The 62,278-nt window shown below is 31.9% G+C and overlaps 1 protein-coding gene across 1 annotated transcript; it reads left to right on the top strand.

The window, feature by feature from the left end:
• Nucleotides 1-15,936: 15,936 nt before the first annotated feature.
• LOC134252405 (G-protein coupled receptor 54-like) lies at nucleotides 15,937-61,854 on the top strand. The gene is made up of 6 exons (XM_062734876.1): nucleotides 15,937-16,403; nucleotides 54,905-55,028; nucleotides 59,943-60,163; nucleotides 60,596-60,737; nucleotides 61,053-61,178; nucleotides 61,550-61,854. The coding sequence occupies exons 1-6, from the start codon at nucleotides 15,991-15,993 to the stop codon at nucleotides 61,826-61,828; spliced, it is 1,305 nt and encodes a 434-aa protein (XP_062590860.1). The 5' UTR covers nucleotides 15,937-15,990; the 3' UTR covers nucleotides 61,829-61,854.
• Nucleotides 61,855-62,278: the final 424 nt, after the last annotated feature.

Genomic DNA, 62,278 nt, shown 5'->3' with positions numbered 1-62,278 from the left:
TGCTTGAGTTACTCATTAACAATATCTGTGTTTTTTTTTTTTTTTGGATGTCAGGTTTTCCAACAATCTATTAGAATTCCCATTGTAACCAATTGCACACCGTTATAAGAATACCTATTTTGTATTCCTATGCGGCAGAATTATTGCGAAAAAAGAATCATTTGCTGTGGCTTTCAACTCGACATTTTGATATATCGACGACGCATTATCAATTAACAATGGTTATTTCCATGTTTTTGTTGACACAATATCCCAGTGAGCTTGAAAAAAAAAATTTTCGGACTCTGACACATCTATTCACATTTGATGATTTCACTAGAAAAAGACGTCGATGGTAATCTAACTTAATGATAAACGTGATGACCTTACCTTTTTGATCGTCAGCTTCCCTTACCTATACAATAATTTACCTTCATCGTCTGCATATGGTGTTTAGTTGATTCGATACGTATGAGCATGCTCTACGTATGAACAATTTCAAAACGAGATGAGTTGCTGACAAACAAATTGATAAAACAAGAATATCAACAGTCTCATTTAAAGTCTTTATTACATTATGTTCTATGGTCGATACAATAATCTTATCGGCAAATATAATCAATTAATAAATCAAACGCTGACGTTTTTCATTCTAATTGTTAGGCCATTGTTAACACAATGAATTTTTCGACGGAATTTCCGATATATGCCGATCATGGCAAGCAGCACACGGCGGGTGTGACCGGTTGGCTTGAATGCTCGATCCTCCATGGCACTCGATCCCACATTTGATGTTTGCAGGTTCGTGCTGGCTCTGTTCCAAAATTTGTATAATTTAATAGACATTAGGGCTTAAATCCCGTTCGTTATCTCCATATATTTCACTGTTTTACTGTTATACATGTATGTCTTTTTACCTTTGCTTCAACTACTGTATAACGCTAGTGTTATATTTATAAAAATGGTGACTGCTCTTCACAGATTGTGTATTTGACAATGTTGAAGGGGACGTACATGCGTTTCTTGGAGCACTCTTGTTCATGTCTCGGTAAGCTTTTTATCTGAACACACGCATGTATGAGTCCGATCAAACAACTCACAAATACACGTAGCTTAAAAATATGTGGTTATTGTTCGAGTGCACGTACGTGCAAGCATTCAAATCATAACCTAATCGTCTTACATATTGTGTGACGAGAAATTGTATTACGTTCACATTGCGTCATTTTATCAATACATCTTGTCAATCCGGCACATGAATGCCCTTTCAATCAGGTTAAAATGATTGATAAAGGGCCGATGTTGACACTAAGAATACCGTCAGATAATAATGATGCTTTGAATCGCGCTCATTATAAGGTCGCCTAAGCTAATATAATTAAGTTATAAAACACATTTATTGATTGATATCCCTTTATGGTTATGAAATATATATAATTATATATATAAGAATTCAGTGATATGATGCATATGTTGTGCACAAGGAAGCTTTTCAATGCAATCGATCTGACTACAAAGACCGCTTTACATAGTTCGTAGAGTAGATATAAAAGAAATTCCAAACAAATAAGTGTAAAAGAGAAGACAAAAACCTCCATTGATCTCACAAATTCTTAAAACAATACAAATTGTGAAAAGGGCATCAAACACAGACCTCAAATTTGAAATGGGTAAATATAAGAAAAAACATTTCCCATCAACTGGTCATATATATGTTCTTTTAAGCCTTTGTCTTCAACTGATTACTCTCTTCACAACGTCACTACAGACGGCTCATTGTGGGTACAACAGGAGACGTTTTCTTGTCTTAAACACCTGGCTCCACGTTTCCTAGAACTCTGTTAGCCTCTTCGGGATTTACATTGTTTTCAAAATTTACTGGATCATTTTTTTCTTTTTATCTTCGGCAGGGTATGCTCACTCCCCCATGGCACCAGATCCCACCTCTGGTGTTGTTGAGGTCTGTTTGATCTGCTCCTGATTTGTATTGCTTAATGGACTTTTGAGCTCCAGCACGGTTCGTTCTCTGCATACAGTGTATTTTTTTCATATTTTTATCCAAAGAAACAGTCACTTTCTTGCAAAAGGGTGTTAATTAAAGTAATTTTAAAACATGAGATATATTTTTATATGCAGTAATGAACCATTTATATATACTATCTGCGATATTGAAAACAATTTTTAAGATTCTTCTGGAGCACATAAAGCTTACCATACTTATACATAACGAATTACGCTGAACATCTGTGAATACATGTACGTATCTCATGACCTGCATTTTTATTGCCTAAAAGTGAATCGATCGATGCAATAGCATAAAAAGAGAAATATCTTGCATCAAGACAACTAGCTCTAATTCATTTCCTTTTTTGATAAAATTCAAGTTTTTATTTTTATTTCTAAATATCTTTTCATTATTGCATTACCATAGCAACAAATGTGCTTAATATTCACTATATTGCTCATGTGTAAGAGCATCCGACCCAAGTGAAATTAACCATGTTAGTTTCCAGCTGAATAATTATGATGCTTTTAGAAATCCCTATTAATAGGAATTATTCGAAGGATCAGAAAATTAGGTAAAAGCATTAAAAGGGTAAAAAGCCATAACAAAACAATGATGAAGATTTTTGTGAATATTATGACGTATTTATCTTTTAAAAACTATTTTATAAAATTTGACAGCCAGGAATATTTTGTCGATGCACGATATTAAATAAATTATTTTTATAATATCAATAACAAACACATGATTCATCATGTAATTTGCTACACATCATGATATTACTAGTATTCGTTTAAACAACACCCGCCGTTTGACCCTTGACGAATGTAAAAATTTTACAGGTTGACTGCAGCGACGATTTCTTGGAAAATATTGATCTTGGGGCTTTTTTTATTTCTTGACCAATACCAGACGTACTTGTCATTTTGATGATAAACAATCTGAAACAGAGGTGTCTTCTGCTTACTGTCTCTGTAGGATCACTTATAAAAGTCCTGATTGGTTATTCTCAGTAAAAGAAACACGCTGGTAAATTCCGAATAAAATTCGTCTGGGGTTCAACGTCTACATGCATTTGTTGAACGTTAAAAGGATTTATATTATCTTGTCCTGATTTTCGTCATTCTCTCCTTTTTTCTTCTTGAAATCTTAGGCAAGAGAAAAAGTGGACAAAGGGATTTCAGCGAGAGAGAGAGAGATTTAAGGAAAACATCAAATACTTAAAACGAAAGCAAAATCAACGCCACTTCGTATCGTCAGGTCCTCATGTTGTAACCAGTGAGAACATTTCTCTAAAATAGTATTTTTTCAAAATCCAAAACATAATTTTAACAAATTTGTTAAGTTTGTTAAGTTAGTGTCATATGTAAACGTAAGCAATCTCATTTTTAAAGTATCGTATAAATTTCTCAAAGAGAACTGAAGTCATTACTTTCAGTCAAGGAAATGGTTATAAATGGGATTTATCAATTTCTATCATAAGTATTATAGAAAGACTTTTTTGATGTCTCTACTAAAAAAAGAATTTCAATAAGGCCTCGATGTGAGATCTGATAAAAGTGCTGTGTTTGATAGTTTGTTCGAAATTCTTCTTTGTGATAAAAAAATGTTTATGGACATTTTAATGTCGGAAGGACCTGTCGTCTGTCTTTGTCGTTTGACATTTATGACTATGAAATATAACATTGTTTAGAACACTGTCACAAGAATTGCAATAAGATTGAAAAAAAGAACATGATTTATTAGGCAAGTTTTGAAGGAAAAAATGGCATCTTGGTGTTATTTAAATTTTTATGGAATCAGTTAAGAAAAATAGGTCACAGAATACAAGAAATATGAGTTTTTGGATTACATTTAATATAATAGTATTTTCATATTCGTTTAAATATAATATTTTTCACATAAAATTTGTGAAAAATGAAATATTTTTGATGTTATTAATTTTTTTCAAAAAATAAGAGAGAGAGAGAGAGAGAGAGAGTATGTTCATAAGCAGACTGTATGTAGTCGTCCGCATCTGCCAAAAAAGCGAAGGAAAAGCTGATTCTTACGTCGCGGGTTCGAATCAACTGCGAAACGTGAAGACCGGTTCTTCGTATGAAAATATATTAAATGGGGTTCCGTGTCGCAGTATTGGCAACAGAGCCCTCGCTGCTCACTGGTCCTGACAACCTGAGTTTGTTGATATGCACGATAATTATGTTCAATAAGTCATATGTTAACTGACGTTTTTCATACTAATTGTAAGGCAATTATATACACCCTGAATTGTCGACGGATTTTTCCCCTTATTTCCCGATCATGAAAAGGAGCAGATAGATGATTAGACCGGTTGGTAGGGGGTGCTCACTCCCCCATGGTACCTGATCCCACATTTTACACGTTTTACAAAAGGACTTACGACTTAAGACCAAATTTAATTCTTCATATAACTTTTTAATTAGCATTATATCGAAAATTAATTTAAACTTTTTAAAAGGAATGTGGTAAGATATTTTTAACACAAACAATTTCAAAGAGAATTATCAATTTTGCCAAATTTTACAATAATCTGAAGTTTTCGGTCTTAGTCATAAGTTCTTTTTTAAAACGCGCTCCTGATGTTTTGGATTTCCTTGTTTGATCTGATCCTATTTTGTATTGTTTAGGGGACTTATGAGCGTGAATACTGTTCGTTCTCTCTATATATTTCTTTTCAGACATAAAATTGCAACATGCAACTGAATTATACATGATAAATATATTCCATTGCTAAAATGATTTTTTCACTAAGATTTGATGTCGGGAGTACACTTTTCAAAACCTCTGAGATATATCAAGATAAACTGGACTTTTGTTTCATACCACTCTAACGTAGAAAGGTGTATGAAAGTGGTCTTTAAGGGGATATTAAACATTTTTGCATCTGCATGTATGGTCAAACATTCAGCTTGAATATGTTATGTTATTGGAAAAGAATAATAAAATAGAAATTCGTATACAATTTTAGGGTTTTAGACCGTCGTAATTGTTCATTTAAGGTTCGGACTGTATCTAATAAGTAAATATAGAATCTTCCACAAACAATACTTCATGATTAAAATCGAAATACCAGGAATGTGCATGACAAATAAACGATCATTATGCAAAAGGTTAAAAGTAACTTTTAGGATAAGAAAATACTTTACATATTACAGATTTGAATGTTGTAAATATGCAATTCGAGAGAAAAATCAAAAATTGTTTGATTAACAAGCTCTTTTTTGTAACTATTTTGGGTGATTCAAGCTTGCATTTTAAAAATGTTGATACATAAAGAGTTATGAAAAGATCACATGTTATCCAAAATTTAGAAATGTTTATGTATTTATGAAAATGGAAATATAAACAAACAGTATCCAATGTTGAATTCAGTCTAAACAATGCAAACAGGGAGAAGAGCAAACAAGGACTCCAAAAAGATAGGAAGATGGATCAGATGCCGTGGAGGAGTGAGCATTACCTGCCGACTTGTCAAACCCACCGTGTGCACCTAGTCATATGTCGGGAAAAAACACGTGCTTATAAAAATTATAAAATCATAAACTAAAGGAAATAAACTTTAAACTTTTTTTTAAGAATCCTGCATCATGGAGGCACATGTATAATGAAAAACATGCGGAGATAACGAACAGTTTTCAAGCTCAAAAGTCATTTAAAAATACAAAATAGAAGTAGAGCAAACATGGACCTCCAAAACATCAATAGGATATCTTTTGGTATCTTGCACAAGTTTAATTTGAAAAATCTCTTTGTTGACAAGAATAAGATTTAACAATAAATTTATTTGCAAACAGTAATAAGAAAATAATCTAATCTAATTCAAAGTATACAAAATTTGACTCAAAGTGGAAATCGATTTATGTCGGATTTCTTTCTAGTCTAATGATTCTTTCATTCAATAATATATATATGGAGATAACGAACAGTATTCAAGATAAAAAGTCTTTTAAACAATACAAAATAAGAGCAGAGTAGACATAGACCTCCAAAACATCAGATGTTGAATAAAGTGCTATGGAGGAGCGGACATGCCGACCGCTCACACCCTCCTTATGCTCATTGTCATGATCGGAAAGTAACCGAAAAATCCGTCGACAATTCAATTCAGTGTGTGATAATTGACTAACAATTAGTATGAAAAACACCATTCAGCATTTGACTCAATGATGAATTGTATTTCCTGACAAGATCATTGTATCGACCAAGGAACTTACGTTATGATGACTTTAAACGAAACTGCCGATATCCTTGTCTATCATTGTGTTTGTCAATAATTTACCACGTTTTAGAAATTGTACATACGTGGAGCATGCTCTTTCGTATCGAATCAACAAGGAGATATAAATCTCGTATGTAGGTGATGAAGGCATATTGCTGCATACGTATGGGAACTTGACGTTTGAAAAGTTACAGTCATCACTTTTATCATAAAGTTTGGTTGTTTGATTACCATTAACGTCTTTTTAAAGTACAATGTCCAGTTCAGAAACAGATGTGTCAGACTCTGTGGTATCTTTAATCTCAAGCTCAGCAGGATATATCGTACCGACATAAGAATGGAAATAACCTTTGTTAATTGACAAAACGTCGTATGTATATCTAAATGTGGAGTTGTAGGCCACAGCAAGTATTTTCTTCTCTGCATGCATAAGATGTTGGAAAAATTCTGCTTCATATGAATACAAAAATAGATCTACTTATAACGAGTCGTAATGGTACCCATAGGAATTCAAAAAGATTGTTGTAAGACCTAGTCTCCAAAAACTACATAGATATTGTCAAACTTGAGCATCTTTTATGTGAACTTCAGATTACTTCTGTGTACAATCAAAATGTTTTTAACAAAATAATTTTGGAAATGTCAAATGACAAGATAAGTGAATTTATGAGTTCCATTTTTTATTTAAAAAGCGGCTGTAAATGATATAAAAACAAATCCAGGACTTTAATTAATCGTATTAATCGTGGGGAATAGTTGTGTATAAAGTCTGAAAAAACGTTTTCTCAACTATTGATTTTGGTAAAATCTTGTAATTTCAATTTTCCAAACGTTCCCTGGAATTTTTAAGTATCCACATCTGCTTTACACCACTTCTCGAATAAATTGTTGCACAAGTGTACAAACAAAGTTCATGATTCGGTGATTTTTTTTTCTTCATATAGAAAAATTGGCATCATTATGAAGTTCCAAAAGCAACTGCCTATACGCAACAGCTGATTGTCAATGCCAGTTGGCTTCTGTCACAGCGTATAGATCCAATGGCCTACAGCTGTTTCCTCTACAACAGAGAGGGCTTTAGAAATGTTGCACGGAAAAAATAAGGAAACGTGTACCTCTGAAAGCAAGTCTTCTAACAATCCTCTGACCACAAAAAAAAAAACAGAAAAGGAGAAAATAGTATACAACAATATAACAATTAAATTAAGTTGAGGGGTCCAACACAAAATTATAGGCCGATCAAAATTGAGAAGGTATATAAGATAAACTATGACTAAGTCCCTGAGTAGCAGTTGATGATGTTGTTTTCAATAGAAATAGTGTTGAATTTACAAATACTTACATGTATCCTATGGTAAAATTGTGCCTTTTTTAAACGCTTTATTGGCAATGCCATTTTGTTCTAAATATAAACTATGTGCGTATTTGGTAAAATTTTGTTAAAAGCCAAGTGTTGAAGCTTTTAGAACAATTTTTGTCCTAAATGTAGCTTGAGTATTTTTAAGTGCTCCTGTAAAAAAATTCTTTCTTCTAATATGTTAAGTAAGGACCATAATACCCCTACGAGTTAAGAGTTTCTCATCATATTCCCGCATAACAAAACATCCATGAGAACAGCTTCGGTATATTTTAATTGGACAAGAAAAAAGGCTGTAAAGACACACAGGATGATGTTTGCTTTTATTATTTGAGTAATTGCCTTCACTATCTGATAAATTTTGCTTTTTGTAATGACAGGTTTTTATTACCTCAGTACCACAGGATGACAATGAAAATAAATGGAAAAGAAAGGTCTTTTGAGAGGGAAATCTGGATTATAAAATCGTTGATTCTAATAAAACTATAAGGTGTAGCATTTGAAAAGTGATCGGCAGGGCAGATTCGCCTACGTTTGCCATAAAAGTCTTTGACGCATCCTGGTATGGATCATTATGTTTAAATTTAGGTTATTGTAACAATCCGTTTTGAGACGACATGCACTGATTAATGTAACTTATGAATAGAATCTACAAAGCTCTTCAATTAACATTTACTCTGTGAATGGAATCGGGTCAATTTTTATAGAGAGGTAAAATTTCTATATACGATGTTGTAGGGAATAAAAATATGTATGCATGAATATCCTTTACTTTGAAAAAGCGGATACATGTTACGGCAAAATCAAAACAAACTGCAGATGACTTAGAGACATGTCTTCAACTTGTCAATTAACGGCTAAACATTTAACATATGATATCAGACGTACATCCAAACATTATATATTTTCACATAAAACATACTGTTAGTAGCCTAATTGATCAAATGACAAGAACACTCACCCCGATAAAAGGTCTGTAAAATGACAGTTAACATGCCATTGGCTGAATTCTACATGGCAAAAAGGTGAGTGTTCGATTCAATTACTGTAGATCACTAAATGTTCGCGACACTTTAATTTGGCGAGATAGTCATTGACATTTGATAAGCGAGACAAAATTTTCGCGAATTGTGGTTATTGCTCTATATATTCTTAAGGAATACTATTATAAAGAATTAAATTTTTACGCAGCACATTGTCTCGCGTAATTACGCGAAAATAAAGTTCTCGCGAATAAAAAGTGATTTACAGTACTCAGAAACCAATGGTCAATTAGCAATCGACTGCTAACTCTAAATTCAAATGCCAGAACATGTTTACATACTCCATCTCGTCTACACTATGTTCAATAAAGACTTCCAAATTCTTAGGCAGTTTTGTTGACGTGCCCTGTAGATATGAAATAATAATGAAATCTCCTAGACACTTCTCTGATTGTCATTAATTCAAGGAATTTTACTAATTAATCAACCTTGAATAAAATGTACTCTATTTTCCGTTTTCCTCATTTTTTTGAAAGCAAGACAAATTTCTGTGTCAATAGATATTTGTCTTTGAACATTTTTACTGAGAGATCACCATGCTGATTATGAACTTATAACTCTTGATCAGTTCATAAACCTGAATATGATATAACATTCGTAATGTAAGGCACATTTTAAGGAACGTGATCCGACAGCTGAATTTAATTTTTTATCAATTTTATGCAAACACATTTATTAATAATACAAACTTTTATCGTATATTTAAATGTTGAATGATATCAAACTAATTTTTTATTTTTATATTCATAAACTTTATCTTCATGATACTTTTTAAAAAAAATCATGTTTTACAATTTTTTTTAATTATTAATAATAGATTCTTTTATCATATATTTAAATGTTTAATAATGTCATACTAATTTTTCATGTTTATATTCATAAACTTTATCTTCATAATAATTTTTAAAAAATTAGATTCAAAATATTTATGCTTTTTTTTTTATCGAGGAAAAATTTTCAAATAAGAGAGAAAAGAAATAATTATTACGTACATATATTTAGTTTTTCTCAAAATATATCTATTTTTTAATATTTCAGTAAAATACAAATGAATTTAAAAGCAAACCTGTTTTGTCAGCCATGCTATAAAACTTTTCAAAAGGCTTTATACACAACTATTTACCACGATAAATTAAAAAGCAATCGTATGTTGCTTTTAGAAAAATCATCCATAAATCTTTTCAACTTAATACACAATCATTCCCCACGACAGTCTTTTGATATCTTTTCAATAAAAATGGAACTCGTAAAATTATTGACCTCGTCATCTGTCATTTGCAAAATTATTTTGTTAAAAAAAATTGATTATCCACACAAGTACTCTGAAATTGACATCAAAAAGATGCTTGAGTTTCTGATTGACAATATCTATGTGGTTTTCGGAGATCAGGTCTTCCAACAATCTATTGGAATTCCCATGAGTACCAATTGCGGCCCGTTATAGGTAGACCTATTTTAGCATTCATATGAAGCAGAATTTGTGCAAAATTTTATGCATAAAAAAAACACTTGTTCTGGCCTTCAACTCGACTTTTAGATGTATCGACGACGTATTGTCAATTAATAATGGTAATTTCCACTCTTAGGTCGATACGATATATCCTGGTGAGCGTGAGATAAAAGATACCACAAATTCTGACACATCTGTTTCATATTTGGACATTGTACTTTAAAAAGACGTTAATGGTAATCAAACAACCAAGCTCTTTTACTTTATTTTTTCTGTCGTCAACTTTCCTTACTTCTGCAGCAATATACCTTTATCACCTGCATACGGAGTTTATATATCTCAGTTTATTCGATACGCAAGAGCATGCTCTGTATATGAACAATTTCTATAAGGAGATAAATTATTGACAAACACGTTGATGAAATGAGAATTTCAGCAGTCTCGTTTAAAGTCATCATTTCGTTAGTTCTTATAATGGTCGATACAATGACCTTAGCAGCAAATACAATTTATCATTGAGTCAAATGCTGACTGGTGTTTTTCAAACTAGTTGTTAGTCTATTATTTATGCATTGAATTGACGACGTTCTTCCGTTCTTTTCCGATCATGACAAGGAGCACACGGTGGATGTGACCGGTGGACAGAGGATGCTCACTCCTCCATGGCACCTGATTCCACCTCCGATGTTTTGGAGGTCCGTGTTTTCTCTGCTCCTATTTTGTATTGTTTTGACTTTTGATCTTGAATACTGTTCATTATCTCCATATGTTCCATATAAAGACTATAATAAACCCCTTCATGATTAGAACTGGAAGTACAACCGTGTAGGAAATTCTTTGGGCACTTCGTGGTGTACAACGTCTACATGCAGTAAATGCTTTTGAGGACAAGCAAAGGAGAAAAGATATATATTGTAAGTAAACTGACGTTTAGAAAAATCAGCTATAAAAGCCCAAACCGAAATCACCCCAATAGGGATTCCTACCTTTCATTTTTAGATGCACACACTCATTATTTATTTAATAAATTTCAAGTTTTTAAAATGTCAGATTTTATCAAAGACAATGCCTCTTTTTTACGAGGGTTGTTCGAAAAGGTCGTGGACAACTGTCAAATCTTTTTTATTTGACGTCATATGTTATCCAAATTTGGTAGAAATAGTTTTACAATAAATCCAAATGATTTGTATTAATTTTTTCCAAAATATTACGATTTATTCAAAACTTATCCAGATCTTAAAAATGCAAAAATCGGATATAGCTTTAGCAGTTTCAAACTTAGCAAGTTACAGCAATGCAATATTAATGTTGATGATACCTTCAAAACCGAGGTATAATCGTGTCACTGAAATTTAAATTAAGAATTGTTACATCGATTCGTTTGCCAAATAATGGCTTTATATTTTGCTTTTTGAAGAAATTCACTGGCATTTGTTGATATCTTTATGTGAAAACGAACAATTTCGATGACGTTTTAGAACAACATAGCAATAACGACTCAATTTGGTGTTAAAATAGAAAATCCTTTAAAAAAAGACTCTAAAAATACTTAAATTTGAATAATTTCTTATCTACTTTGCTGTGTGTATTTAAACAACTGAAAAAATTTGTGTGACAGAGATTCAAAAAAGAGGAAACAATCTCAAGCAATAATTTACTATAAACCTGTAGTTGTCTTTTTGTTAAAAAAGTATCAAATGGTTATATATTGAGTTGCGTATCCTGTGAAAAACAAATAAAGATAAAAAAATTAAAACCTTAACAAAGAAAATTATACAACGAGAGCAATTCTTAAAAAATAAATTTCAAGTATTAGAACAAGGATTCAATGAGTGGATATTGGATTATTCTGTGTGAAATGTGTAGGGATAGGGTACAAAACATGTTGATTTTAAAATGAAGTTAATAAATTTCTCTGAAATCGAATGGTATGAAACTTCACACACCAACAAAACAAATATTTTTACATATTATGTAGGATGATTTCAATTTAAATATCACTAATATAACGGCTTTAAAGTACTTGAGAAGGAGATTTTAAAATATTTCCCTATATATTTATATGCTTTTATCAGAAAATTTACTTTGTTTACTTCATAGTGCTTTTTTAGGCAAAGAACTTGGCAGCTACTCTAGCTGAAATGATTCCACATCGAGTTTCATCTTTCCTGGCCCAGTGGTTCTTGAGAAGAAGATTTTAAAAAATTTTCCCTATACTCCTATGTAAAACTTTGATCAGCCATTTTGGCCCCTGACGTTAATGTTGGTGATATTTTCAAAACCGAAATTGAATCTAGTGCTTGGTGTGATAAAGATCCTTAACTGCTCATTTTCCTTAAGTTTCAAGTAATTGTCTAAATTTGAAGATTTTTCAAGATTTTGTTATATCTTTATATGAGTGAACAATTTTCGAATGGGATTAAGAACAACATACAATCTATCACTCAATATTATGTTTAAAATAGATGCTTTAAAAAGGAACTACCTAAATTTGAATAATCTCTTATCTACTTTCCTTTCATATTTAATCAATTGAAAAAAGGAAGTAATTCAAAAAAGAGGAAACAACCTCAGCAATATTTTACTGTTAACATGTAGTTTTCTTTTTTTTTTAAAAAGTATCAAAGGTTTATACATTGATTTACTCTGAAAATTTATTCTATAACTTTTTTGAATTTTGATGCTTTAAATATTTTGAATTCAATTACACTTAGGAAATATTGGAAACAAATTATAAATATATCTCTAACTTGAATTTATAGTTCATGTATGGATAAGTAAAAATTAAATATCACGATATGAAATCCATAGCAAAAATACTTTAATTTATTAAGGTAAAAGATTTGTTTTGCTATAGTAACAATTCTTGATTTCTAAATGTTAGTTTTGTAGAGGCTAACCTCTTTTCCATAACTGAATGTCCACTTTTTATCAAAAGTTTTGAACTACACAATGAAAAACAAATAAAGATCAGAGTTAATTCCCTTCATAAAAGATAGCGCTCATTTGAACATACACGTAAGCAAACGAGAGAATTATAAAAAAGTAAAAGAATAGTTAAAAAAGGGGGTGGGGACCACGTATCAAAGGAAAGAAGGATATATTTATTTGATAAAAAAAATAGTAACATAAATTTATATGACATGCAATTACCGGTAACTATTTCATAATTGTTAATTAGAAAAGGCATGAAACAAATACCGATTACATTTAAAATACTGTGAGAAAACATTGATTCCGTACGTGATATCAAGTTTTTGTAGCTTGGGAAAAACAAAACTCACTAAAAATTACGGATTTAACAGTCCTGAGGTATAAATTATGGAGGCAAAATAGACTTTTCGTTTCCGTGAGCAATAGCATGACTTATTTTCGAATAGCGTAAAATTAACACATGAAAATTCTAGTGGCAGACAACTTACATAATATACAGGTGTATCGATGAAATTATTCATATCAAAATGTCAATGACTTATGTAAAGTTGTACATACACGTATATCAAACATGCACTTTTCATTTATTGTTTTATTTTTAAGCTTACCTGAGCCGATCGCTTGAATAAACTTTTCTGATCGAAATTTATTTCAAATGAAGGCTCCTTCAATGGGAGATAATTAAGAAATAGTAAAAATTGGATGGTATGTATAAAAGTCTTCTCAAGAACCACTTGGCAAAAAATGAAACTTATGTATGAAACCCTCTTTACATAGTGTTGATTCAAATCTGTTCAAGTCATGACCTCCTGGCGTAGGGTGGGCCAATAATCTCGATAAAAGTTTAAATAGGAATGTTTAGAGAAAGAAGAAATCTTTAACAATCCTCCTGTATTTTAGATTCAAGTTTGTACAAATCATGACTCCTGGGGATGTAGTGGGACTACAAAGGTGGATAAGAACTTTTAAATAGGAGTGAATGTATATGTAAAATTATGGTAAAAAAAATCAATCACCTTTTCCAGGTAAAGTAGATTCAAATCTGTTCAAATCATGGCCTTATGGGATAGAGTGAGGCCATGATGGGGGGATCAAAGTTTAAAATTTTTATTTATAGGGAAAAATTCTTCTTTTCTAAAACAGCAAAAACGTTTTAAGTTATTATAAGTTATGGAAACATCATATATGGTAATGCACATTCAAATTTATTCAATTCTTGACATCTAGGGATAGAATGGGGCCATAAAGGGGGTTTTACCAATCAAAAAGAGTTATCCCCGTTAAAATGTCGACCTGATTTATCTAAGTAAAGTTGAAATGAAATACACTACATTTTTGTTTCAATTATTTACACCGACTATACAGAGGATTATCTAATTTCAATAATATTTTTTATATTATTTGACCAGATATCCAGCTATTCCATACGATTTTTCCTTACTTATGGACTGATATTTAGCACAGTCCTTTAGATCGCTTTTAAAATTGGAGGTGCCAAAAATATATTTTATACACGTCAGTGTTTTAAGTAGTAAAACTGAAAGCAATCAAAAGGCTTTTGATATTCTGCATATGATGTTTAGGTTTCCCAACATATTTATATTTGTTACTCAAAATCATACACTGAGTACGATCAAATTTTGAACCAAAACATACTACATGTATATATATTCATACATAAGTTGTATGTCAGCATGCCGTAAATTTTATGGTTTTTATAATACCTTATTAGCGAAAATAACCTATTCTCAGGTCGTATTTTTGACGACTTCTTAAGCCTTTTATTTTTTTTTTTTCGTTTTTTCACTGAGATTGAATACGGAATGTTCGGTTTTCTTGATTAGTAAATCGTAAGTGTCATGGCGGATGTGGGAGACGAACTGTGGGCTTTTAATCCTCCTGGTCCCCACAATAGATCTCCATGGGGTCCGTGAATATACCCTTTTGTAGATTTTCTGTTTCTGTAGTTTTTAAGAGAATGATCGTTGTTTGTTATCTTTACTTTTTTCAATTCTGATCGACAATGTCAGATCAGGTGTTCTAACAATCTGTCGGAATTCCGATTGGGTACTAATTGTTTCCAGTAATTAGAACCCCTCACCCTTTTTTTGTATTCATATAAATCTGAATTTAAAGAATACGTAAACGTGAGAAGAAGAAGACACTTGCGGCGCCTTCAACTCGACGTGAAGATATGTCCTTAAGATTTTACTTCCCTTATTTGTAGCATACGCTCTCATCATCTGCATTTGTGGTCCATATATCCCAAGTGATTCAATACGAAAGAGCGTATGCTATGTAGGAACGATTCCTAAAGCAACACAAGCGATTGACAAATAAGTTGATGATTCAAAGTTATCAACAGTCTCATTTAAAGTGTTTATTTACTTTCTTAATTTGAAACATTTTATTTTTTCCAAGTTAAACTGAATATGAAACCTTTCTGAAAAATATAATTTGTATCCGTTTTTTTTATCATCCACAAAGCGAAGATAATATTTCTTTTAGAACGAATTATCAAAGTAATGCCATAAGGCATAATATATATATTTTATGAAAAGTATGAGAATACAAAGATGGGATGTTCAACATTATTTTTTTTTCATTTGAGATTTTCATTTTTTAACCTTTAATTTCCATTATAATATGTGTTTGTTGTTTTCAATTTTGTAGTGTTAAATTGTGCAAAATTAATTGTTTATTAGCTAATTCTTGAAAACAAGCCTGAGCAACAATTATTCCACCAGCGTTGACTTTTTCCCTATATAAAAGGCGCCTTAAGAACAGTATTGATTCAGATGAACAGAGAGAATCGACTTCATACATTGGAGTCGACATCTGATACACAATGGTTATTCGCGAAAGTCATCATGCAACGTGCTCGTAACTTTCACCAACTCGCCAAAACAGCAAATATTTTTCAAACAATCAAAGAAACATCTTGTAGTTTTATACTTCTTTGAGAGACTAACAGCGAAACATATGGAGCCCGATGAGTCGGAGAATATTACGAACAAGGAAGACTACTATATATATGATTCCATGTACTACGAGGACATAGACTCCTTAAAACAGTCATGGACAATCAAAGATGGTCATTTTCTGCCCACAATCCTAGTGTACAGCCTAACATTTGTGATCGGTCTTGCAGGAAATATACTAGTTATTTATGCTGTGGTATGCAGTCGGAAAATGAGGTCCATAACAGCGTCTTTCATGATAAGTCTGGCAACTGCGGACATCCTGTTTCTCGTGGTATGCGTGCCATATAATACTGTGGAATTCGTGAAGATTGAGTGGCAGTTAGGACCGGGCTTATGCAAGTTATCGGTCTTTACGGAGCTGTTGTCGGCCTTTAGTTCCATCTTAAACTTGTCTGCTGTCAGCGTGGAAAGGTGAGATTTTCTTAATTTAAAAAAGTGAATTACCTTCTCATGCTTCCTCCCGCCCCACAAGAAGTAGAAAAACAAAGCTAATAACACTTTGAGTCTAAACGTTGCTATTCTAATTACTTAACTGCTTTGAGTTGCTTTTTCCTGAATGACTATATCAATGCAATGAAAAAGTGCATTTTATACAAACCCACCTCTCTTCCACCCTTTTTTTTTTACAAATTTATATTATAGATTTATTTTTGAAAAAGCAATGAGCAAATTTAGATACAATTTGAACTTAAATATGATGCTTTATCATTAATAAAGAAAAGAACATACTATTGGAAATATTAGAAATCAATGTATCATATTTTACACTTCGATAATCAGGGTGCTTAAAAAAATATGTCTTATTCTCAGGAGCATACATTGTAAAATATCAATTTAAATACTCCAATAAGACAACAGATTTTAATTTTTTTTTCTAACTTTATAATATCACTTTTCATACATGTAGTCTTGAAGTTTATTTATGACCAGAAAAAGGAATATCCGCAGTCTCGTTTAAAGTTATCATTTCGAAAGTTCTATGGTTGATACAATGACTTTATCATTGAGTCAAATGCTGACAGACGTTTTTCATTATTTCTTGATCATGACAGGAACACACGGAGGGTGTGACCGGTCGGCAGGGGATGCTGACTCCTCCATGGCACCTGATCCCACCTCTGATGTTTTGGAGGTCCTTCTTTGCTCTGCTCCTATTTTGTATTGTTTTATGGATTTTTGATCTTGAATACTGTTCGTTATCTCCATATATTTCATTTCACCTTATATGCCTATTATCTCCATATGTTTCGTCTTAATTTATATAACCTTTCGGATTTCCTAAATTTTTATTTTAGCTCTATCAAACTAAAGGTCAACATGACATTTCTTTTAGAGTTTTCTTTTTTTTTTTATCTAAACCGCTGAGCAAGAATCAGGAAGGTATTCTAAAAGAGTTTACAAACTAAAGCTTTTTCTTTGTCTCATTAATCTTAAGTTGGGTTTCCCGAAAATACCATGTAAGAAATAAAGGGAAACTCTGAATATTCCTAGACACCTTTAACTTGCATTTGTATAACACCAACATTAAAAAATATTTTCCCCTTCAAAATATAACTATGCTTTTATTTATAGTATTTCTTTCATCAATAGTCTACACATTACAAATATATAATAAACATTTCATTTGTTTATCACAGCTAATAGCTGGGCTGGCTATTCTCTGATGTTTATAGTAAATTTTCTCGATTAATTTCTGAACATAATATATAATTTCTATATATAAAATTTTCTTATTTTCATGGGGAAAAATAACCCGAAAAAAAGTCAGTGACGCAAAGAAGAGAAAATTGAGAAAACAATCACGTACATTGCTTTTTTGTTCAGTTCTTCTTGACGTACACGTATTGGGTTTCAGATATTGCAAGTTTCAGAACCAAGAATCTTTTTTTACAGTAAAAAATAGGTTTCTCGTTTCAAAACATAATATTGCCTTGATTCGAGTTCTGTACGTCTAACCCTAGGTTCCAAGAAATGAAATTAAGATAGACAAAAAGGTTTTGAAAAAAATAGTGTTCAAAGGATTATCAAAACAGACAAGAAGGCTGTTCGATGAATTATGTCCTCGGTGTTCGGAAAGAAAAATTTTCAATGATTTTGTCTCAATGGTTTCCTTTAAGTACTCTTCTTTAATTGAAACTAATGTTAGTAACATATCTATCTAAATCCTAATGTTTTTAAACCCATTTTTGAGTATGCCATTCGTATGCTAAAAATGGCAGAACCGACGATTTCTCGGACTTGTTTCTTCTTTCTGAAAAATGTTTTTTTTTTATTTTGAAAAAGAAACAAGTCCAAGTTCTGGCGATTATAATTAGTCGGAAAGAACTAAGTAAACTATCTGTTTATCCAAAATAAAATACAAACTCCTTTACTATTCATGACTTGTGGGTGGGAGCGTTGTTATGAAGAAAATTAAAGAAGCAGATTTCTGATTCTTGTTCCCTCTTTTCATAAATCCATATTGAAATGGATCAAATCTAATTTTTTGGAAAACAATCAGTCGGACAGCATTTAAAGTCAGACCTAATTTGACTTTTCAGAGTATAAAAAATCGTTAATACAATTACGTGTATAAGCTTTTCTTATGTGTCACCTATTCATTTGTTGATACGTAATTTCAATGCAATATCTTATCGACCAATTCAAGGGCCCACGATAATGAAATAACTAAAAATCTGATCAAGAAGGCCACTAAATTCGAAGAAAATGGCATTTAATACTTTCCTTGTGCTCTGGCATTTCTTTGCTTTTCCCGGACCTTTGCGTTTTTAGTTTAAGTGCATCTTATAAATTTTTTATCTGGGGTTCAAAGCAATGTATGCAGGGGTCTACCTTATATAATATCAGACAAATATGAATAACTACAATTTTGGATTGTTTTTCATAGTTGTTTGGATATCCTTACACATTGCCGTTTTCACAGATTTGTTAAAACAAAGGTTAGCCATTGAGATCTAAGCTTTTTCAGTGTCAACTGTATCTTTAAAACACTGTGATCTAGCCCACAAAATATGCTTACCACATCTGCTAAGCGTCTTAAAGCCAAGTAGACATCATCTGTGATAATTTGTTGAATTTTTATAAACATTACTTTTGTTCTTGATAATTGTGGTCGCCAAGGGAGGTAATTACTTTTTATGCCTATTCTGTCATTTTTGATCATTGAAATCCACCTGTCCATCATGACATGTACCTTTTAGACAAACATAAATCGCTGTAAACATCACATATCCCAGTAGCTTTTACTTTTACTTTTGATTATTGATTCTTTGTCATTTATTTTTAATGGTGTATACCTAAAATAATCTTTCTTTCCCAGCTTCTTACAATGAAACGTCGCCCGCGTGGCGCAGTGGTTAGAGCGTCTGCTGTATATAGAGTCGCGAAGTAAGGAGTCAATCCTTACGTCGCGGGTTCGAATCCCACTGTGGGACGTGGAGACCGGTCCTTCGGATGAGACCGTATAAACCGAGGTCCCGTGTCGCAGTAGGTGCTGGCACGAAAAAGATCCCTCCCTGCTTAATGGCCCTAAGTGCCGAGTATAGGACAAAATTTGCAGCTCTCCACCGGCAAGTGGTGGCGTCTCCATATGAGTGAAAAATTCTCGAGAGGGACGATAAACAATATACAATCAATCAATTTTACAATGAAACAATATGATGAAAAGTCGTCACATTTACGATTATCAGATTATTAAAAATTCAACTATAAGAGAAAGCCAAAGTTAATGTCATATGATTTTTATGTTGTATGTTATAGAGATCAAGACATAATTTACTGAACAGCCCTCGTACTTTCGTTTTGTTTACATCGCCTGCGTGGTACAGTGGTTAGAGAATTTGTTATCGAAATTGCCACAGTCAATGGAGTCGATCCCTACGTAACGAGTTCGAATCTCACTGCAGGACGTGACGTCGGCCGGTCCTTCATATGAGACCATATAAACCGAGGTCCCCTGTCACACTATGCGCTGGCAAGAAAAAAATCTGACACTGCTCATTGGTCCCCAGTGCGTAGTTAAATTCACAGCCCTCTACCGATGTATGTAAGTTGTGACGTCACAACCAGTCAGTCGTGGCGTATCAATGAAAGGGAAAATTTCTCGAAAGGGACGTTAAACAAAATAATATCATACATATACAAGATTATATCTGGCATATCTCCTGAAAAGGTATGTACAGTTTCTAAAACGAGGAAAATTATTGATAAACAAGTTGATGAAACAAGAATATCAGCTTCTTGTTTAAAGACTACATTTCATAAGTTCCTTGGTCTGTACAATGACATTGTCAGCAAATACATTTTATCATTGAGTTTAATGCTGACTGACGTAATTGAAGACGGAGTTTTCCGTTATTTCCCGCTCATGACAAAGAACACTCAGCGGGTGTGACCAGTCGGAAGGGGATGCTCACTCCTCCATGGCACCTGATCCCACCTCTGATGATTTGGTAGTCGATCTTTGCTCTGCTCCTATTTTGAATTGTTTTATGGACTTTTGAGCTTGACAACTGTTCGTTATCTCCATATATTTCATTTCACCTTATATGTCTATTATTATTATATAAAAATACGTGAAAAGAGTTTAAATTCATGGATGTTATTGGAAGATTTGTTTTTTAAACTTGCGATAACCTTTTTTTAATTAAGGATTCATTTCATATATTTGTTCATCAAAAGAATTTAAAAAAGATTTATGCTTGCAGGAGAATCATGATATGCGTGAAGTAATATGACTATTTTAGATTTAAATGAAAGCAAACATTCACGAAGGTGTATTAATTTTCATTATGTGGCGGAAGGCTTAATTATCGCGTATTACAGCCTTATAAAGTTGTACTAGTTTTTTGCCAGTGTTTGAGTAAAAGTGACATGTTTCGGCATAAAAATCAAAGAACAAAGAAAACTATTGAAAATATCTTCTTTTTTTTCATCCTTTTTAAAAAGAATCTTAAATTATTTGAAGATTCACATATATTTTCTCTGATAAAATGAAGCGTATACACTTATCAAATCTGGATGAATTTTTTTATCATTCTGACCGCCTCCTTACAAGGTCTAGAATAAGAAGTGAAACGTTGTGTGACTGATTTTAAAACATACCTCACAGTATCTGAGATGGTGATATATTATATCAATGAATATATGTATAATTTATACATTTAAATGTCCATGTGCATTACTAGTGTATTAATAAATTTTAGTATGCATAAGAAATATTTTAAGATTTAAAAAAAGTAGCGTATAATATTATGAAACGTCTATGCCTAATGGTGTAGAGATCTATTTTCACTCATTTAATTTATAGTCTACTTTCGAAAATTCGATTTTTTATCATCATTACAGATTCAGCTTATATGTTTAACCATTGATCACAATCAAATTGTCGTTTTTTGTCATTATATACCAATTAAATACTTAAAAAACAATTTCTTCTCAATCATCATTAACTCCTATCATTCAATTACAAAGTCATTTAAATAACTATCTTCATGGTGCAGGGATGGTGGAATTTCCGAAGACATACCTATTTAACAAGCACAATAATTCATCTCTACTGACAGAAAAAGGGTATTGTTATAGTCATTGTATCTTTTTTTTACTCTCTATCTCGATGCAGGTATGATATACTAGCTAAATTAAGAACAAATTAAGCAGTTAAATTCATATTCATCCTAACTACCTGTAATTCTGCGAAGAAGTGATTACACATTTATATCGTATGTTGTATGCAATTTTCTGCACGGAGGGATCAATCGTCATATTTGGCAGAATTCTGCTATTTTGTTGCAAATGTGAGTCATATCTGATTTTTTGTTTCCAACGAACGTTTCTTTAAATCATTTCTATTAACAACGTTTTAGATTACTATTTTGGAACAATTCGAAGTCTACCATTGAAAAAAATGATTGTAAATGTTTTCTGAAAGGTACTGTCGCCCGCGTGACGCAGTGGTTAGAGCGTCTGCTCTAGAGTCGCGAAGTAAGGAGTCGATCCTTACGTTGCATGTTCGAATCCCACTGTGTAAAGTGGAGACCGGTCCTTCGGATGAGACCGTATTTTATTAAACGGAGGGCCTGTGTCACAGTAGGTGCCGTTACAAAAAATATTCCTCACTGCTCAGTTGCCCTCAGTGCCGAGATACGACAAAATTTGTAGCTCCCCACCAGCAAGTGGTGGTGTCTCTATATCAGTGAAAAATCTTCGAGAGGAGCATTAAACAACAATCAATCTGAAAGGTACTACAATTAATGATCATCTTATCATTTAATCCTACCATTAATATATTTTTTTCAAGTTCATGAATGATAGAATTAGGGAGGCCATTTCAATTTCTTTCTTTTTATCTAACAACTGGAAGAACAGGAGTGACAACGCAGTCATTATGTACGCTAAAATTCTCTTAATGAAGGCATGATATTCAAATTAAGAACAAGCGAGGTGATTAAATTCATATTCATCTTAACGAGCATTTCAACAGATACTGATCACAAAAAGGAATGACTACAGCTTTTTACATCCTATGACACGACTTTGATGCTTTGAGTCATTACAAATTTCTGGGGAAGCGATAGCATACGATTTCTTGTATGCAATTTTCAGAAGGAAGTAAAGTAATTTGCTTTGGACAGAATTCCGCTTTCATGTTTTAAATGTGGGTCATTTCCTAAATCTCTTTAAAAGTACATAGCTGTTTTAAACAGATCATGACGAAGTAGTTTTAGATTTAACAATCTGAAACTTGTATTGAAATATTTTAGTGAAAAATTGATTTCAAAACTTTGATGGGCAGCAAAGAAAAAGATGTTTATTTTGTACTTTACATACCCCAGTCCAGAAGGCTTATATAAATAAGATCTTAGTACCAAAACAGCATCGGAATAAACATGCATAATAGTAAAGCGTCAAAAAAAATACTGATGAACAAACATCGGAATAAAGTGAAAAACTAAAAAATATCAGTCCAAAGAATAAAGTGCTTTACTGAGCATTTTCTTCTAAATTATTATTTCAAAACGATTGCTCACGTTCACATTATCAACTTTTTCTTACCGAAACCACGATATCAAATATGGAAATAACGGACAGCAGTCGATCAAGCTCAAAAGTCCGCTTTAATATAAACAATAAAAATGGTGGGGGAGAGAGCACTGTGGCAACGCACTTTGAAAAAATTACGCACTTAAAAAATTTTCAAAGTGCGTTAAAATTGGGACAAAATCACGGCACTTTGAAAACATTTTTCAAAGTGCGTTAAATTTGGGACACATGCACTCAGCGCACTTTGAATATTTTTTTTCAAAGTGCGTTAAAAGTGTACATCAACATTTTTACCATATGGACATTTAACCCACTTTGAAAAAACATGTATAAAACAAAATATCTTGACTTAGATTTTAGTAATTGAGAGAATCTATTTGTAATAATTTTATCTTTCGAAAAAAATTTTAATTTACATGTATTGATTAACCCTCATTGAGAACAAGGAGAAGATGAGTATATAGAAGGTCTCTCAGACCAACTCATTTTTACTTTGGGTAGACAGTTGAAAGAGGAACACACCCCCACCCAAAGGTAAGCCCCAATTTTTAATTCGTATATTATGTGTATCTTTGCAAAACATTTGTGTGACTACCCCCCCCGGTACTGATGCCTATGCTACCCCCAAATATATTGGTGTGACGTTGAAAACTTTCAATAAATTTTAGTTTACATTGAATGCATGTAAACTGGAAAAAAATAAGTACAGTAAACATATAAGAAAGAAAGAATTTTCAAAGTTTGGAAAAATCCAAATCGCTCACTTTCACATCCTGAAGTAACGTACTTATCACTGAAAAGTTATCCAAAAAGTTCAATTTATTTACAATGTATCATACCTAAGATATTCAAGAATATTGACCAAGCCATACACATTTTTTATCAAAGTGCGTTAATATGGTCGATATCAACGCACTTTGAAAAGAAATTATATTTGTTCAAAGTGCGCTGATTTGGTCCCAAATTTAATGCACCTTGGAAATTTTTTTTAAAGTGCGTAATTTTTCAAAGTGCCTTGTAACAGAGCACAACAGAAAACGGACCTAAATATCAAACGTGGGATTAAGTGCCATAAAGGAATAACCTTTCACACCCGTTGTGTATTCCTTGACTTTTTCAGGCAACCCGTAGACATTTCAGTGGGTATATAGAAAGCCTAACAATTAACAATTAGAAAGAAAAAGCCTGTCAGAGTTCGACATAATGATCGATTGTATTAACTGACAATTTCTTTTTTTCAGCCATATGACTTTAAACGGGACTTTAATTTTTTTTATTGTTTTATGAACTTGTTTATCTATAGCTTGCTTCTGTTAGAAATTATTCATATATATAGAAAATGTTCTTGCGTATCAAATCAACTGGGAGACATAATTCCAATATATACAGTTGTATATTGCTACACAAGTAAGAGTCATTGACATTTTTGAAATGCTATTGCTTTAAACTGTTTAATTTACATGAGAGGATCATTCATCATATAAGGTAAAAAGCAAATAGAAAGAGAAAGATCTTTTTTTAATTTTTGTTATCTAAACTTATCAAATGTACGCCATATACGTCACTGAATACGAATCTGCTTCCAGTGATTCAAACTTCTTACCGATCTTCCATATTTTGTTCACATCATTATATCGGATTTGTAATACAGTTTGCGTGAAATCATTAGGAATACAGTGATGACAATAAATGAATATATTTACATTCAGTGAAATTTTCTTTATGAAATCCGTAATAAATTAACGATTCACTACGTTCAAATTTCTATAACACAGGCGAAACCTTGTCGCCGCGCGTTAGAATACACAGTAGGAACTATATGCATTTTCAATATTTAGGAACACCAAAATGTATATTGTTTCGACTCAATTTCATTTTTTAAAAACTAACCTTTTAAAATTAACATAAAATACAACAAATGTGCATTAAAATTAATTTGTCCTTTTTTTCCTCGCAATGTTTATTTGCGTTAATAAACTTTCCAACGTCACAAACGGCTTTCCAACGTCACGAACGGCTATTACATTTATTAAGCACACGGATGTTACGTCTATAAAGCACACCAGTTTTGCAGGGCGCTAAATAAACAATTATGAAGAGGGAAAATTAGAGAATGTAAATATGAGCTAACGCGGTATTTAATTTGTCGGCACGGCCAGGTGTGTTATAGGACCAAAGACATCCCAAAATATGAATTTAATGCTTAAGTATATTTGCTTTGAGCTTTAACAAGCTGAAATATTTTGATTAATAACCCACTATGCTATATTCTGATGTACTAACTTTGTCATTATTCAACCTATTTAACGACAAAATCTTGCCAAAGTCACTTGATATCTAAGAATATTCGGGTTTCATTTAATCTAACAATTTTGTCTTCTTCTATTGTAGAAGATTGTTGAGTTCGGAACACGAATGATGAACATGTAAATCGTATAATTAACTTTAAGTTGATAATAATTATTTAAGCATTGAATTCATATTTTGGGATGTCTCCGGTCCTATAACACACCTGGCCGTGTCTGAACTGAATACCGCGCGTTAGAATATGAATTCAATGCTTATATTTACATTCTTTAATTTTTCCCCTACATATAATTGTTATTTCGGAATTCAGCGCCCTTCAAAACTGGTGTGCTTTATAGACGTAAGGGCCGTTTGTGACGTCGTAAAGTTAAATAACGCAAACGAACATTGCGAGGAAAAAAGTGACAAACTAATTTTAAATGCATATTTGTTGAATTTTTTCGTTAATTCAACAGGGTTAATATTTTTTTTTTTATTAAATTGTGTCAAACACTGTACATTTTGGTGATCATAAAGTATTGAAGATGCATATAGTTCCGACTGTAGATTCTAACGCGCGGTGACAAGGTTTCGCGTGTGTTATTTAAGAAATAAACAACGTTATTCAGTGAACATGGCGTAATGAATAGCAATTGCTCTGCTGGCATATTCCATGATGCGCGCTAGCGCATCATGGAAAATATGCCAGCAGAGCTATTGCTATTCATAATGCTATGTTCACTGAATAATCGTTGTTTATTACTTATATTTGCATTCTTTGATTTTTTTTAAGAATATCAGAGGAAATCCTGACTTACATAAGGACGCTGCTTCTTGTTTTTATTAATGAAAAACATACGGCTTTAACATCAGTACACCTGATCAATGATACTTTTATCTAATAAATCACAAACAATTACAAAAGTATTTCCCTCTCAAACACAGTTATCTGGATACAAGCAGCGCCGTCAACACATTCTCTTAAATTTTGTTTTGATGCAGTTGTGACGCCATCGATCAACGTCATTGAAACCCTCTAACAAAAATCAACGATTTAACACTATGACGAAAAATGATGACGCTTTTATAATGATTATTTCTCCAGAATGCTTTTATATTTTTTTCAGTTCTTCTATTTATTTTTAATAGCTGAAATATTATTCTTGAAGTCGATATACTAGTTATACTAGTTTTCTGAATGTTATTACCCAAGTGTGAAGAGTTATCGTTCTTTGAACAAATATGCATGATACAAAAAATAAAAATAGGGCAGTTTTCTACAATTTTTAAAAAGTTTTATTATACAATTGAATACATTGACCAAAATTTAATTTTTAAAGATATAAATCAGCAAATTTAATTATTCCGAATTTCTTTTTTCTCAAAGAATATTATTAAAAACTTATTTTTATTCCTTTCACGAAAAGTTTCATATATATACTTCTCGACACGTTAAACAGGTCTAGTAGAAATTGTTCCACAGGAAATTGATAGAGCAATTGCTCTCATAGCAGGAGCAGTTGCGTCTTTAGGCCTGTGAACGCAATTGCAGGTTGCAGGTTTATAGTGGGAGAAAGCAGTGGGTATGCAAATATAGAGATTTGATTTCTAATGGATATTATAAAGAAAATCACACTGAATGTAAATATATATGTATTAAGCAAAAAGAAAATAATATTTAAAGTATCCTTTGTACGAATGCAATATAATAAAGTCATCTATGTGTAATGCGTAGCGGTATAATGAATAATTCTGTTCTATAATTAACTGTGATGAACTTTACAATAAATTCATTTAATATGAGTATAGTGCTCCCTGTCTTTGTATTACACTACTGTAGATACCGAAAGGAATTAATTTTCGCAATATTTTATGGTGCTGAAAACTATATAAATTCTGTTAATCAACTCTCCCCTCGCGAATTATAATAATTGCGATTATCGCGGGTCAGTTCGCGATAATAAGTACTCGCGAACAATAAGGAATCTACAGTATTTGTTGTTTTACGTACCAATATAGTCGACAAAAAGCTAAAGGTAAGAGCATGTGCTCTAGAGTCGTGGAGTAAGGAGTCAATCCATACGTCGCGGGTTTGAGAACGTTAAACCGAGCTCCCTTCTCTCAGTAAGTGTTGGCACGAAAAAGATCCCTCACTGCTTAATGGCCTTGAGTGCCGAGTAAAGGACAACATTTACAGCTCTCCACCGGCAAATAGTGGCGTCACCATATGAGGGAAAATTCTCGAATAAGACCTTAAACATCAAACGAACGCCCCAATCTAGAATTTTTAGTAATATTGTGACTCCATCATATTTCAGTTAAGGGTTTTAAACCTTTATTCGAAACTTGTAGCAATTGAAAATTGAACTTTATTAAACCTACCGACGCCTAAAGTGTCACGGGGCCTCAGTGTTTTAGGTCTCATGCGAAAGGCCCACAGTTTCAATACTTTGTGCCAGCTATAGGCAAAGGAACAGTTTCTATATACTTATATTTTATCGAAATTTGATTAAATTTGCTGTAGTAGAAGCTAAATGGATCTTCCTATCATAGAGCGCTCTACCGACTGGGTCACATTGACGTTGAATTCCTATGGAGTAATGTGTTAGGTTGAAGAAACTTAATTTTAATTAATTACTCTCATTTTGAAGCAAATTAAAGACGTCATAAGTAAAAGAACCAGGGTTATTTGATATATAATATTTGAGTTAGTTTTGGTGGAAATAAAGATGCCAAAGCTGAGAGCTAGTGATTAAGTATTACCACCTAAAACAGAGATACTATATTTTAGTTTATGGACACAAAACGTCACGTATCCCTAGAAAAATGGAATACCAATGGAAAAGAAGTTTTGAAAAAAATAAGCATAATGGGTGATTAACATACAAAGCTGATCCTCGCCAATACATGTTTATCATCGAAATCCGTCAAAATGAATATTCATTCAGACATAACTAAGTTAGATATAATATGAAGATTACAGAGCAATTGAACCTAACACGTACAGTCAGCAGTGAACATGCTAGCAAATCAATCATAAACTAGTGCTAATTGTAACGGGGACCGTTACAGATGTTCCCCAAACGCTCCCCAACTCCCTTTTGGTGCCATATTCCCTGTAAGCTTCATTAAATAAGACAAACTCTTTGTTTTTGAGACTTTAACAACGTTTACCCAGAAGTGTACCAAGTTCATTCAAATTTTGGCATTGCGTGCGTGTGCATGTGAATGCATGTGCTTAATGTCTACATGATCTATATATCTAAATATACTAAATATGAAAGTATTTTTAAATTTTTAGAAAATACGCTCATTCAAGTGTATTTTTGATTTTGCTCATTTCACGTGCACACACGTGCCTACACGGGCTTGTGACCATCCCTTCTTATAGAAGTTCATAACATCTATCGTTGTTCTAAATCCCACCCCGTTTGGTTAAAAACCAAGGGAGTTATAGCTGTTTAAAGTTTCAACCAATCAGATTGCAGCGCACGTACACACATGTGTATGCATGTGCATGGTGACCATACTTTCTTGTAGGAGTCTATTATATCTATCTATGTTCCAAACCCCATCCTGTTTGGTTGAAAACCAAGGGAGTTATAGCTATTTAAAGTTTAAGCCAATCAGATTGCAGAGCACGTGCATGCACGTGTTTTCATGATAATTGCTATATATCACGTAGGATATCATAATGCATGGCTATGTTTAAAATTTTAAAGGATTTCGTCAAAAAACAAGAAAGATATTGAGACTTTAGTGTCAGCCAATCAGAGCGAAGCGCACGTGCATGCGCGTGAGATCTTGCAATTTTGACCATGTCGTCATGTTTTTACTATAATATATCCTCGCATTATGAGTTTCAAAGCATTTCATCAAAAAAAAGAAAAGTTGCGGCTCTATCTATTATATTGGTCATTTCACGTGTTGCACGTGCGCGCTCTTGCAAGCACGTGCGCGCAAAATGACCTTGATTCCGCAAATCTACATATCATGTCTACTGACCCTAAAAAGGTTTTACCTACATCGGACGAACAGTTTACAAGATCATTCCCGGACAAAAAAGTACCCAGGAAGAAGAAGAAGAAAAATAATAATAATAAGAAACAGAGTAAAAACAATATGTTCCCCAACTTCGTTTGGGGAACATAACAAGGGCACCGTAAAGCGGAGCATCCCTTCGCACAGTGCATTCTATAAATCAACACAGCATTAGACGTCAATCCCAATGCAAATTACATCACTTCCGGTTTTTTCTGGCGTTTCCAAATGAGTGAAATATTTTCAAGAGGCACGTTAAGTAATATACAATCTATCAATCAATCTCTTCCGTTTTACTAAATACTATTACTGCCCAACAACAAACACACACAAGGGTGTTTCTAAATCCTCTTCAACTCTGTTTGAATGGTATTATAATGATAATGTTGTGATAAAAATATGCAAACATCAGAGTAAAATTGCGCAAATAAAAGTATAACATCACTTTTTTTCAACACAGCCTAATTGCTAAAATGCGTTATAAAAATTCATCAAAGGTTCCTTCAAAGTTCTTGCATGTAGATATCTCTTTAGATTTGCTCAATGTATTTTTCTTTTTACATTGTATGTCCGTTGATTAGAATATGAAAAATCACCATAAACCACGCTCTTCGAAAATTCATTTATATTTATGCATAATGAGTGGTCAAGAAAAAACAAAGCACTTCAGTCTCAACAGCATTGTACTTCATATCACTAGCTTCTTCACTAATGAGACAGTTCAATGTCCGACACGGTGTTAATAGGCATTGACTCAACATGTCAAATTACTATAGCTACAGGATTTTATAAATATAAATCTTTTACTGAGGATGAAAACATTGGTCCTTTTTTAAGATATGTCAATAATTCAGTGTTTATTATAAAATCAACGAAAAATGAACTTATATTGATGTTAATTTTCAGGAAATCGGATATGTATTTTTTTTTCTACTTTAAAATTATGTTGTTAACTACATAAATCTGCACCATGTGGTACTCTACAATGTTAAAGTAGATCTCATTTTTTTTTTTCAATTTATTTTAAAATTGTCCGCCATTGAGGTTTCTTCCTTTAGGTGTAGTACCAGTATTACTGAACCTCCCCGCTCAAACAGAATCTATGTACTCTTTTACACTTAATTGACGTCTGAACTTTGGCGATAATTGGATGAGGTCTCCCTTTAAATTTCTTCCTCTGAGGATAGATAAAAGTATTCTCATATTTGTCATCCGTAAGAATTTTCTTTTGTCGAAATATTTCATTTTTCAATTGTTCCTATTTAATGCTTGTTGCAACCTGTTAGCAGACAAGGGGTCCATTCTGCGGCATTATTTCCTTGGTCAGTTATAAGTTTCTTTGCTTAAAAGTTTTTATAAGTACTTCACCAATATTTTAAATGATTTCCATTGTAAATCATGTATACCTTTTGATTTTCTTACGGTTACAATCTTAACATTTTTTGCATTATGGAAATAACGAACGGTATTCAAGCTCAGAAGTACACAAAACAATATAAAACAGGAGCAGAGCAAACACGGCCCAACAGAACATCAGAGGTGGGATCTTATAATGCTTCTCTTATCCTTTAACTCCAAGCTTTTGTTTAAGAATTTCGAAAAACTTCTAGACATTACACAAGGGGATTATTCATAATTGTAACTCTTAAAATTTTGTATTTTTAACATTTTTTCTGCTATATGGCAAAGATTTTCACAAGCTTCTTAATTTTCTTTTTAGTTTAAGGCCATTTTATTTAGTGTCAAGCTCACTGTAATACCGCAAAAAACTTAATAAATTCATTTTTTTTTGGATGAAATAAATCCGTTGAAGAAAATTTTATTTTTGCAAAAAAGAAAAAAGTATGCTTGTTCTAGTAATTTTGATATATCGATCTAATAGAATATGGAAAATTCTAACTTTTTACGTTATATCGGATCATTCGCATGCACGACGTTAATTTAATGCATGATGTATTATTAATCATAAATTTCAAATTTTAACGCACAGCTTGGTGTTTTATTTTCAAGTATCAGAGCATAAAAAAAGAGAAATTTGAATATCAAGCACATACTTTTTAATCATGGATATAACATATTACTTAGGTTTGAATAAAAGATGTTACTAATCACGTGGGAGCTTAGGGAAAAGGCGTAATAAATGGTTTTCGGAAACATTCCTGTCTTGCCAATCAATTTGTGGCCATTTTTATTCTCGTCTGTATTTGTTTGTCAAGGTTTGATTCTCTCTTGTCCGTTAAGCAATGTTTTGTTACGTCTAAATTAAGTCAAAAAACCCACCCCTAAACTGTTTTCTTTAAAGAAGATTGTTTACCACAAGATTTAATTTGAACTAGTTTTAAGGAAAACAAATTTACTGCATCATAAAAGTCTACAACTAATAATCACATATTTATATTATTTTGATTACCTCGATCCCCTCTTCAACCTCTCTCAATATTTTTATATTTGCATGATGAATTATTTTACAATTTTTACATTTACATAATTTTCGTTCAGCTAAATAAACAGTCATAATTTTCAAAATATGTTAGATACAAAGAATACATATACTTTCGTTTACAAAACAAATTATTCCCATTCAGATATAATGATTTTTGCTGCAAATCATGATAAATTATGAGTTTCTTTGAACTGATTATAAATATTCGATATCCTCCCATTTTTATTTCCGTCTCTCGTTAAAGGTACACACCATTCACGTATTTTATGCCCTGTGTCATTATTCTGCTTAATTTCGAAGCAAGGATAAAATAGGAGTAGAGCAGGCACGTTCATATTCTCTCATTACCAATTTGATCCCTAATACCTATAAACTCTGGGAGCATATAAGGTCTTGAAGAAAACCTTCAGATGACCATTTTTTTATTCATAAACAAGGGTGTTTTGCAGACTATAGTACTTATGGAATCTTTCGTATCAGTCAGGATAATAGTTACACACAATTCAGTAAATTTCATGATTAGAAGAAAAAGGAACATCTGTTGTATATGGAGATACCGAACAGTATTCAAGATCAATGTCCGTAAAACATTACAAAATAGGAGCAGAGCAAACACGGACCTCTAAAACATCAGAGGTGGGATCAGGTGCCATGAAGGAGTAATATTACACACACCGTGTACTCCTTGTCGTGATCGTTAAATTTCAATTCAGTGTATAAATCATGGACTAACAATTAGTAAGAAAAACGCCAGTCAGCATTGGAGAGATTCTGGAGTTTGTTAGATTTCAGTGACAAATATTAGTAATAACACTATCTGTCAATTTTTGTATAAAAAATATAATTTTCATCCATTGACTTGGTTTTTCTCTTCATATTGTTATTTTTTTCATTATTGATTTTGTGGCTCCTTGTTACTTAGGTAAACCAATGAAATTCCGATTCACATTAAGATAAAATCCGATAATATATTAATTTTGTGTACAATTCAATTAAATATGTTCATTAAAAAAAATAAAACATTGATGAAAATGATCATTGTGTTTTATTAGAATGTAGCAAAACTACAGGATTCTTCTGAGTTATTGAAAAATTTCCCTGATGATGAAAAGAACAATCTTTCTCAAACATACCTTTCTACTTTTATTCTACTGAACTTTTTATATGTTTATTTGTATATCATGATATGTTACAAATAGAAATGCCCAGTTAAGTTTGCATTTGTCAGGATTTGCAAGAAAAATCTTAGGCCTCTATTCAAAAACATGACGTAAAAGCATTGTTGCCAACCTACGTAGACATCAAGTAAATCTGTTCATTCTTCTTTATGATATTTTATTGTTATATGTCTTTTGCTATCATGTTAATAATCTTAAATAATAACATGAATTATAAAAAGTTGAATTGATTGAAATGATACTTGATTTCAGTTTATCTTTTTCACATGGATATTTACTTTTAATCATCTTTGGCATTAACACTAACCATTTCTAAATATATGTTCATTAATTTGGTCCGTTGTCATAAAAAACAGAAATCATAGGAACCGAATAATCATACTGCAAAAAATTTGAAAAGTTCCAGTTATGTGAGAAGTAATTCAAATAAAATTTGTGATCCTAGATTCTATAAATTTTACGTACTTTCACAACATATATTTTTAAGGATGGCAATCTGAAATAAACACAATTCCACGACTTTTTAAGAAATGGATCACTCTGCACAATCAATTTCACTTATCAATGTGGGTTCCCGGACTCATTTATTTAGTTTCTGTGGTTGCTGGTCTAGCTCTAATGGTAATGCTTATTATCCCAATATGGATGCCACTTCCCTCCATCTATTAAATAAATCAACCCCTATAATAATTATTGGTAGTGTCATCACTGGTCACTTCTGCGCTTTACTAATTCAATCTCTTCTCTTAACCAAATACAAGGAAATTTAAACATTACTACACTGGATATCAACTAGATTCATAAAAAAAATATCTAGAATTTTCAAGTAACTGGAAAACATTTAACACCCAAAATTGAGCAATTTCCTAGTCAATATGAAAAACTCAAAGATGAGATTCTGCATTATTTCAAAAAAAAAAAAATACCATCATCGGCAAAAAAAGGAAATATTCATCTACGCATAAATTTGGCAAAAATATTCTTTTAATCATTTATCAATTGTAACCGAAATAAGTACTAGATATTTTTGCCTCCTTCGCTCCTAAGAACCAAATATTGAAAAAAACACTCTCGGGAATGATGTTTCCAGGGTTCATGTTTTACCTATTAATATTTTGTATTATTAAATATGGAGATTAAAAAAATTCTAGCTCAAACGTCCATTTTAACAAATTCAGAGTAGATCAAACACGGACCTCAAAAAAACCAGAAGTGGGATCAGGTGTTGTAGAGGAGTATACTAGTGAAAAAGAAATACCATGGTCTCTATTCTGTAAATTGATTGTGACGCATTATTTCTCTCTTAAGAATTGACAGCAATGAAGGAGAAACTTCAGGAGCACTGTACATTTACTAGTATGATTTTTGAGTAGAGGTGTACATCATGATCAATAGTGGGTACTTAAAGAGGCTGGGGTGGCAGCCATTTTCAGACTATTTCTATCTCCTTTAAAAGAAGAGCACCTTATAAAAATATACAAAACTGATCAAATTTTAAAACTAAAATGTATGCATTTTTTCTTTGCCAAATGATAGTTGACAGCTTAAGATACTGTATCAAAAAAATAAATAATAAGTTAAATCCGGTGGTTAATTTGGGATTAATTTGTTGACCCACCAGCCTCCTTAAAAAATCCAAAGAACGTTTGGAAAATTTTAATTTACAAAACTTTACCAAATCATTAGCATTTAAACGTTTAATTTCTCAACACTTTATGCAAAAAAAATTATTTACCTTGTCATTGGTCAATTGCAAAATTATTTTGTTAAAACCAGTATGGTTTTACCAAGTACTCATATTCAAAGATTTTTGAGTTTTCTTTTGACAATATTTATGACGTTTTGGAGATTAAATGATCCATGATTGTGTCCCGTTTTATGAAGAAGAATTTACGTTTACATGAGAAGACAAATACCTGTGGCCTTCAACTCGAAAATTATATATAGCAGCGACCTATTTTTTTTTTATAAAAAATAGTTGCTTCCATTCAGCTCTCGACTAGATATATGCAGTTGCCCATTCTTTCTCATGCCAAAGAGCAACTAATATGCATATTTTAACGTACCTAGTGAGAAGTAAAAACAAAACAATCCAAAAAAGATCCTTGTGTACATTTACATAGGCTTGAGCAAACCTACACACTTCCTATATTCCTGTTCTGCTGTTGTATGTCGTAATAAAACTGCAGGCTTTCAAAGTAATCACCACCATCAATGTTGTAAAGCATTTTTTGGAATCATTGATACTGGCGTATACCATCAAAAGTGCTGTTAATACCGTGTACTATTCTTCAAATGTTTCAAGGTTACACAATGTAAACATAGTTTCAATCTCAGGTTAATTCGTTGATTTGACTGTAAATGTTTCATCTTTTTGCAAGAGGAAATATAGATGCTAAATGACTATTGTATAGGTACAAACTTGATCACGAATGCGTGCCTACGCAAGGTGAGTGGTACACTGTATAAACGCACAGTATGACTTTTTGTAAAGTCTACCAGACGCAATACACTTTTTCTGTGAAAGAAAATAACCTTGCATGAGTTCAAAAGCCCTCTATATATGTTATAATGAAACATATGGAATGAAATTATATGATAGTTCAACTAATTATGATTTTTTTTACCTTATGGAGAATCCTTTTATTTGCATAAATAAGATAACCTGGTAATAATAATTGATGCCAAGAACAAATAAAAAACATTTGAATAGTTTCAAGCATTGGAATAGTAAGATGAAATCAACTACGGATCGAGTACCTAATTTTTTTTTCAAGAGGATCCGGCATTAAATTTACTGAAATTGAATACAACCGACAATTCCTTCCGCATTGCTCCAAGTAAAAGTTCCCTTTCTATTCAAAACGAATCACAAATTACCTCTCGTTTAAAAATACATGTTTTGGGGGACAACCATCGAATTCACGATCGTCTTTGTAGCGCAGTAGTAGATTTTCTGCTCTAGAGTCGTGGAGTAAGGAATTGATCTAACGTCTTTTTGCGGGACGTGAAGATACATCAGATGAAACTAAATGACTATTGCAGTAGATACTGGCAAGAAAAAGATCCCTAACTACCCAATGACCCCGACTGTCGATTAAAATTTATAGCTCTCCGTCGGCAATTGGCGGCGTCTTCATATAAGTGAAAAATTCGAAATGGACGTTAAACAACAGACAAATAAACCAAATTAACGTCTTGCTTAATTTACTTTTTTTGGTAATTTCCCCTCAATTTTAATAAAAAATTTAATTATAGTTTAATTTCAATTGTGTGTAAGTTATTTTTTTTTCAAATATGTCGACATGCAAGATAAATATGTTGACATGCAAGATAGTGGTAATAATAATTGAACAAATAAAAGACAAGAAAATTGCAATCAAATAAATATTATAAAAAGTCTTCAAAAATCTGAAATATCGCCCACATGTGACATCCAACATGCTAGATGCTACTTATTTATGTTAACGTGCAAGATAAATATGTTGTAATGCAACTTATTTATGTTGACATGCAAATTTATATTGCAACTTAGTTATGTTGACATGCAAGATAAATATGTTGACATGCAAAAGTTCTCTGTTGACATGCAACTTAGTTATGTTGACATGCGAGATGAATATGTTGACATGCAACTTATTTAAAACATGCAACATGTTTTGGGGACATGCAACTTATAAGTTGCATGTCAACATATTTATCTCGCATGTCAACATAATCAAGTTGCATGTCAACATAAATAAATTGCATGTCAACATATTTATCTTGCATGTCAACATAAATAAGTTGCATGTTAACATAAATAAGTTGCATGTTAACATATCTAAGTTGCATGTCGACATAATCAAGTTGCATATCGACATAAAAAAGTTGCATGTTAACATATCTAAGTTGCATGTGAACATATTTATCTTGCACGTTAACATAAATAAGTAGCATATAGCATGTTGGATGTCACATGTGGGCAATATTTGAGATTTTTTAAGATTTTTTTATAATTTTTATTTTATTGCAATTTTCAAACAAATCAACATATTTATGTCTTGCTAAATTTAGCTATGTTGCATGTTGGCATAATATGTTGCATGTATATCTATCTTGCATGTCGAAATATTTGATATAAAAATAACCTGCACACAATTATTAAATTTGATCACTTACAGTAACAATTATTATTATTAAATTTGATCACTTAAAGTACTTTATGAACCCATATTATAACATCGCTCAAGTCACAAGAGAAAAACTATTTTTATTAATTTGTCCCAACTTGGGCTACTTTGAGTATTTTCTGAAATTCCCCCTACAAAACAGTTTTATCTATGTTTGAAATATAGGCAAGAGAAAGAGGAGAAAAACTGTTAATTTCATACATACTGTCCTGGATAAAAATTGGCAAGAGCAATTCAATTTTTTAACAAAATTTCCTTCTCTTTACAAACAAATATATAAAATAAAGCATCCTTACGGTACAACAATATTATCTAATTTGTTTACAAAAATTCAAAACCACATATAAGAAAGTTTCATATCTAACATGAATATTTTCAGTAGATCTTGTATAATTGAAAAAGCATTAAATCTATTGTTACTCGTAGGTTTCTTTACACTAGGACAACATTTGAACTATCATAATGATCTCTTTCTTTTTTTTTTTTTTTTTTTTTTTTTTTTTTTTTTTTTTTTTTAACAAAAATATGAAATTCATTAAAGGATAACACCTGGTTAAATTAGGTTGTATTTATTTTAAAGTTCAATTAAACAATGTAAATTATGACCACAGCAAACACAAAACAAATGGGACCAGGTGTTCTGAAGGAGTAAGCTTCTCCTTTGTACTGGTCAATTCAGTGTAAAATTTATGTAAATTAGGTCGGTCACCAGTCGACCAAGGACAAATTGCATCTGCAGATAAGGAAATTGTATCGACCCAGAAAAATTGCCTTTTTAACGAGATATTTAATGTCCTTCATTGGTGAGTGAATATAGTTCATACGAGGAAGAACAAACCATTGTGCATTGAATTAACTTGGAGACCTCAATTCCATATGCAAATGGCATAATCCCAAATAAATAAGGGAAGTCGAAGTCATTACGTTTATCTTTAAGTCTACTGTCTAGGTGCCGATTTGGTACCAATGTAACATCTAAATATGAAACAGCTGTATGAAACATAGGGAAATAACGAACGGTATTCAAGACCAAAGTCTAGAAAACAATGCAAAATAGAAGCAGAGCAAAAACGGACCTCCAAACATCATAGGTGTGATCAGGTGCCAAAGAGGAGTGAGCATCCCCTGCTTTTTAGAGAGAGAGAGAGGGAGAAAGAGAAAGGGAGATAGGGAGAAAGAGAGAGATGGGGAATTGCCATGTTACTTCATTTCCATGAGTAAGACTATTTAAATTGGTAACATTTTATTAAAACAACTTAAAAACAATTGATTCCATTGTTTCCGGTTGGTGTCAAAAACCTCCTCGTCACTGTTTATATGTTAAATATTTTTGAGTTTCATAAAAAAAATTGATACGTAAAGTCGCAAGTCTGACATCTAATTTTGTCCCTTAACATCTCATTGTATAAATATAACACTAGTATTTTATCCATAAGGCCAGCAAGTAATAAATATCTTTGTTTTTATCTAAAAAGCCCAAAATAAAATTTTGTTTTGTTAATGAAAATTGCCATCCTATCTTTTGCTCACAATATAACTCAACGTTGTTGAGAAAGGTCTGTACATTATCACAATCCCATAAAACATTTGTTCATAATTGGACCGCTGTTCCACACAGGGTCAAAGCTGAATATCATGTAAATATTGTGACAGTTTAAACAAAACTATGTTTATATTCTTCCTTGACTTCTACATCCCCCAGAGTTAGGGATATGTGAATATTACTGTTGCATCGCAATTTTTTATTATTTGAGCTTGACCTCTGCATCTCCCAAGGTCAAGGTAACCTGATATATTGATGTTGTACTGAAATGTTGTTGTTTTTGAGCTTGTGTTGCTGGGCTTACCCGTTGCTTTGGAGGCCCGAAATAATATGTTATATAATTCAGCTGTGCCCGAAAGCGCTAAATAAATATAAAAGTCTTAAAATTTGTGTTGATTTATTGCACCTGTCCAAGATACTCAGTAATATGGCATCAATCTCGCCTATATGCGAATAATTAAGATGCTTTTATCGTTTCTTCTTCCACATTGCAGAAAGAACATAATTTGTCATCTCTTTTTCTAATTTTACATAGATAGTAGTTTGTACCAAGTAATTTTTTTAAAATTCTGTATTGACACCTTTGAAGTTTACTTTTTAAAAAAAATTTTGAATGGAAGTTTAATAATCATCTTCCATTCATTTTCCCCCACATTAAAAATACAATGCAATTTTTTCCCGATGGGTTCAACATCTTTATCATTATTTCATGAAACTGTTTAACCTTCTTACATATTGAATGAATATGAGTGCTAGACAAAACTAATGGGTTAGGTAAATTTGCAGTGATATCATTACTTTTCATTGGGTTTTTTTTCATGCCTTTACAGCATGTATTACACCTGAAAAGCCTTAGAAATTAAGCCTTACTTTTGATATATACAACATAATTCCTCATAATTTTAAAAGGAACCATTTTCATCTATAAGATCATTAAAAACTCTAATATTTAAGTCATGCATATTTTTTATTATATAAACGACTTTCTCACCAATGACAATTTAAAGGTACTTGGACACAGATTTGAAGTTAATATTTTCTGTTTTTTTCTCTATAATATTACGAAGTATATATTTTAATAGCATTTCACACAAAAATTACTATAAAATCTTATTTCATTTCAAAGTTATTAAAACTTTAATTTTTTTGGCGGGTTTGATTGACACATCCTTACACTTTCACAAATTTTAATTTTACTCTTAATACTTAGGAAAAGTGGCATTGTTGTGTTTGAATGCAAAATATTGATACTATAATTCAGAAAATTCAGAGTAGACATGTTCGAAAGCAAAACAAACACACAATATATTGTCAGTCCGTGCAGTTGTGGTAAGCAGACTGTGACGATTCATAACGCACCCGGTGAAATCTAAACATAAATAAAAACAAAGCTCGTGCCATGTTTACAAAAAACTGTGTACATAACAAGAGTGTGATCGATTTGCACACACGACTTAGCTCGGAATGACGATACTTGTGAAGGTGTTTTGTTTTCTAACATTTATATTCTGAATAAAATTATTTTTCTGGATTAAAGTTTTAATATTTCTCATTAATACACAACAAGATTGCCACTTTTCTGAAGGATTAAGAATAAAGTTAAATATGTGAAAGTGCCAGGATGAGTCAATCAAACCCGCCAAAAAATTTGAAGGTTTAATAACTTTTAAAAGAAATAAGATTTTCAATTAATTTTTGTGTGAAATGCTATAATAATATATAATTCGTGATATTATGGAGAAAATATTAACTTCAAATCTGTGTCCAAGTACCTTTAAAGATTTAAAAATTGTATGTCTCCTGAAACCTTACATACACTAGAGTGTTTATTTTTTAATAAATCCCAGCCTCAAAGGCATCTTGCTAAAACTTGTTTTTCAAGTTCTTCATGATACTTTTAAATGTTTAAATATATTCAATGCCACATGTAGATTTTTTAAAAATAAAATCTATGTTATTTATCTTTTAAGAAATATTGTGAAATAAAATGTGTGGAGATATTAACGAACAGTATTCCAACTCCAAAGTCAATTAAACATTGCAATATAGGATCGGGGCAAACACGAATCTCCAAAACATCAGAGGTGGGATCAGATGCAATGAAGGAGAGAGCATCCTCTGCTGGTCACTCGCGCCGAGTGCTCTTTCTCATAATAATGATATAATGGAAAAAATACGTTGACAACTCAGTGTGTAAAAAAATGGCCTATCAATCAGTATGAAATTAGTCAGTCAGCATTTGACTTAAAAATAAAAGTGTATTTGCTGACAAGGTCATTGTATCAACCATAGAACGTACGACATGATGACTTTGAACAACGCTAATAATCTTCTTGCTTCATCAACTTGTTTGTAAATAACTTACCTCGTTTTAGAAATTGTTCATGCATCGAACATGCTCTTGCGAATCGAATGAAATGAGACATATAAACTACGTATGCAGGTGACAAAGGCATATTGCTGCATAAATAAGGGGAGTTGACAATTTAAAGGTCATCTCGTTTATTATAGAGCTTGGTTAGTTGGCACCCGTTAACGTTTTATTTTTTTAAGTAAAAGATCCAAATATGAAACAGATGTGTTAGACTCTGTAGAACCTTTTATTTCACGATAAATGGGATATGCCGTGTCTACATAAAATAAAAGTAGCTATTGTAAATTGACAATACGTTGTCGATATATCTAAATGTCGAGTTAAAGGCCACAGCAGATTGTTCTTCCATATCATGAAAAAGATTTTGCTTATTATGAATACAAAAATAGGTTTGCTAATAACGAGGCGCAATTGGTACTCATTATAATTCTAATAGATTGTTGAAAGACTTGGTCTCCAAAAACCACAGATATTGTCACATAGAAAATCGAAATTCTTTTTAATATTAACTTCAGAAAACTTGTACAATCAGAAAGTTTTCACAAAGTAATTTTGCAAATGACCAAGGTAAGTAAATTTACGAGTTCCATTTTTATTGAAAAAGCAACTTTCAATGATGTCAGAAAGCCTGGGCTCAAATTTATCGTGGGGAATAATTATATATAAGGTTGAAAAGTCGTGAGTTTTTATGTTCTTAATTTTGGTTGACTTTTTATGAGTGTGAACAATTTTAAGTTTAGAATTTCGTCTGTGGTGTTTTTCTGATGTCTGAAAGAGTAGTTGTAAATAGAAGGAATGTTAATTTACAGAGATGTTTAGAAACCACTATAAATTGAAAATCAATATTTTGTATACATTTCTTGTTGGAAATCGCAAGAAAGTAATTTCCAAAATATTTCCTTTAAATTCGGTTGACTCTCAGTCGATAAAACAACATTATGTTAGATTGTATATGAACAATAAGATTATTTGAATATGATGAGTAATGATACACATATTAAAAAATCTCTCTGGAATCAAAATTCCTAGGAGCGTGCTTCATTCATGAGAATTGAATTCACAATGCAGAATGAAAAAGTTTATTGTTTCATTTCATATAGATGTACATTGTAAGGCAAACTAGTCGCCAGCGTGCGGCGGTGGTTGCTATAGAATCCAGAGTACGGAGTTAAACCTTTCGCCGAATCTTAGGACGTATTATTGGAGAATGTGTTAACTGAGGTCCCGTATGCTGTATGTTCTGGGCAAAAAATCTTTCATTTCTCGATTAATGACCCAAAGTACAAAGTACATGTCTTAATTCCTAGCCCTCTACCGGCAACTGGTAGCGTCTTAATACAATTTTTTTAAAAATTGACAGGACGTTTATCAAACAAACAAAACAAAATACATGTAAATACACTCAAACATCTTGCAAATGATATTCAACGCTTACAATTTGGTGTTCAAAACGTTCAATTCCTACTCTTAGCTATAAAGGCCACGAATCGGGAACAGAATTTAATGATTTTGAATAAGTATAAAAACTTTATACGTAAGGTGTCTGTTCCTTTTTCTGAAAATTGTCAGTTATAAAAACGAAGAACTATATAAAAAAAAAATAACTGTTCATACTTTGCACTAATTTTCTTATAACTTATAATTAAATTCAAGGTATAACAAGTACTTTTCTGTGCAATACTAGTATCTGACACAGTAGTTGATCTGCAGCCGGAAATGTTTCACAATAACACACATTGATAGTCTTTCTGAGAGTTCTATGATATGGCAAAGCATTATAATTTTTTTCATCTTTGAAAAATAAGTATTTTGAAATGGTTGGTTGATCAAGCTGATAATTTTCTCGCATACTTTTATGATGATTTGATTTCATTAACATATGTTATCAAAAGTGTAATAAAACGCTGAATAAAACAGAGCGTATTTAATGCATATAAGTTGTATTTTTACAAAACCATAAATATCTCAAATTCTATATTATATGTCATCACTTTCTTTAAGACCTATTATCAACTAGTAGGACCTTAGAATGAAAATCACAGTAAAAACATTTGTCTGCAACCAGAGGAGATAAATTCAGCAATCAATGTTATGAGGCAAGTAGATGTAATTACAGTGTAGAAGGAAGGTTCTTATTTTATTACTTTTTAATTTTCAATGAAAGTCTTTCCATTACAAACACTTCATTATCTTCCTCAAAGCCGGTAATAGATAATAAGTACTGACTGATTTATATGTAATTTGTACGAAAGCCCAGAAGGCTCATTCGAGATTCGAGTTTCAAAATACGAGATTCGAAATTCGAGATTCAAAATTCGAAATTCGAGATTCAAAATTCGAGTTTCGAGATTCAAGATCCAAACGAACCAATCAAAAGTGGGTTCAACATTTGATTACTCCCCTTTATTATGTTTTAACTATCAAGAAATAATTCAATATAATTATATCAAATGGGTCATTTGATTAAATTACAATGCAAGAAAAAGTGTTATATATATTAGAAGGAAATTTAAATAATTAATGGATTTTTGATCCGCAAAAAATATTTCAATTTATATTATAGATTCTTAAATATTAAATAGATTACATATATCAGGAGTATATGATTATATTTTTGTATTAACGACTAATTACCGGCCGCTAGGAGGTGGTCGGTTATATGATATGAAAGTTTGAGGTCGCTGTGCGTTTCTGCGGAGTTAAAACAATTTAAATAAAAAATATTTAACATTAATATAATAGTATATTTAAAAGAGCGTCTAAAGGTTAAAGAAGAACGCACAATAAACATAAAATTAAAAATTCTTATGAAAAATGAGGTAAACATTACATTTGAGGTGCGGAGAAAATTAGGACATGTGTTGGGCGTAGTCTAAAGCAAAGACCGCGTTATGTATATTACACAATTTTACTTTCTCTATTCAAACGGGGTTTGTTGTACGTATTTATTTTAAAATGACGTGTACATATGTACATATATAAACATTTTGAAAAACATGGTTAGATGTTAATTCATTAAAAGACTTAGCAGGCTACAGACTATTACAAGATTTGGCTCTTAGCAGACGAGGATAATGCACGTTTTACAATGTGCCAAGAATTTTCCCGCTACAACTCAAAGAAAAGAAATGTAGTGGCGGATCTAGAGGGAGTTTAGTTTTTTCCTCTAAGAGAGAAAGGATACCAACATATTTGTTTCATTTTTATTAAATTATACTACACTGCATATCTAGTTGTAGATTACATTTAATTTTAGTTTTAAACTTTTAATATAAATGCCATACAGGCCGACGGTTCAAACGTTGTTGACGCAGAGTACCAGGGGTTAATACTGAACATGCATTATATAATTAACGAGCACAACCTTTTAATATCACGAGGATAACTATATTTTAACAGATAAATATAAGATATTTTAAAAACAGATCACCATAGTCTTTAGCTATAGTTGCTTCATAAAAGGAACAATTAATTGGTTTGCGGCCGATTTTTGACGCAATATATATGTTAATATATGTTTCTTGTCTTAATTTTTAGAAAAACACAGGTACGTGTGGACAAGACCTCCCGCCACCCCACCCCCTTGATATTGAACCCCAGGGCTTATTTCTCTGTTATGTGTAACCTTACAATACGAAAAAATCGCTGGCGTAAAACCCACAGAATAATCGCTCAACCAAAAAAAAAAAACAAAACAAAACAAAACAAAACAAAAACACAATTTATTACCCCACTTTACAAGAAAGAATGATGTTTACGGAGAAAATGTGGGATTATTACGTGATGCAGAGTCAGTCCGATAGCATGATGGACTAAGACAGAAATACATTGTATATGTATATGTGTGAATCGACATTTAAAGTTAAAACAAAATAAATGCATTTAATACCAGTGGGGGTACAACGTAAACAGACTGGAGTGGCATTTCCTTCTCTTATAATGTATAGTGGGTATTTAGGGGGGGGGTGTTGAGCGATTATTCTGGGGATGATGAATAAGTTTAATAAATATAACTTGTAGAAAAAAATGTCCAATAAGCCCTAGGGTTGAATATTGAGGGGGGGGGGGGTGGTACCGTCCACAAGTACCTGTGGTATTCTTTACAGAGGAAATGCATAAAAATTAAGTTTAGTAGACAATTCAAAAATATATATACTCCTGATATATGACATCTATGTAATGTTTAAGAATCTATAATATAAATTGAAATATTTTTTGCTGATCAAAATTCCATTAATTATTTAAATTTCCTTCTAATATATATAACACTTTTTCTTGCATTGTAATTTAATCAAATGACCCATTTGATATAATTATATTGAACTATTTCTTGATAGTAAAAACATAATAAAGGGGAGTAATCAAATGTTGAACCCGCTTTTGATTGGTTCGTTTGGATCTTGAATCTCGAAACTCGAATTTTGAATCTCGAATTTCGAATTTTGAATCTCGAATTTCGAATCTCGTATTTTGAAACTCGAATCTCGAATGAGCCTTCTGGGCTTTCGTAAATAACAATCTATTGAGAACCATAATACAGTTATCTAAAATATATTACGGTATTGTACATAGCTTGGAAGAAAACAATTAAGCATCATCATATCCATCTAAACACAGAAATCATGTCTTGAATATATTCCAATTTTTGGTATTGGCTCATCGCCTCCTAAAAAGCTGCTTGAAGTCCAGGAGTAAGGCAAATCTTTGATTATTTCTTTTAATTTTAATGAGTTTTCATATATCCCCAAGGTCTTGGAGAGACAACAGAAATGTACCTTAACAATTATTAGTATTGTTCCTTTATGCTTTAATTACTGCTCTCATTTTACAAAACAAAGAAAAATTAAAACATTTTGAAATTTACTGATGCATTAGCTAGATAATTATTGAAGGAAAAAGAATAACTAGTAGTTATATTTGCTTTTGTTAATTTTTTTTATTTTTCTTGTTTTACTATTTTTATTATTTTATTTTTTCTGTTTTAAAATTAAGTCGGTCATTGACATTTAACGTAAATTGTATGTATGCCCGCCTTCGTACATGCTATTAAGGCTTTCATTACTAATCATAAATAGAGCTCATTACTATTATTGGTGCTTCATTCAATCTTTGAAATTCATCGGCTTATGGGGTAAAGACCTTTTGGTGACAATGTCCACTGCATATCTTCATATGAATATTTAAGGAATCGCTCTCTAGTTTGTTGGGTATGCCAGGGCATCAACGGTAGTTTAAAAAGTGGGATGGTTTCATTAACTGACGAAGCCCATTATGCATAAATCATCCCAAGTTTCCACCTATCGTTGATGTCCCTGACATACTAAGCAACCTAGACAGTGTTTCCTTATATTTCCATTTCATTGTGAAATAAAAATATGTAAATTAAGTTTTTTAAAAAAAATGTCTAATAGATTTGAATTACACGATTCTTATTATGTCAATTTGAATAGTCCCCGCCAATTGTCCTCGGACACAAAGACAGACGCGCGCATGCATATTAGGCCTTCTAAGCTCATGAAACAGACTTAGACTTAAGTCAAAATTTCAATTATCTATAAAATCTTTAAAACTTGTTAAAGGAAACTCATAATTTGCATACATCAACTCACGTTAATTTAAAAATGTTATCACAGAGAAATCAAAAAGAAAAAGAAAAATAGAGAACCATAAATAATCTCTGACAGAATAGACTTTTTCCAACATGTATAAACGATGTAAAGAATTTTTGGTTCATTTTGGTGCCTACATCCAAATACAAAAAAAAGGATTATTAAGCTTTATTTTTACTCTTTTGAAAAAAATAGTCTATAAGATTTTAACAAAAGATTTTGAATAGTCTCACGATTAGTTTGCATGACTTTTCTTGTATCTCGGCATCTTTTTTTTTTTATTTGAATTTTAAATGATAGTGTAACAAATTGAAAAGAATGTTACTAGTAAGCACTGGGGAAAAACACGGAGAAAACGAATAGTAATCAGGCTCAAAAGTCCATTTAATAATGCAAATCAGGAGCAGAGCATCAGGGGTGGGATCATGTACCATATAGAGGAAAGCTTCCCCTGTCGACCGGTCACAACCACTGTGTACTTCTTGTCATGAACAGGAAAACAGAAAAGTCCGTGGACGATTTCATGTGTAAATAATGACCTTACATTTGGTAGGGAAAACGTCTGTCATCTTTAATAAAAGATTGTATAAATTTGCTGGCGAAATTATTGTATCAACCATAAAACTCTCAAAATGATGACTTAAAAACGATAATTAAAAGTGTTTGTTTCTTCAACGTCTTTGTCAATATATTTCACGATTTAGAAATTGCTTGTACGCAGAACATGGACTTTTATATCTTTTCAACTGAAAGGCCTAAACTGCATCTGCATATGATAAGGGTATATTGCTACGTTACGGTAGTTAGCTAAATCCATAATTTTTATTAAAATTTTGTCTTACCATGAAGATATTTTCTAATAAAATATCCAAATATAAAAAAAATTGTGTCAGATTCGGTGGTATCATCTATTTTCACTATTTTATATCGAGTCGATTGGGAGAAACTATTGTTAATTGTCAATGCTAAATGTCAAGTTGAAGGCAACAGCAAGTGTTTTTCGTCATATCGTGTTTAAGGTTCTGGATAAATTCTCCTTAATCTGAATACAAAAATAAACTAAACTCCTGATAACGGAGCGCATCTGGTTCCCATGGAAATTCCATCAGATTGTCGGGAAACCTGATCTCCAAAAACTACATTAATATTGAAAATCAGATGATCAATTATCTTTATAACAACTGCCTAATTTACAATCAAATGTGTTTTTTTAACACAATAATTTCGTAAATGAGCAATGACAACGAACAGGAATTTACGACTTCCATTTTTTTTTTCAAAAAGCTGTCAATGAGGTCCAAAAGCCTGGTATTAAATATATTAAAGGGAAAAGAAGTAAAAAGTGCTTTAAAGCCGTATGTTTTGATGCTTTTAAAAAATATTAATGTGTTTTAAAACAACTTCTATAATTTTTTGAAAACTATTGCCCCATCTTTGGCACTTTTTACGTCTGAAATACGCATTCTGTTTACTGATATTTTTGTACCATTCGTATCCCATTGCGTAATAATGTGAAAATAATATTTGATAATGGCTTCTGATATATGTTTCTTTCTTTTCACTTATGTGTTTGAGATTTGTATTGTTAATTATACGATGTGTTGGCATATTCTGATTGCTTTGTCATTTATTTACTAATAAATGACCATTCAATTCCAACCTCGCGGTTTCATTTTTGTCAAACAGGGCACCGCCATATCAGGTATCCATATAAAGTTATAAACCTTTACGGTAATACCAAAATACGTACGAGCACTTTGTTTCTTAATATTCAGACTTTTTCCAGGGACAAGAAATTTGTACAAATAGTTGTTAATATTCCACAATCTGAATGTCTAGCTGTAAATGCCAAAAGAATTAGAGTCTATTGGAATAATGATGAAAAAGAATATTCATAGCCAGGGTGTTAGCTATGCAATCATAATAAATACGGATCATGATTAAACGATCAGCAAAATGCGTATTAATTAAATTCTAAGAGTATATGACCGGCTATTGACCCTGAGGAAGCCTGAGCCAATTTCTTGATAACCAGTTGGTTTTTGCTTTAGTTGTGGCTTTGAAGAAAGCTTACATGGAAATGTAAATCTTTTTGGTAGGCATAAGAATTATGCTGATAAATTTACGAGTTACAATTCCTGATGAGTAGGATTCTTTCGTTTTTCAGTTTTCTCCTGAGAAATGCTTATTTAAAAAAAAAAAACAACAAGCGCTGTAGTTGCTCAAAAAATATACTTTATGCAAGTGATTTCACAAACCAGGTTTATTAATATGACCACATAGAAGATTACCAGGCAATACAAAAAGATCATTGAAACTACCCCACCTTGTTTTTAACTTGAATTTCCGACGTATATAACCATGTCTTCAAATAAAATTTTTTAATGCGTATAAACGATTATACAAAAGGACATCAACCGGAAACACGTCAATCACTATTCAGAAAAGACGTGAAATCTTAATTTTTATCTGAACATATAACCTTACACATTTTCACAAAAAATTATTAAATAAATTCATAGAAGTTTTTGACTAGATTTTTCATATAAAAATCATAAAATCATCTACCAGCAAGGAAGCAACAAATAAATGTTTGTCTGGTTTTTTTATAGTGGATGTTCGAGAATTTTTTAACTCATTTTTAAAACGCCAGTAGAGGACTATAAATTTAAACCTATACTGGACACTGAGGGCCATTAAGCAGTGATCATGGTGGATCTTTTTCTTACCAGCACTACTACAACACCAGGTCTGGGGGCCATAAAACTTAAACGAGCTAACTTTTGATCTCAGTCTCACTTTTTCGCTATATATTCCTTTAGAAAAAAATAAGACTGAGATCAAAAGTGAGCTGGTCTAAGTTTTATGACCCCAGGCCTGGTCCTTGTTTATATTGATTCATCTAATACCGGACTCAATGTCCAGCAATGGATTACGAACCCTCAATGTAAGGATCAACTCCTGACTCATCGACTCTAGATCATACGCTCTAATCACTGCGCCATTCGGGCGGCAAAAAGCCCCGAAAAAGTTCACAAATAAAAGTCAAAGAAATATGAAGATATACAAAGATTCAATGTTTATATACTAGATAATAATAAAAAAAGATCCATAATTTCAACATTTTAATTTTCTTTACAAAATTAAAATTAAGAATGACAGTCCTAAATTAAGAAAAAAAAGAAGTAAACACTTGTTGTGGCCTTCAACTCGACTTTCAGATATATCGACGACATATTGTCAATTAACAATGATAATTTCCATTCCTACGTCGATACGATATATCCAGGAGAGCTTGAGATAAAAGATACCACAGAGTCTGACACATCTGTTTCAAACTTAGATATTTTACTTGAAAAAGACGTTAATAGTAACCTAACAACCAAGCTATATGATAAACGTGACGACTTTAATTTTTCTTTCCTCAACTTCCCTTACTAATGCAGCAATATACCTTCATCACCTGCAGACGGAGTGTATATATCTCAATTGATTCGATACGCAAGAGCATGCTCTGCGTATGAACAATTTCTAAAACGAGGTAAATTATTGACAAGCAAGTTCATGAAACAAGAATATCAGCAGTCTCGTTTAAAGTTATCATTTCGTAAGTTCTATGGTCGATACAATGACCTTGTCAGCAAATACAAGTTATCATTGAGTCAAATCCTGACTTACGTTTTTCATACGAATTGTTAGTCCATTATTTATACACTGAATTAACGACGGATTTTTCCGTTATTTCACGATCATGACAAAGAGCACACGGCGGATGTGACCGGTCAGCAGGGGATGCTCACTCCTCCATGGCACCTGATCCCACCTCTGATGTTTCGGAGGTCCCTGTTTGCTCTGTTCCTATTTTGTATTGTTTAATGGACTTTGATTTTAAATACTCTTCGTTATCTCCATATCCTTCTTTAGTTGTTTATCGGAAGTTCGGTTGAACTTGAACATTTTCCAGGGTTAATTATCTCTTATTTATCATAATTTAACTAATGCATTTAGTACTTTTCAAACGGCTTTATTTAGTTTTATTTCAAACATGTCTCCATATTCTTGTAATAATTAGGATCATTAAATGCAAAGATTAAGTTGGATAATTTGCCAAAGTCTATCTTTAATGGTTAAATTGCGTTAATTAGGATGTAAAGAACAGGAGGAACCAGAGACAGGTTCCAACATAAAAGGCTTCAGTGCCTGATTAGCATCTGATCTGTCGTGAAGCAGAAATTTTATACCGTGCGCATGTTTTTTAATTCATTTACTTCCTGAAACCTATAGACGTTTAATGGCAGCAGCACACGTTACACCCACTTTCTATCTAAGTAGCAGGACCGTTTTGAATTCATTTTAAAAAAAACTTTTATGAAGTTACAGCCATCGACATAAAATGTTTCTAAAACGGGAAGTTTATGACGTGTTATGCTAGCTTTTTTTCGTTTCGTGAGAGACATTTTGACCTTTTTGAATGTCTACAAAGTCTTGAGGATATATATTTAAACCACTCTTTCTATTAAGGTCATAAGAACTTGGAACAGTCAATAGAAATCTATGTTATAATTTCTACGCATAAATGAACCTCCAGTTTTTTATCATTTGTACTCAAGTAAGGATGGTGTAGGTACATCAAACGTCTGATATTACCATTAACTTACATACCGAAGAGTAACTAATTCTTAGCATCCAACCACTAATGAAATACCAATGTTTTATTATTATCATGGTTTTCTTTTCATAAATGTTAGTGTTTAATTCTACTTAATTTACTCTTCGCTCAAACATGTTCATACGAGCTTGTAATCTTTAGGATCGTTAGGGATTAACTAGGATAATATGAGGAATTCTGTCTTTAATGGTTAAATTGCGTTAATTAGGATGCGATAAACAGGAGGAACACGAGACAGATTTTAACATAAAAGGATTCAGTATGCCTAATTAGGATCTGGTCTGTCGTGAAGCAGAAATTTTATACTTCCTGAATCATAGATGTTCAATGGAAGCAACACACGATACACCTACCTTCTTTCTAACTAGCAGGAGGTTTCGAATTTATTTTAAAAGTTTTAATAATGAATATACAGTAGGCATGTAGAAATGGGGGGGGGGGTTGTGCCCCTTTTTACCATACATAAATAACTATGGGGAATGGACATTGAAAGTCTCCGCCCCCTCCCTCCTCACTTCTTGTTGCAGTATATACAATTAAGGATTATAGGCGTCGGAAGCAAATTGAAAAGAGGTGGCTAAACCAACAAAAAAGGTAAACCACAATTTCCAATGCCTATATAATGTCTATCTTTGCAAAAAAAATGTAAGGGGGGGGGGGGGCTAAGCCCTAGCCCCGGTTCCGACGCCCATGAGGATAATGTGGTAAACTTTAAAAAGTCGTCCTGAAAGAAGATTCATCCTCACCCCATCCACCCACACACACATACCGATGAAAATATGGTTTATAAGGTTGGATAATTTTTTTTTTTTGCTTGTCAATTTTTTCCAGGTAAGTTGATTTTTTATTCTCTGACTGGCTTCTACCGATGATGTGACACTGTATAGTCAACGAAATTAACGGTTCTGAAACAGAAAGACTTATGAGGAGATATTTTAGCTTATTTAAATTACATTGCAGACATTTTGACCTTACTAAGTCTTTGGGGTATATTTTTTTTTTTTAGGCTATTGGAACTCAGAACAGACACTATAAGTCTGATTAACGTTAACACGGCGATACTTTTCCAATTCGAAATCACTTATATATTAAAGACTAGAAGGGCCAAATTAGGAAAAAAAAAATAGTCGTAATAACGACTTTTTATCTCGTAATTACGACATTCTTAAGTCGTAATAAACGACTTTTTATCCTGAAATAACGACTTTTTATCTCGTTATTACAACTTTTATGTCGTAACGAGTTAAAAAGCCATTATTACGAGATAAAACGTCGTTATTACAACTTAAGAAAGTCATAATAAGGAGGTAAGAAGTTATTACGACTGAAGAAAGTCATAATAACGAGAGGAAAAAGTCGCAATAACGAGATAAAAAGTCGTTATTACAAGATAACAAGTCGTTATAACGACTTTATTATTATTTTTTCTAATATTACTCTTCTAGACTTTCGTAAAAAATAATTATACATAATTGAGGATGGTGTAAGTTTATTAAATGATTAAATTAAGCATTGAATTTTATTTTGGGATTGTCTCAGGATCCAGCCAATTAACACACCTGTTTGCCTTTACCATACAAATTGATTATTACATAGCGTTAGCATTAAAAGGAACACCAATGCTTATTTTTAAGTCTCTTATTTTCCCTTTTCATTATTGTTTATATTCCTAATCTTTAGTATGAATTTAGCGCCCTTGTTAAAACTGGTGTGCTGTATAGAGGACTTAAAGCCGTTTGTGACAAAAAATTGTGACGTTGAAAATTCCAAAGCTTATATAAGAACATTGCTTCGAGGGGTAAAAAAGTGACAAATTAATTTTAAAAGTTTTTAAACATTTGTTGTATTTTTACTTAATTTAATTGAAAATTTTCATTAAATTGTGTAAAAATATTACATTTTTGGTGTTGCCAGTTTCATTCCATTCGATTAATCAGAAATCAATTAATTTCATATTATATAATAATCAACAGGTTTTGTGTGTTAAAGAGATTTGAATTAACGTCGTGGATTTCTAATGGATTTTATAAAGAAAATTACGCTGAATGTAAATATATTCTTAACAACAAAAGAGTTGTATTTTTTTTTTGGATTGCCTCAGGATCCAGCCAATTAATGGCCATCTTTCGGTTTGTTTGCCTCTAACCATATCGGCTTGGCTATTATTAAATAGAGGTGATAGAAAATTTTGCCTAAATGGAACACAAATTAAAATTGCAAATCCTTTCTGGTAGAGATGACGTTTTACAACGTCATTGTGTGGTTATTCCTATAGTTAACTATAGTAAATTTTTGTTAAGGTTACCTTATAAGGACTTAAAGCAATACAGTTCTGTGAACAAAAAATATGCATGGACCTCTGAAAATTTAATTTTTTTTTGTTCTTTTAAGGAGCGTATGACTTAGTTAGTGTATTGTTTGTAAATACTAAATTTTGACGTAATCTTCGTTATATTACTTTCAAGGAATTGAAAATAAGCAGCATTTAATGTGTAAAAAATATTATTTTGTTGATATTTAGAAAAAAATTAATACAAAATCAATTAATTTCATATTATAATATTTCAGGTTTTGTGTCCATTGGAACGCACATAAAAATGACATGTCAGAAGTCCACGAACTTGTCGAACAACCCTCGTACGCCATGACCCATGTATTGATTAATTAGACGCAACATTCCGTAGCAAACATTCAGTATAAAATCTAAAACTAAAGACAGCAATTGTTATGAAACAAGTCAGTCAAAATACGATCCAATGAAAGGTTATATTTGCTAACATTTTCATTATTAAAACTTTAGCTAATGTTTTAATTATCATTGTAATATATATGTCTGTCAGTAGGCTACCTTGTTAAAAAATTTTTGATTGCACTCAGAATATTAATAATGTTTTAGATATAAAATTTTGTGCAGAAGTTTGATATCAAATTAAAATTGCATCATTACCTGCTGCCCCATGGCGTTCTACAACGTCATTGTTTTTGTCGTTTTCAATCAGGCCTCATGTCCATAAACTAAGAAGAGACTTAAGTCAAAATTAAGATAACATCCAATTATGAAACAGAAGTGGAAGCCTGTAATGTTTTTGTTTATTTTAGGTTCACTGGGAAATAGCGAGTCTATATATGAATTTAAATAACTTTTCTTAATATTTAAACATCGTCCGTTTATATCTGAATGTAGAGTTGAAGGCCACTGCATGTGTTTTCTTCACATGGAGAAGATTTTGAAATAACGAAATGCTTGGTGGGTTTCTGGTGATAGACTGAAAAAATTTAAAACATATACACCACTGCACCACTGCTTGAGGTGTCTTTTCGTGCCGACACATATTGCCATTGTTTCATATTTTTCATATTGACTTTGTTTCATTCAAATACATGTAACAGTTCTTCTTGTCGTCGGGTTCAAACACGACACATACAAAATTAATCTTTAGCAGATGCTCAAATGCTCAAACCACTGCGTCACACGTGTGTCAAAATATGTATATTGAATCTCTTTTAACACGTTAATTTTTCTCATAAATGACTAGATAATGATTTTATTTTTCAGATTTATTGTTATTGTCCTGCCAATGAAAAGCAGAAGTTGGTGCACATCGGGAAACACTCACAAAATCTTGGCAACAGTTTGGATAATATCTATAATTCTATCGTCTCCTGCCTTTTACATCATGGTAAGACATTTTACACAAATGCTACCTCAAATTTGAAAACAGACATTTTCATCTCTTTGAATCATGATTCAGCCTTTGTGTTGACAGAATAAATACAGCATTTATAATTAATCATTTGTAGAAGTTTAAGCTGATTACAATTTTTTTTAAATCTTAAATATTTTCGAACAAAAATGATTTTCCTTTTATTGATATAAAATAGTGCAATCAAAGCCCTTATTTATTTGGAAATCTGCACCAAGAACTTTGAAAATTGCAATAATACACTGTATATGAAGCGACTGATAAGTGTATCAAAGAATATAAGTAGGGCTCTACAGATAAGTTCACGTGGTTTTGTCTGTCATGTGTGTCATGTAAGACAGCAAAGACAATTATACCAAGTCTTTTTTAGTAAGAACCCTTTCAACCGAAAATTAATCCGATAAAATCCAATCCTAGGAAGGAAGTTCTGTTTACTAAAAGTGAAATGAAAAATAAAGCTTTATTGTGATTTGAGGGCACAACAAAGCAGCAAGCAAACCCCAAGAAACTACAACTTCGCTGTTTAATCGACTTTATTTAGCATTTACATCGATCAAGGAAAGAATGCCTTTTATGAGAGAGTGGGTTTCAGATATAAAGATTTGCTACCACTTTTTTTTTTCATTTAACAAGCATTGACCTCACATTTATCACTTTTAATCGCATCCTGATGATTCTTTTCCCCATCTTGGACATGGAATGAAGATATAGCTCCATAACATCTTCTTTATAATTGTTATTATCCTTGGAATGTATTCAATCATTGCTCATTTAGCGGAAAAATTGCCTTTTTTAAGTGATAAAAGAAGTTTGATCTCTGTGAAAAAATATGCCATAATGTTATCATATGATATCAAAAATAAATACAATACAGTAATCCTGACACAGTGGTATCATGTGAAAGCTACATCAGGGCATTGTTGATGAACTAGTAAATCTGACATATTGGTATCACATGATAGCTACATCAAAACACTGTTGATGAACTAGTAACTCTGACATATTAGAATCACGTGATAGCCGATATCGAATCAGTGCAATTTTGATAAACTAGTAAATATGACCAATTTTATCACGTGACAACAAAGGCAGTAAAATGTTGAAAAGACTAGTGTAAAATATTATTATCACGCGGTAGCTAAAATCAGGGAAAGATACATAAACTAGTTAACCTGAGAAATTTTAACAGTTTAGGTCATTCAGGCCTATTATTTGTTGTAGCTTTTTTAGCTATAAATTACGCAAAATAATCAATAAAGCTTTCAGTCTTTAATATATTAAGATCTTTTGTTGCTACCAGGGAATCATATTATTAAAAAGCTTACTTGATAAGCGGAAATTGAAATGTGAAAGATTTTTATAAGGTTAAATAAAAAAAAAACAACACACATTTAGGACCAATTAATTCTACAAAAATTGCTATATTATGTATATCTATCTTTATTACTGAATACTTTGCCTGTCATTATGTGCATCATTGATGTTTATGCACAAGATTCATATTCTTATATCAAAATAGCACAGTCCTATATTAGAGAAGTTGTTCGGTTTCAATCAGACTGAAAAAATAGCTTTACTATAAAAATTGCTACGTCATTATTTGCCTATGCCGACGTTGTTCATCCTAAAATTTTGTGGCATTAAAAAATTTTATGATAAAAAGTATTAAAGGTTTTGCAAGCTTACCTGCTCATTAATATATAGACAAACAAAAACATTAAATTTGTACAATGTAATGTTATGTAACTTTGTAGCCTTTTCAGGTTACAAAAATTTAACACATTAAATCAGCCTCAGGATACAAATAATACATCTGATCGATTCTGATATTGACTTCAGAGATAAAGCGAGAGAAGTTTAATAGCAACTATAACTGCTTTGAGGTTAAGGATTCAGTCATTTTAAGGTTATTACAAACAATCTTAGGACCAGAAAATATGATAAATTATTCCTTCTAAGGTTTTAAACATTTTTCTCTCTTAATATCCAATTTTCGCCCTATTGAATTTGTTAACAATTTTGCCCCGTTTTAAATTCGCCCAGTCATAGTTCTATTTAAGAAATTATACTGTGTAATTTGAATTCGCCCCGTTTTAAATTCCCTCAAGTCACAAAGAAGCAATTTTAACAAATCCAACGCGATTGATATATTTTTCATTCCATATTGATGTGCTGTCACAAGAAAATTTTAACAAATCCAACGCGATTAATAGATTTTTTCTATTTATGTGGAGATAACGCACAGTATTCGAGCTCAATAGTCCATTAAACATTACAAAATAGAAGCATAACAAACATGGACTTCTAAGGCATCAGAGGTGGGATCAGGTGCCATGGAGGAGTGAGTATCCCCTTCTGACCGGTCATACCTGCCGTGTGCTCCCTGTCATGATAGGAAAATAACGGAAAAATCCGTGGACAACTCAGTGTGTAAATGATGGCCAAACAATCAGTAAAAAAATGCTATTCAGAATTTGACTTATTGATAAATTTATTTTTCACGTAAAATATTTTGAAAAAAATGTGCTTCATGTGAATACAAGAATAGGTCTGCTTATAACGGGGCGAAATGGGTACCCATGGTATTTCCAATAGATTTTTGGAAGACGAATATGTCATTTTTTAAAGTTCATTGGGTTTTTTTTACGTACGAATATCTTACAGTCGAGGTGAAGGCCACGTACAGCAAGAGCTTTCTTCTTTTCTTGTGAACGTTTTGAATAAATTTTGCTTCATTGAAATATAAAAAAAATACAAGTCGCCTAGTAAAGTTATGCAATTAAGGTCAACAATATGAATAACAATAGATTGTTGAACGGCCTAATTTCTGAAGACTACATAGAGATTAAAACGAAGAACTGCAGCATTTTTAATTATTTTTATATCTGCCCCAGAGTATATTCTTGTATTCAGAATCAGAGTGATTTTGAAAAAAAAATTATAATGATGCATCAAAATACAAATATATCCAGTTTCCATTTTTTTTGTTTGATGATGCCGATGTCTGAGATGAACATTTTAATTAAATAAAATATGGTAAAATTAATTTTAAAAATAGTATTAAAAAATAATCTCTCTCAAAAGTCCATTTCAACAATATGAAAAATATGAAATATTATCAAAATCCTCTCAGAACTTCTAAAATATAGTCGGCATCAGATATAATGAAGGAATTATATTCTGTATAAACGAAATAGAAATCTCAATTTTTTGAATTTCTGGAATCAATGAAATATTTTTATAGGGTTTATGGACTTGTAGAAGCAAAGTAGACGCAATTACAAGTCATAATGAAACAGTAGTTTTGCTGCATTGGCGCATCGAATACCACTTACAATTCTATTTGTTATTAAACAGAAGAATAATTTAAATCAAAAATAGAGATTTTAATATATCCTTCAAAGCTTTACTTAAAACAATTTTACAAAATCAACTTAGGAAGTATAATACATTTTCACAAAACAACACCAAGATGGATTAAAACTAGTAATTTTTCATTATAATGTGGAGCTAAGAAGTTAAAAATATACATGCACTTCAAATGTTATGAATTTTTCGAATCATGTTTTCACGACATCTTCCTTTGTGCAACATTTTAATCAAATTATATTCAATATTGAAGAATTTTACGCTTATTTCACGCCCCCTATAGGTCAATGTTTTTACTAATAATTAGAATGCGTTTTTTTTCTTTTAACCATTTTTCTTCGTCACTGTGATGTACTCTGGGGTCACTTCTAACGTCAACTTTTTTATAAAATCCATATACTCGGTTGCTTGGAAAACCTTAATTTTGTGGGGGTTTTTCTTTTAAAAATTTTTTAAACACTATTTTTGTCAAGGACCTCAATTTTGGTTTTAAATTGAAATGTCTCTGTTAATAATAATAAGAAATAACCGAAAATATCACATGAATTATATCCATTATAGAAAATAACTTGAAACTCTACGACTTTGTTTGATACAAAAATACCTCATTCAACCGATGACATGTTTCCAGCTTGAAAGGAAATAGGACTTGTCAGATAAATTCGCACATTTCAATTGGCTGTTGTCTGCTTTAAAAAGTAAAACTTCACAATTCTGTAAAGGGAGAGGTTTTTGAGATTTGCAATCAAGATAATAGTTGAACCGCTTGATGGTAGGAGTAGAAAAATAAATATTTACGGATTGCATTAATATTGATTGTTGTATCGCCTTTGGCCAGGGGGGTGGGGGGGGGCATAAATCCACCTCACTGGTACAAAATTCGGTTGGAATTGGTTTGATCGAGAAGTAGCTTAAACTTTCTAACTATTTTCCTGTACAAGCTACGTAGGACGACATCGTCTATCAAAAATGCTACATGAGTGACACAAGGAAAGAATAATACTAAAACGCATACTGTCAAATTTCAAAATTACACAAAATGCCTATATTTTGTTAATATCAATTGGAACACGAAAGCATTAGCTAGCCCATTCTATGACATAAAACCTACTCTTGGTGTCATGTTGTAAATTTTGAATTAACCTGATGGAAGTAAATAAAAAAACCATGACAACTTGTTTCATTTTGTAAACTTTGTATTGACTGCCAACTGGTAAATTCAAAATTTTTAACATGACATTGGGCTTAAATTACTAGTAAGTCCATGAAGTGATTTTTACATTCACAGAAACGAGAGATTTAATTTTTTTTATTTGCTTATATTCATTGGGCATTAACTTCCTGTTATTGCATTCCAGTACTGAAATTTACTTCAAAAGTTAACATAGTTATAATTATTTGAATCATTTTCTCGTGCAAAGTTTGAAAGTTGAACCTTGCATTAACATTACCCTTTCGATTTGTTCTCTAGGGACAAAATCTTGTTTTGATCTTTGCTACCAACATATACTTTTTTTACAGAACGTTAAGTACAAGAACTTTCACAACAACGTGTCCAGTGTGACCTTGAACTTCTGTGATGACAGTCACGTATCTGAGCAGTTCCGCATTGTTTTTAGCTTTAGCAAACTAATCCTAATGTTTGCCATTCCTACAGTCATCATGTCAGTGTGCTATACCGGTGTTATATATGCCCTTTGGGTCAGTTCAGCGCAGCTTACCAAACTCACTACGGTGCCGAGGTATTTCTTTCTCTTGCAGTACATAAATAACGATAATATTTTCCTAATTCAATTTTTATTTCATTTTTTCTTTAAAAGTTACCAAAACCTGTTATAAAATGTTCTTCTTGTCATAGCTCATCATCAATTTATACATGTATGTAAATCACTTTTTCACTTTGAATTCTTGTAACCTGATCAAATTGACCCACTCAAAAGGGTGTTGCTGGCACAACTGCACTTTTTTTTTTTTTTAAATTCTAATGCATTTGTTGCAAGATGAAATTTTTATTCATTATGCTGATTGACCTGCTCTCCAATCGTTTTGCTTTATATTACATTTTGGTTGAAAATTAAATTTGAAAAAGGTTAAAGAAATTTAAGTCCCCTGCTGTCTTTGAAACACTCTACAGACCAAACATAATGATGAAATCTTCCTCCTTACCTTTGTAGAGGTCCGGGCAGAGACCGAGGAAGCAGGCACCTTGTTAGGTACTCCAGCGTGTACACTGATAATATGACGACAAGTAAACCGTGCTGTGTAAAGCATGATGGGTCACTTCATCAGTCCCACACATTAAACGCCAGAAAACAGGTAAAGTGGTTCTGTTGTTTATTTTTTAATTTGTTGTCTCGTGGCATTATATCAAAATATTGTAGGTGAGAGTACTTTCTAGGATCTGGAATCACGACTTTTAAAGCATTTGATTTATTTTATTTTATTTTTAACTGTACTTCGTTTGACCGAAGAAAGTTATAATTTTAATATAAATTAAAGTTAAATTCTTTTCTATTGGTTCGTATTCTTTAAATGAAGTTTACATTGAAATAATAAAAATTGAAGGAATGGATATGTATGTTTTTACTGTTTCATTACATAGTGTTAGCAGTTTTTATTATTTTTTTTTAGATTATAAAGATGTTGATCGCTGTTGTTCTTGTTTTTCTTATTTGCTGGGGGCCAAAACTAATATTTGACGTAATCAGTAAAATGGCACCAGAAATTCTTTTCTATGATGAAGTCTTTAAAATAAAGGTAAGAGTTAAAATCAACTAACTATAAGGCTTATGATTCAAGGATGCAAACTAGACGTGGTTAATTCTAAGGTAAATCTTTTATACAAAAGAACACATATTTTTAATATTCATACAGTGTATACTGTTACATCACATATTTTCTAAGGTAAATCTTTTATACCAAAGAATATACATTTTTAATTTTGTGGTGGATCCATACAAAAATTAAACGAAAATTTGTGATTTCACAGAATATAAGGATTTTATAGGTTTTTCGTAAAAAAAACGGTTTAATTACCTTCAATTACTTTCCATTATTTTCTCATAAAAAGTATTTAAGTATAAGCCTTACATAGACATTTTGTAATTAATTTAGTTAATTACTTTCAGATTGTGATCGAGTGCCTGCCGTACATTCAGTCCTGTATCAACCCTTTTGTGTACTGTTTTATGTCCAAAAAGTTCCGAGAGAGTATACGCACGTCTTGTCGCATTGCGCATCCAAACTGCCACCTACATGCATGTTTTTGTTTCGTGGGAGTAAGGGACAATAATTCCCAGCACTTCGAGCTGGACTCTAAAGGCAGCCAAGGCACGGGACAGACACGACTGACCATAAATCGGCCAAATACAAGCAGATCAGCATCCTCCACCGATGATCCCTTTTGAAACAGATAAAAAGGGATGTGTTTGAAAAATAGTTTTCTGATCTGAAGTTTATACTTGTTTTCTTCTACGATGGCCGATATCAGCCTGTACAAATTCCGACTGCTTTTAAAATTTGTACATCTAAAATGTACATTGACATGTACATTTTGCAATGACAGTGCACACTTCGTGTTCTCAGCTTTTGTCTGTACATGTACAAAATGACAAAAAGGCAAATGTCAAAACATATACGTTTGAAACACATATGCTTCTAATTACAATTCCTGGTCGGCGAAAAACCATTAAATATGTATAAAATTGGACAAGGCACTGAGAAGAAGAGTTTTGCAATAAAAAGGATGAAAAATATTAAAAAGAAAATGTAAAAATTCCTGTGGTCATTAGATCTAAAGTTAAAATTTGTCTTCTTTTACTGAAAAAAAAAATGAAATTTCCATAGATGAAAACCAT

Source organism: Saccostrea cucullata, unplaced genomic scaffold (assembly GCF_032062105.1).
Source record: "Saccostrea cucullata isolate Sc308-1 unplaced genomic scaffold, CSIRO_AGI_Scuc_v1 ctg45, whole genome shotgun sequence".
NCBI classification, from domain to species: domain Eukaryota; kingdom Metazoa; phylum Mollusca; class Bivalvia; order Ostreida; family Ostreidae; genus Saccostrea; species Saccostrea cuccullata.
Note: the sequence above shows the minus strand (reverse complement) of the source record. Positions and strands in the feature narration are given on the sequence as shown.

Excerpts from the sequence above, each read along its gene's own strand:
- LOC134252405 (XM_062734876.1), top strand. The coding sequence starts at position 15,991 with ATGGAGCCCGATGAGTCGGAGAATATTACGAACAAGGAAGACTACTAT. Across the intron at positions 16,404-54,904 it reads TCTGCTGTCAGCGTGGAAAG|ATTTATTGTTATTGTCCTGC; the intron begins GTGAGATTTTCT and ends TTTATTTTTCAG. Across the intron at positions 60,738-61,052 it reads CATTAAACGCCAGAAAACAG|ATTATAAAGATGTTGATCGC; the intron begins GTAAAGTGGTTC and ends ATTTTTTTTTAG.